Source organism: Desmodus rotundus, chromosome 5, assembly GCF_022682495.2.
Source record: "Desmodus rotundus isolate HL8 chromosome 5, HLdesRot8A.1, whole genome shotgun sequence".
Lineage (NCBI taxonomy): Eukaryota > Metazoa > Chordata > Mammalia > Chiroptera > Phyllostomidae > Desmodus > Desmodus rotundus.
In genome coordinates this window covers 114,553,282-114,625,370 of record NC_071391.1, presented here as the reverse complement: position 1 = coordinate 114,625,370, position 72,089 = coordinate 114,553,282, and positions in this window count along the sequence as shown.

The window sequence follows — 72,089 nt, the reverse complement described above, 5'->3', positions numbered from 1 at the left end:
AACAAAGAAGAAAGATCATATTAAAAAAATGAAGTTTCTGTGTGGTTATACCTTCTTTCAAACTTTTTGGAAAAATAAATTTTTATTTTTGCTTTATATATGGTAACTGAAGTTTGAAAAAATGGAAGTCTTCTAATCCATTTCATGAAAGTTCTATAATCTGGATAGCAAATCGTGAAAAATATTGCATAAACATATAAGAATAGGCGTCAATCTTACTATCATATGTAAAGGCATATTTCCAAAAACCTTAGGTTTTTAATATTAAAAGGAAAATGGAAATTAAAATTAAACACTTAAAGAATGCACTATTTTTTTCTCCAGTACCTCTCTTAGACAAATATTCTTCTAATCTTAAAGCTGTTAAGGTCCTCTAAGAAAATTGGTAAGGGAAAAATAGTGCCTATATTTTTCTCTCTGTTGCCAGGTCTCGATTTTTTTCTTGCTCTATCTCTTACATCTATCTGTGTGTGTGTCTGTGCATGCGCATGAACATGCTTGTATGTGATGAGAGGTGATATTCTACAATGAGGACTCAAGCCTGCACCTCTTCAGCCCACATCATTAAGAATGAGAAGAACTATTAGTCATCTGCACACTGACAATAAATGAGGATCTCCCATGAACAGCGGCTAGCACGCTATCCACTGACTGTCTAGCAAGACTGACACATATCTGGGTCTTGTGGACAAATGCAGTCCTAGTGGTTTAGGATGAAAAGCCTTCTAAGTCAACCAATCTATAGCGTTTCTGGTGATTCAGAAAGGAAAGCTCTTGCCACTCTCACCCCACACCTGTTTCTAGTTACTAAAAAGACCCAGCTTGAGGTCACAAGACAGGGTAATGTGGAAGCACACATATGATACAGAAAAGAATAGTGATTAAGAGGTAGGTTCAAGAAGATTTTGTTTTAAATCTCAGCACTACCCCTTACTAGACATGTGCAATCTTGAAAGTTACTCAATCTTTCTCCACTACTGATTTTTCATCTAAAGTGGGAGTATCATAGGGTATAAATAGGGGTAACACAGAGTAACTTGTTTTAAATTTCTTTTTTTTTTGTTGATTCTTTAACTTTATTTCTCTAATTACAGATATATAGCACAGTCTTATCACAGAGGGGATGATTTCTTCATCCGGTGCCTATAATAGCAAGGACTATGATGTTTTTTAAATGTCTGATTCAATACTCAGCAATGCTATGACGTAGGTATTATTATGCTCATTTAAACAGGCAGTAGCAGCTTGCTAGTGCTGCCATAACAAAACGCCATAGACTGGGTGTTTTAAACAGCAGAATTAAGTTTCCAACCATTCTGGAAGCAGGAAGTCCAAGATCAAGGTGCTGGCAGAGTTGCTTTCTTCCAAGGCCTCTCGCCTTGGCTTGCAGATGCCCACCCTCCTGCTGCCCCTTCACATGGTCTTCCCTCTGTGAATGCACACCCCTGGTGCCACTTAGTGTGTCCTGGTGTCCTTTTCTTATAAGAAACAGCGATCATATTGGATTAGGGCCCACCCTCCCAGCCTCATTTGAACTTAGCTGCCTCTATAAAGGCCCTAACTGCAAACACAATCACAGGGGTTAGGGCCTGGCAGTTGAGGGGCTTCAGTGTATAAATCTGGGGGGAACACAATCCAGCCCATCAAAAGTGGGGAAACTGAATTTCTTTTTTTAACTTTTTTTTATTATTGACACTATTACAGATGTCCCCATTCCACCCCTTTGCCCATCTCCTCCCAGCCTTTGCCTCCTTTTCCCTCTGACAACCACCCCACTGTTGTCTATATCTACGGTTTATACAAATATATTCTTTGGCTAATCCCTTCACTTTCTTTTATTCAGCTAGCCCCCCACGGACAGCTGTCAGTCTGCTCCATGTATCCATGCCTCTGTTTCTATTTCCTTTGTTCATCAGCTTATTTTGTTCATTAAATTTCACATATAGCCCTGACTGGTGTGGCTCAGGGGTTGTGCACTGTTCTGCAAACTGAAAGATCGCCGGTTCGATTCCTGGTGAGGGCACATGCCTGGGTGGACGGCCAGGTCCGTGGTTTGGGGTGTGCAAGAGGAAACTGATTGATGTTTCACTCCCTCTTTTTCTCCCTCCCTTCCTCTCTCTCTATAAATAAATAAGTAAAATTTCTAATTAAAAAAATCCATGTATAAGTGAGATCCTATGGTATTTGTCTTTTTCTGACTGGCTTCGTTAGAGTAACTTAATCTTTAGAATTAATTTAACCACTTAGTACTCCTAGAGTGTTATCTAATAACTTGTTATGTCTTTTTTTAATTAAAATTATAATAGAGAACTCTTAGTGGCTTTAGTTTTCCTCCAGAATCCTTACTTAGACATTTTTTTCTCCAAATGACTATAATGTACAAATGAAAGAAGTAATTTATACATAATTTCCTTTTTCTTCTATGGCTTTTACCTTCCACTTGCATGTCTCAGTGGCATTATTGGGTTTCTGCCAGATTTTTTCACTTCCTAAGAAAACACACTTTTTTTTTTTTTCAACAAGAGTTTTAAGTTAGTCTTTCATTTCTTTCTTCACTTTGGTTGCACCTGCAGAAATTCCTCAAAGATTTTTGGACACTATGCCATTTATTGAATGTCTACAGTCTGCTGGTACCAGAGCACAGCAACAGCAATAGGAACACCGCCCTCACAGAGCTGATACTATGGTATTGGAGACAAACAATAAACTGATGAATGTGAAACTGTATCAACACGAAAAAGGTTCAATCATTGTATGAGTAACATAAGCACATTGCACTGATAGACAACAGGTTGATACAAAGGTAGGGGGTTTGAGTTTCTTAACTGGGGAAAGATGGTCAGAGAAAGTCTCTTTAAGGAGGTGAAATTTCATTGGAAATTTCATTCTGGACAGGGTAATCCAGATTGCCAGCACAGATTATTAGCACTCGCACGTTGCCAGAGGTGGGGCAGAGTTTGATGTGCTGTGAGCTTCCAGACTGGTATGAACGGAATGAGGGAAAGTGGCTACACCTGAGGTTAGCAAGGGTGAAAGGTCAAGTCACACAGGGCCCTGTGGTTAACTGTAAGGAGTTGGATGTTCTTATACCTGTGATAAGAAGTCAGTGAAGGATTTTAATTAATTATATGCCATGACCCAATTTATATTTCAAAGAGATGATGCTATTTCTTGTATGGTGAATGGGTTACAGGAGGACACGTTTGGGCCTCTCCATCTGGTCTTAGTCCAGGAGAAAAGGCACGGTGTTTGAGGCTTGTGCGATCGCGGTGAGAGTGGCTTGGACTTCTGGCATATCTGTACAATCAGTAAGGTTTGAGGATGGATGGCAGAAGCAAAGGAAACAATTACTGTTTTCCCCTAAATCTCTTGCTGAGTTGAGTAAATAAGTGGTGATATCATTTGGTGAGATGGGAAGGATTAGAGAGGAGCATATCTTCTGAAGAAAGATAAATAAATATTTAAATTTTGTTCATGTTAACTTTGAGATTTTTATCAGATATTTATGCCGGATTATATTGATTGGTCTCAACCACTTGTGTGTCCCTGTGGGAAGGTTATGTTCTCCTGCCCCATTGCCATCAAGCTGGGCCGTATGATTTGTTCTGGCTAATGAATTGTGAGTACAAGGACATGTGCTACTCCCAACAAAGGCTTTAAGAATTATTGTGTGGTTTTCTCATCATTTTCCCCCTCTATCATACTCCAGATAAAGGTTGTCCCCAATGAAAATGACACATCGATCAAAGTTCTTCAGTTGGCAAAGAAGAAACATTTAATGAGGGCACAGATAAACCTTTGGTATAATGTGCTGAGATTTGTGGGGGAGGGGAGTTATTTGTTATTATGTCATAACTTAGCCTAAACCAACTAATATACTATGTTGTATAGGTGGTTGGAGATACAAGTTTGGCTCTCAAGGAAGACGTCAGGGTCAGAGGTATAATTTGAAATTCATTAGCAGGTACATATTACATAAAGCCAAGGAATTGAATGAAACCACCTCATAAATGTGTGTACATGGAGAAATGAATGGGTGGGGAACTCTTTTAATCAGTGCTAGTTGCTATAACAAAATACTACAACTAGGCTGCTTATTAACATAAATTTACTTCTCACAATTTTAGAGGCTAGGAAGTCCAAGATCAAGGCCCTGGCAGATTTGGTGTCTGGTGAGAGAGCCCACTGCCTGGTTCGTAGATGGCTGTCTTTTCACTTTGTCCTCACGTGGTGGAAGGGGTGAGAGAGCTCTTTGGGGTCTTTTTACTAGGACAGTAAGTCCAGTGATGAAGACTCCACCTCCCACAGGCTCCACCTCCGAATATTATTCATTGAGGATTAAGGGTCACCGCATGACTTTGGAGAGACACATTCAGTGCACAGTGGGGACTCAGTCCATTAACACTCCGGCTTCGGAAGACCGAAAAGGAGAACCTAATGAAAAGGCAAGAAAGAAGAGAGGAAGGAGTCAGCTGTGTCTAAGTTGCAGTGTTGTTAGAAAAAAAAGTGGTTCTTTAGCTCAGAATCACAAAAGTCATGTCCTTTGTGACCTTGGCAAGATCAATGTCATTTGAAAGAGGCAGATTAGGAATGAAGTTGACTGAATGTATGATGCAGTTTCCCTTATTTTACGTATATATTCGCCATTCAGTTAGGATAGAGGAGATGAGTAAATATCTATGTTCGAGCCTTCACTTAAATTTACCGTGAAACAAGGAATTTTAAACACCTTACCAGGATAGCATAACAGCATGTGGAACTCCACTTGTTAATATTGCATAGCTGTATTTTTCTAAATAAAAATGATTTGGAATATAGTTTCTTATTTCAAAAATGCTGTTACTTCAAGGAATGCTAAGATTTAATGAGTCTACATTAATTCCCTTAGGCTTACTCCTTTTGTCTGGAAATACCGTTGTGGACATTTCCAGACTTGAACTTAAAGTACAACTACAATTTCAGAAAAATCTCATTATGTGGGGTATGTCCATCAAACAATTTTCTTGTCACTAAGTACTCCATAAATACACTTAATGGGCAACATTGTAATAATAGCAATAGCAAACCTAGCACAAAACTGGTTATTTATGCACTTACCTTGCAAAAATGTTTTCTATTAGATTTTTCTCTTCTTGAAGAAAAAGCTAATAAAAAATCCCTATTACTACCTGCAGTGTAGTCTTTGCGGATAATAATGTTCCTACCTTGAACATCTCCCTCAATTGGTAAATAAGCTCAAATGGAATTTTCACATCTCCTATGGTAACATATTCTTTTATGACATTTCTGACAAAAGGTTTGCAGATTTCTGTGTTACGGATTCGTAGTTGAGAAGACAATAGGGACACAGAGAGCAATAACAAACATACCTCCAGTGTTGATAATGGCTTAAAAATGTGCTGCATTCTTTTGAATAGAGATTATGTGTGTAAATATTGCAGTTCAGGAGGCAGCATCAGAAATAACTGCAGTTCAGAGCAACAGAAGTGAGATGATTTCTATAAACAAACAAAAACTTAACAAGAAATTTTTCTTTTCATGGGAGATGGGTATCACAGCAGATAAAACCTATCATGTAAACACTGAAGGTACTGGGTGAAATCATTTCCTCATATCATTTCTTCTAAGTGTTTCCCAGGGAATTGTAAATTTTATGGGTCATGGAAATTGTCAAAACCAACTCCTCGATTATAAAGCAATCTCAATGGCAGAGGACAGAGTCAAGAGCCCAGAAACATATCAGAAAACCTCCAAACAGCAGAGCAAATGTCATAAGCATTACCTGTTCACCCTGCGGGGGTTGATTGCTTCCCTGCTGTGTGACTATCGGTGCACTGGGTGCTGAAGAGATGACTAATCAGAGATAATTTTTCTCGAGAATCCCACCAGTGAAAACGGGGGAAAAGGTACGTTAATATAATTGCAAACATTGACTCCAGGATGGGTAGTACGTTTAATTAGACAGTATTCATGCACGACTCTAACATGCCATTTTAAAGCCATTTTCTTCTTAAACTAATGATACTATTATATGATTATTTCCATGACATATGTGAATGCAGACATGCAATTGTAAAGAAAAAAGTGATAAAATAATTTGGAATATTTAGAGATATGGTTTCATACAGATGAGCCTTTACAATCCAAATGAGGCAAGGGGGTGTAATAGAAATAAAATAGCGTGGCCATATTTCAAGTCTTCAGTTTGATCAGTATATATATATATATATATATATATATATATATATATATATATATAAAATCACTGAAGTTAAAACAATGAACGTTTTCATTACCCACCAAATTTCCTCGTGCCCCTTGACAGTCTTAACTTTCTTTTATATTCCATCCTCAAGCAACCACTGGTTTATACATGGTCAATATAGATTAGTTTCCATTTTAAAAAAATGTATAAATGGTGTCATACAGTATGCACTCATTTTTGTCTTGCTTGTTTCACTTAGAATACTTTTGAGACTTATCCATGTTATTTATGTATCAATAATGAATCCTACTTTATAGATAAGTAGTAAGTGGTAAGTGTATTATAGATATACCACAATTAGTGTCTCTGTTCGCTTATTGGAAGATATTTAGGTTGTTTCCAGTTTTTGGCTAAACCAGTATGAACACTTGCATATAAATCTTTGTATGGAGATAAATTTTCTCTTCCCTTGGATAAATACCTAGAAGTTTAATGGCTGACTATTATATATAAACTTATTATGAAACCAAAAAAGAAAACCAAACATTATCCAAAGTGGTTGTATCATTTTGTATTCCTGCCAGCAATGCATAAGTTTTCCAGTTACTCCACACCCTTGCCAACACTTGGTCAGCTTATTTATTTATTTTTTCATTCTAACAGGTTTGTTGTTATTTATTGTGTGATTTTAATTTGTATTTCCCTGATGATTAATAATGTTCTGCATTTTAAAGTGCTTTTGGTTATTTATATGTCTTCTTTCATTACATCTCTTTTCAAACCCTTTTTGTGTTTTTGGTGGGTTGTTTTCTCAATACTGAATTGTAATTTTCTTTTATGGACTTTAAATAGAAGTCTTTTGAGATAATATGTGTTGTGCATTATCTGATTTTTTTAGTTCAACTATGTGAATAAATGGTGAAGAAAGAGACTTGGGGAAAAACAGTAAGTTTAGAATAACTGATTGGAAGTTGACGGTTTTTGAACAGCTTCAGAAATGAGCATTCTTTAAGAAAACAGAAGGTGACAGGAATTCTGGATACAGAAACCAAGTAGAAAGCATCTACTTTCTTGAAATAAATTATTATTTTGGAATGTAGAAACATTTTAAAAGGAAACTATTAGCATTCCAAATACAGAAAAATTACTTTCTTCACATTAATATAGTGTACATGCTACTGGATTCAACCTTGTACAAAATCCGTTGATTGCTATTGGCCATTTCAACTGTCCATAGTAACGGTCTGCGGGTTGAAAAATGCATCCTCTCTTCATCACTTTACCTTTAATACTACTTTTCTATACCAGAAAGAAATTATAGTTTGATAAATTTAAATTTAATATTGTGAAAACTAGAAGAGTAAACACAAGTTACTTTAAGTGCTTGAAATAGAAAGGGTAAAAAATAGAAAGAATAAGAATTGTGTTTTTGACCAAATTATTTCAAGTCCTTCCCAAGTCTTACCTCATCCAGATTGTTCCTCTTGTCTTTTTTATAAGCCCCCCTGTGTTTCCCAAAACACCTAGAAGAAGTGGGGGGGGGCATGGATGAAACAGAAACTATGGAAAATGAAAGAGTACTTAGACAAAATGTTTATTTTGTCTCCACCTCTTCAAGATCTGGCCATTTGTGTGTGTGTTAAACATCAGTACAACGTAACTGTACATCATTCTTGAAATTCCTTTTTTCTGCCTTCCTTACTGAGTTTAGTACTGTTATCATTAAAAGCAGCTAGTGTTATATACCTCTGTCTTAATTGCTTGACCAGTTGCTCACCTGGTTCACCCAAATTATCTGTCTTTTCTGAATCTGCTACAGAGAAACTGTTCTTTGAAGGAGAAAATTACACAACTGGTTACACTTTAAAATCTTGACTTCAAACTGCAAATTTAGTCGTTTGGAAATCCTACTACATTCCTCTGGTGTGCTTTTTTATCCTACATTTTTAAAGAAGATTATGTGAAGTCACTTCTGTTTTCTCAAAGCCCCTAGACATCTCCAGTCACCTTGCTGAACTATGTACTTCGTTACAATAATGTATTGCTGCGTATGGATTTTCTACATAGTCAGCCTGCAGGCAATGGCAACGGGTCTCTTCCTTTCAAAATTTATAAATATTATCTCTTCTTCCTATCTTACTGCAATGGCAGACCATGTAAATGGTGACGAAAAGGAAATGTGGTCTTATTTCCACTAAGATCTCTTTGGTGACTCATGACATACAGAAGTATCTTTTTTCATTTCAATACCTAAGATAATTCATGTTATGGTAATCCACTTAGAGTAAGAAAAACATCCCCTGAATTGTTTAAAGTATATGACATAGGTGGCAAATGCTTTATGTTTGTGCTTTGTGATCTGTATATGGTCCATTGTTTATTAATGTCAAGTGCAAGCTTAAAAAGGATGGGCATTCTGCAGACACTGGAAGCAGAATTCTATATGTCCCTTAGCTTAATTTATAATAGTGTTGTTCAAATGTCTTACTTGCTTCTGATCATTTTTCTCTATACTTTTATTAATTCTGAGAGAGGTGTGATATATTTCTCACTTGGTTTTGAATTTGTGTATTCCTTTTTAGGTCTGCCACTCACTGCTTTATAGGCTTGCAGGCATAACCAGGCACTGCCGTGCACCACGTGAGGATCCTTTGGTCAACAACAGACCACACAGATGATGCTGTTCCCACACGATTACGATGGGGCTCAAAAACTCCTATCACGAAGTGATGTCCTAGTGGTCCTCACGAAGTGCAGCTCGTTACTCCCCTGTTGTGGCGATGCTAACGTAAACAAACCTACTGGGCTTCCAGGTGTGTAAACGTGTAGTGCGTACAATTATGTTCAGTGCAAAATACTTGGTAGTAATAATAAGTGACTATGTTACTGGTTTGTGCATTTACTATACTATACTTTTTATTGTTATGTTATCTTTCTACTTACCAAAGCTTGCTGTAAAACAGTATGCAGTGCTGTGCTGGCAACAGTCTCGTACATCTCTGTTCACTGTTTCTTTTCATGGCATCGCTTTCTCCTGTGCTTGATTTAATCTCATGTCGTTTTGTACAGTAATATGAAGTGCAGGCTTGCAGCCAGAGCGGTAGGCTGTACCATCTGTAGTACAGGCTCTGCCATCCAGGTGTGTGTAAGTTTGCTCTGTGATGCTGACACCATTACAAAGTCACCTAACAATGCATTTCTCAGAATGTATCCCTGTTGTTAAGTACATGACTGTATTTACAGATTTAAGATTCCTGTATCTTCCTAATAAATTTATTATTTTATTGTTTTGATGCGAATTATTGTAAGACCTTCTGTTTTAATATGTAATATTAATGTTGCTATAGAATATCAGCATGCAATGTTTATCTGAATAGATCTTTATTGTCCTCTTATTCTTGAAGAATAATTCACATGACATAAATATTAGTTTAACAATTCTTCTCTTCAGCACACTGACCACCTCAAATCTCTTTTCTTCTGCCTGTATTGCTTTGGATAAGTGAAAGGTTAATTTAACTGGAGTTTCTTTGAAAGCAAGCTGACTTAATTCTCTGAATGCTCTTAAAAGTTTTCCCTTGTCTGTGGTTTTCAATATTTTCTAAATGGTGAATCTAGATGTAGATTGTTACACATTTTTCTGCTTATATATTTGTTCAGATTCTTGAGTCTATGGGTTTTAATTGTTTGAGATAATTTTCATCATTATGTTTTCAGATATTGCCTCTTCACCTCTCCAGCTCTCCTCTCTGATTAAGGCTGGTTAAAGGGCATGCCAAAGATGTCAGTGTAATTTCTATGTTTTCTAAATCTCTCTATTGTTTATTAATACTGGATTTGTATTTTTGCATTGATGCTCTACTGGATGATGTTTTGGCATATCTCCCATTTCAGGAAATATTTTATCACAGGTAACTAATCTGCTGTAAAATTCATCTACTGATTTCTTTAAAAATATTTTACTTATTTTTAGAGAGAGGGGAAGGGAGGGAAAAAAGGAGGGAAAGTAACATCGATGTGTGAGAGAAACATCGATCAACTGCTTCTCACATGCCTCCAACTGGGGACCTGGCCCACAACCCAGGCATGTGCCCCGACTGGGAATAGAACCAGTGACCTTTCAGTTCACAGACTGGCACTCAATCCACTGAGTCACACCAGACAGGGCTCATCTACTGATTTCTTAATTTTAATCGTTATATATATTTATTCTTAGTTCTAAAATGTCTATTTAGCACACTTAAAATCCATTTACCTTACAGTTTTTTGTTTCCTGCACATATTTTTCAACTAATCTTTTATCTCTGTAACGATAGTAAGCATAACTTATTTTTACTCTCAGTCTGATAATTCCAACACTGGTGTCTCATGTTCTTATATGTCTGGTTTTGTAATTTTTAAAAGTAGTTGGTGGCTAGGATGATAGTGTACCTTTCTGGAGGGGATTTACATTTCCTCTGCAGCCACATAGGGGCACTACAGGCCTGTTTCCCCCACACCTGGCTTTCAGACTTGAGGTTTTCAGGATCACAACGATGCTATAAACTCAAGGCTAATGTTTTTTTGATTCACCTTACCTGAGGAGGTAGTCTTTTATGGTCTTTATTTAAAGTTGTGGGTTTCATCATATTTCCACCTTGGGTAGGTCCTGGGATTTTGCATTTGCCCTCTGTTATGAAATGAATGTGTGTGTCCCCTTCCCTCAAATTCACATGTTGAAGCTTTATCCCCCATGTGATGGTCTTTGAAGATGGAGCCTTTATGAGGTAATTACAGTTAAAGTACATGAAACACAGAGTTTTCTCTGGTATTATTATTTATTAATTATTGTATTTTTCCATAAAAACAGCTGTAAACCCACTTCCCCCCCCACCCTGTACATCCAAAAAAACTAAAATAGTAATTCAACAAAATACATGTGCCTCTATGTTCATTGTAGCATGATTTACAATCACCAAGATATGGAAGCAGCCTACGTGTCCATCAGTAGATGAGTGGATAAAGAGATGTGGTACTTATATACAATGGCATATAACTGCCATAAAATCGAATGAAATCTTGTCATTTGCAATTGCATGGATGGACATAGAGAATATTATGCTAGGTGAAATGAGTCAGGAAGAGAAAGACAAATGCTGCGTGATTTCTCCTATATGTAGAATCTAAAAAACAGAGAAACAAACAAATAGAATGGAAACAGACTCATAGATACAGGTAACTGTTGGTTATCAGAGAAGGGAGGGGTTGAGGCAAACAAAATAGGTGAAGGTGGTCAAGAGGCACAAGCTTCCAGTTATAAAATAAGTCATGGGGAGGCAGCGTAGAGCATAGGGAATGTAGTCAATAATATCGTAATAACTTTGCATAATAAGAAACGGGAACTAGACCTATGGCGGGAATCATTTTGCGGTGTATGTAAATACTAAGTCACTATGATGTACACCTGAAACTAGTAAGATATTGCATGACAACTTTGCATCAATGAAAAACAAAGTTGTCACAAAACATCTTTTGTGAAATGAAGAAAAAATATTCTAAAGAGACAGCACGGTTCTTTAAAACAAATCAATCCAGAATAATCAACATTAATACATGACCTGGCATATTATTAAATTACAGGGAAGAAAAGAAACGCTCATGTATTAAGGTACAAAGTCACATTACCTGCAAAGATGATAAGTTGTGGCTGGTTTTAGACTTCTCCACTACAACTTAAATGTCAGGGAACAAAGAAATGATGTTTACAAAATTATGTAGAAAGTAAATGTGACTCAGTAATAATAATACATCCCACTAACACGAGCTTTAAGTATGAATATAATGGAGAGGCATCCTTAAACATCACAGAACTCAAACAACATTTAGTGACTCTTCTTGAAAAATTTTCCTGGTGGCCAAATGCAGCTAAGTCAGTGTTAAATCAAAATGCAGACCCTGGAAAGGAGAAACTGTGGTAGGAGGAATGATAAGGAGCATCTAACTAATTTACACACAGAATTAAGACTAAGCACCTGTGGGAATTGAGATTGTAGAAGAAAATATAATTGTATTACACCTTAACAGTGTAATAGTATAAAGAGTAATATTTGTCAGGAGAGGAGGTGGACATAAAAGAGCACTAATTACCTCATCTATATTTTTGTCAGTCTAATCTAATCTTTTTTCTTTCCAGTTTTAATGAAAAATAACTGATACACATTACTGTGTGAGTTTAAGGTGTACAACATGATGGTTTGATTTACATATATTGTTAAATGATTATACTACAATAGGTTTCGTGAATGGCTATCAACTCATATAGATACAAGGAAAAGGAAACAAAATTCCCCTTGTGATGAGAATTCTTAGGACCTACTTTTTAAGAGACTTTCTTAGACATCATACAGCAGAGTTCACTATAGTGATATGTGACCGTTACATTTCTAGTACGTGTTTATCTAAACCCGGAAGTTTGTACCTTTTGACCACCTTCTTCCAGTTTCCCTTGCACTCAGCCCCTGCCTTTGGCAACCACAGATCTGATTTTTTTCTAAGTTAGGTGTTTTTGGTTGGTTTATTTTGTGTTAGATTCCATATATAAGTGAGATAATGTGGCATTTGCATTTCTCTGTCTGACTACTTTCACCTAGGATAGTGCCTTCAGGGTCCATCCACATTGCTGCAAATGGTAGGATTTCCTCATTGCTGTGAAACTCAGTCAATAAACAGCACTTAGAAATGGTGCTATGAAGTTTCTTTCTTCAGGAGTATTAGTATCCACATCCTAGTGAAGGAGGACAGACATGGGGCACATTGAAAATGTAAATAAATCATTTTATTTAGTACATAAATGCCTCCAAGGCATCACAGTAAGGATAATGAGAGAGAGAGCAACACACGTGAGGAGGAATGAGTTAGTCGGAGTGTCCAAGATGACCTCTATGGGAAAGTCGACTGTCAAAATGTCCAACATACCGTTAAAAGTAATGATGGCTCTACCCTCTTAATATTTTTAAGAGGTATTAGGTCTTGAGATAAAGATATACAATAGTTAAAAATCAAATTACTCAGTTTTACTTCAGATTCACCGCATTGTTCTTATAGTAAATCCAACTAAAATTACAACAAATACTATTTATAACAACAGCACATAGAAAACTATACCACTCAAACAATTAAACCTGTCCATCTAGCTATGACTGTCTCTTCATGGTCCATCATTCTGCTTGTGGCAGAGTTATTAGCTGTCTCTCACAGAGAACAGGGGGGACTATGGTTTATCTATTTTAATAATGTGGCTTATGGGTTGTGCCACAATTTCTTAAAATTAAGCAATTTTGTAAACAAAAGATTTATTCCATTACCCACATTCCATGAAAAAAAAAACTTTTATAACTCTTTCTTATTTACTAAACATGCTACACTGCTGTTAACATTTTCAGTCCAAATAGCTGATTTCATCTGGTGTTTTTCTATCCTTATTCATCAAGGTTAAACTTGCATGATCTGTTTGTGAGAAAGAATGGATATTTCTCTTAAATATAAATTGGTATTTTTTTTTTGGTCAAGAAAATAAGCTTGAGGAAAGCAATTGACAGAACTTTTTGATTAATATGAACCAGTTTCATATTCATGAAAGATTTGGCTCTAACTTGAAACAGGAAGTAGCAAACAGAAACAATGACAGATAAAAATGCTCATCTCAGGATGTGCTCTAAATAGCAAAACAACCATCGTAGAGTAAAACCTTGCTTTGGTCTATATGAAATACTTTGAATTTTCTGTAGTAAGCAACCTTAGAATCCATGTATTTTGTATAGCGTCATTCAGTGAAATTATTGTTCAATAAAAATGCTGGGTGTTTCCATACACTTTATTTTGTGTATTTCCATCATGGACAAAACCTGGTGGCTGTGTCCTAACAGAGGAAAAAATAAATCATAGACTAGGAGATACCTCTGGGATCGATTAGCAGTTGTGTGTTAGCATTAGCCTACTAAAAAGTTTAAATTGCAAACAAAATATAAGTCCAAAGCTAAGAGTCCTTTTATTGTTCCTGGATACCTTTGCAGAATAATTACAAATTGCACAAGCCACTGAGAAATAACAGCGACAAGGAAGGCACTAATCAAAAATAGTCAATGATAAGTAGGACAAGGAAAGCTGAGGAAAAATTTTGCAATTGCTAAGTTGGTCCCTCTGAATCCTAAAAGTGGTGAAGTAATAGTCTGTATGTAGATACTATTTGCATTTTGTCTGGATGGATTTTTATGGTTCTAAAGTTTACAGAGCTGGCCCCACAAGTAACCAAAAATCAGTATCATCAGCTGGTAAGGAAATGAGTGCTCAACAAACAGTATATTGACACCATTGAGGTTATTGGCTATCAACAGATATCTCCCTGTTTTCTACCCAAATTTGGAACCCATTTACACAGAGGTAGAGTCAGACTAAGGGAAATTTTTTAGCGTTACATTTATAATTGTTCCAATCTAGGTTGGCAGGCACATCTTAGGTATGCCACCAAGCGGACACCGTCTACTCTCCATTCCACCTGGGCCCTCACTCGGGACCTCACATCTGAGGGAAAACATGGATTTCATAACAGACAGGTTGACCCAGAATTTGAGTGAAGAGAGAATAAAAGAGACTAAAGCACCAGTGCTTATAAATTTTAAGGTGTTGACTTCGCCCCTTGAGAAATATAAAAGGATGTCATTCCTTTATTGGGTAGCTTACTTCTTTCCTGTGAGCAGCAGTAAAAAATTCATAAGAAATAGAAGTCATCTTAGCTCTCCTTGGAAACCTGAGGAGTAGGAGGTTTACCCCTTGTAACAAATAATTTTCCATATGCTTTTTAGTCTAACACTTTTAATTTAAAAATATTATATGAAGCCATAGCAGGCATTGATATTAGAATCTCAGTTTCTAAGACACACACAAATACTTTCTTATTACAATATATTTACAAGAAAATTATAAGACAGATATATTTTAATTGGAAAAATTCTGAAGAAAAGGTATATGGAAAATGAGTAGCTGAAAACAAGAAATAACAAGAATAACTGCTCTATGTGGGTGTGTCAAGTTTTCTGGAAGTATCGTGGAAAATTTTATTCTTCCCATGGGTATAGCTTCAGTTCAGCAAAATACTTAAAAAATAATATGACACAATTTTTTGGTTGCAATTCAAAAGAATTAAATGTCTTGTCAATAAAAAATCATGAACAGGGAATGATAGTTCATTCAGGTGTTATTAATATACGAGCTACTGAATCAGTTGATTCTGTAATTTTTGTCAGTCTCAGTGACATAATTGATTGGATCTACTCAACCTTTGGAATGTGTTAACTTGATGACTTAAAAAACTGGGCTTATTATGGTTTCCAACCAGTTTCTTCTTACAGAGTCATTTGTTGAGTTAGACAGCTTGAAGGAACCCGTTTAGGCAAGGTGGGCAGTAGCAAGTTGCGCAGGAGAAAGGAGACTGTTTGCTTGAGAGATGAAGGTAGGGGACACAAAGCCCTGACATGGAGCGGGAGAAAAGTGTCAGAAATCCTATATCATAAGGTAGTGGAGACAAACTGTGGCAACAGTCAGAAGGGGTTTTTGAATAAAAGGTGTCTTTCTTGCCCGAGGCTGAGTTCAATGGTTCATCTGCATATACACTTGCACTGCCTTATTTCAGAGAGACAGAAAGTGAACACTCTATGTCGACTGAACTTTCAGAGAAGGGCAGTGTTAGTGTAAGGGTCAGGAATGAAATTTTATACAATGATATTGAGTAATGTTTTTGGTTTCCAGAGGTACTTTTCATTATTTTTTGTTAACTTTTTACAGTGGCTGGACCATTGTTTGGTATTTGTACATATGAAATAAACGAATGAATGAATGAATGATTACAAAACAGTATTGCTACCTTTCCATGATCTATCCTATAGTGAAAGTTCAATTATTTCTTTGGTTTCAGTGCATCTATGAATGAACAATTCCAACCACAAGTGGCCCCATCTGTTCTTGAAAATTCTGGACAAATAACATTCTCTCCCTGATAGCTTCATTGACTATAGTATTTTTTCTCATAGATCTCTATACCATTTGGTCATGTCCAGCTTGCTAAGCCTTTTGTCAGACTGTGGTTCATTTGCCTCTCATTGCTAAAAGAGCTAAAGCATCTATTATTTACAATGCTCAGCAGTGTGCTTAATTTATTCCAAAGATTCTTAGAAACAGGACTGTGTTTTTAGTCCAGGTGTTTCCATTGCAGACAAAATCCTTGATGATCTTCCACTGCTCCCTTCACAGAGGATCACAGCACAGTTCTAAACCATGAGCTGACCAGCCATCACGGTGATGGAGACCTGAGGGAAGCCTATTGTAATTTCAAAGCTTGGGAGCAAGTTTTGAGGATTCTGATCATTGGTTTGGAATGCAATCTATAGACTTAAAATGTAAGGGCATATCAAATTTGATTTCAACTTAATACTTTGGTGGGAACCTCTTTTTAACTTTTTGTTACACAACTACTAAAATATTTATTATAAAAATGGTTTAAATGTAACCAAACCTAAAATTTTGAATTTGGATACAAATGATTGAGCTGTTAATGCAACAGTATCATGTTAGCTCATTAAAAGTATTTTGATAGATGTGTAAGTGCAGATATAGATGCGGATATAGACATGGCCAGATATATGACGAAATTATTCTCTCGGCAGTGTTCCAGAGTGCATGGCACACATGTTCTTCCTCATGCTGGATTTATCATTCTTCTTATTGTTTTCTAGTCATAAAATATAAGAATTTCGTGTTATTTTTAAAATGCGAATTTCTATGATTGCTAATTAGTAAGTATTTGCAACATTTGGAACATCCATTTTTATTTTTGTGAATTGCCTTTTACATTTTTAGATTGTTTTATCAAGGGCACGTTGTCTTTGAAATTGCTGTTAAACAATTCTTTTTTTTGATGTAAAGAACTATAATTGACAGGGTACATATGAATATAACATAACCAGGAAGCAAATTGTGTCTTATATTTTTTATGACTTTCTCTTTTAATTTTTTAAATTAAAATTTTTTTATTGTTGTTCAAGTACAGTTGTCTCTATTTTACCACCACCACTTTCCCCCACCACACTCACCCCCACCTCCCACCCTCAGTCCTACCCCTTTCGTTTTGTCCATGGGTCCTTTACACCTATTCATGGATGACCCTTTCCCCTCTTTCCCCGTATCTTCTTTGTGTCTCTCTTTGATTACTATCAGTTTGTTCTTTATTTCAATGTCTCTGGTTGTATTTTGCTTGCTTGTTTGTTTTGTTGATTACGTTCCACTTATAGGTGAGATCATATGGTATTTGTCTTTCACCACCTGCCTTATTTCACTTAGCATAATGCTCTCCAGTTCCATTCATTCTGTTGTGAAACGTAGGACCTCCTTCTTTTAGATATATTAATGACATTAACTATTTCCAATAAATGCCTCCATTTCCCCCAGTTTGTCTGAAGGTGATTTTGATGAACAAATGTTTTAAACTTTTATGTAGTAAAATTCAACAATACTCTTCTCCATTTCTACATTTATATCTACTAGACCTTACCTACCCAGAAGAAAAATACAAATATTAATTTTTTACTCTTTTGTCTTTTAATGATTTCTTTTAAACCTTTATGCATATAAAATATATTTTGAGGTAATATGTGATATAAAGATGTAAATACATATTTTTTCATGTCATTTGTTGAATAACAGCCTTGACAAAATTTTGAAATACTTTACCAATAAAAAATGTTTATACATAGTTGGGTCTATTTGTGGACTTCCTATTTTGTTTAATTGTTAATTTTTTATTTTGCGAAACTGTTAACTTCTGACACCTAATTTCCTGAAATATTTTAATATCTAATATGAAAAATGTTACTTTACTACTTTCCTTTATATTTTTTCTATGATAAAATTAAAATGATTACATCAAGTTCCAAAACAATTCCACTTATATAGTCATTAAAATCACTAAGGTTACTTTAATTTGGAGCTTTTCATAGACATATATGTTCCTTTCATTTATGCAAATCTTTGAATGTCACTTAACAATGTTTTTGTTTTTTGCATAATTCTTTTCAAATAATAGGAGTAATTTATTTTTGTGAATAGGAACTTCTCCTCATTGTGTTTTGAAACAATTTTTGCCATCATGAAGGAAACACAATTTGTATATTTAGTTTATAATTGGCCATCTCATTGTAATTTCTTATTCAAAGCATATAAAAAGAAATAATTCTCCTGCAAGACTTTTTTTTGCAAATGATCATTTGCAAAAATGATGATTTTTTTGTATCTTTCTTACCAGCATTTATCGCTAATGTATTTGCTTTTTGTTTGTTTTTGTTTCTGCAATATTATATTGCCACACTTTTAGAATAATGTTGAATACTGGCAGTGATAAAAAGCACTCTTTTATTGAGAGTAATTATATTAAAAAGTTCCCCAAATCCAGCAAAAAATAAACGAGACCAAGTAGGTTTAGTTCAGGAACGCCAATATGTTCTCATATCAGAAAATCTATTAACTTAAATAATCATATTAATAGGTCAAATGATAAAGTTACCTTAGTAATTTGTAAAACGTCTTTTGAAGAAACTCAATATTCTGTTCAAATTTCCTAATAAACAAACAATAAAACATTAGTTGAAGCCAATAGCCCATAGGATGCTTAATGATAAACACTAGGATCAGAGTAGACTCTTACCAGAAATTTCATTCCTATCTGTGGGACCTTATATTCAGCTGGTTGTTCTATAATTTAGTTGTGATTCCGGTTTGGTCCTGGGAGGTGGTGAGTGTAATTTTCACCTACTCTGTCATCATCTTGGATCCCCTATCTGTTGGCCCTTTAAGGTCATAAAGGAGCATTGGTGAGTCTATTTATTTGTGAAAGTAACTGTAAAAGTAAGTGTGTATACATGCATATTTTTTGTAGATTTAGATTTTCTGGAGAGCCAGTTCATAGCTCTGACCAAATTCTCTAACAGATCCAAAATCAAAAGTGTTTAAAAGTAAGTGAAAAAAAACCATACTAGAATATCTTCTATTATTATTTTTAACAAATATTATTCTTGTTTGAAAGGGCATTATAATTAGACAAAATAAATCAAATAGTAAAACACTTGCATATTTCCTCTGAGAGATCAGCTTCATTTAAGAATAAAATGAATAGACTGCAAAGCTGTCACATTTCCATAAATATTCTTTCTTTCCTCTGGGTTTGGATAGAAGTTTGAGAGCAGATCATCTAAGATTATCTTTTATGAAAAAAATGTGAAGTGCTGCATTCTGAATGAGTAAGTGAACAGAGATATCTTGTGTTTTAACAATGATAGGAGCAGGTTGTAAATAGTCTTTTGTAAAATATTAGACAATAAAATAAGCCAGGACTCTTGCTTGGGCTTCTTACAGTTGGGACCAGAAAGAACCACTCCTCTTCTGGAGTTATCTAAAAGTAAAATTGAACCTATATTATCTATGGAATATTGACTTAGAAATCAATGGGTACATGTATATTTATCTATATCGAATTACAAATTAATTACTATATGTAAAAACTAATGTATACCAAAAGCAAAACAATCTTTTCATATCACTACTAATAAAGATAATAATGTTTCAAGTAGTTTCATTCACCATGCAGTATTTATTGAGTGCCTGCTTTCTAAGCACTGTCAGTTGTAACATTTTATGTCTTTAAATTTACAATGTACAGGTAAACCATCATTATGAGTTTCAGATTAGATGACTCATTTTTGATATAATAAGAAGACATCTGTATAATTTACATTTCTGCAAAAGGTTCTCTATTAATTTATTTGTTTTTTAATCCTCAACTGATGATATGTTTCTATTGATTTTAGAGAGAGGGGGAAAAAGAGAGAGAGAGAGAGAGAGAAACATCCATTTGAGAGAGAAATATGGATCAGTTGCCTCCCGCATGTACCCCAACCAAGGATCAAACCCATGAACTACATATGTGCCCTGACTGGAAATTGAACTCCTTCTGATGTATGAGACAGCACTCCAACCAACTGAGCCACCCTGCCAGGGTTCTATTAATTTAAATTAAACAAATCACACAGAAAATTCTCATTTGCTTCACAAAGCTGTTTTCTGGTGAAATTTACACTCTGTACCCCTGTCTGCATGCACCTGTTTAGTCCACTCCTTACAATGAGATGATTGATTACCCTGTGCTTATCAGCCAATCAAGCCTCAGAGAAGACTGCATCTAGAGTGGCCAGGTTATATCAAGTCATACATCACTTTGTTCTCTTTTATTCACTAGCAGCTCATACTGAATGGCTTATTTGAAAAAGCCTATCACTCAAGATATAATTCAAATGGGGCTGGATACCAACAAGACACGTGTGGGAAATTCTTCTGAAAGCAGACTCTGAGGTGGACTTTAATAATGGGTTATGGAAGAGCTATGAAAGATTGTTTAGAAGGAAAAGTTGATCTGTGATGAACAACTGGGGAGAGAGACAGATCACACAACCCAGGGTGCCAGCATGGGGAAAAGAAAGCCTGAGAACCTCTGGCTGTGAAAACCTGTGGGGGTTGTGGTGGTCGTAGGAACTCCCAGATTCACAGGAGAGTTTGTTGGAGAGACTCATGGGGTCCTAGAATGTACACAAACCCACCCGTACAGGAATGGGCACCAGAAGGGCCCAGTTTGCATGTGGGCAGCAGGGGAAGTGACAGAAAGTGGGGTGAGAGCCCAGCAAGCGGCATTTTTCCCTCTCTGATACCTCCTCCCTATATACAGCACCAAAATGCAGTGAAGTGGGTTGCTCCACCCTGGCAAATACTTAAGGCTTTGCCCCTTACAGTGTAATAGGTGCACCAAGACAAAGAAATATGGCCCAAATGAAAGAACAGATCAAAACTTCAGAAAAAGAACTAAGCTACATGGAGAGAGTCAACCTGTCAGATGCAGAGTACAAAACACTGGTAATCAGTGTGCTCACAGAAATGATTGAGTATGGATGCAAAATAGACGAAGAAGTGAAGGCTATGCAAAGTGAAATAAAGAAAAACATACAGGGAACCAAAAGTGAAGGGAAAGAAACTGGGACTGAAATCAATGATTTCGACCAGAAGGAAGAAATAAACCTTTAACTGGAACAGAATGAAGAAACAAGAATTCAAAAAAATGAGGAGAGGCTTAGAAACCTCTGGGATAACTTTAAACATTCCAGCATTCAAATCATAGGGGTGCCAGAAGGAGAAGAGAAAGAGGTAGAAGTTGAAAACTTATTTGAAAAAATAATAAAGGAGAACTTCTCCAACCTGATGAAGGAAATAGACTTCCAGGAAGTCCAGGAAGCTCAGAGAGTCCTGAACATGTTGGACCCAAGGAAGCACACACCGAGACACATTATAATCACATTATCCAAGATTAGAGATAAGGAGAGAATATTAAAAGCAGTAAGAGGAAAGAAGACAGTTACCTACAAAGGAGCAAAGGAGTTCCCATAAGACTATCAGCTGATTTCTCAAAAAAAAAAAAAAAACCAAAAAAACCCAAAACACCTCATAGTCAAGAAGGAAATGGAAAAAAGTATTTGAAGTCATGAAAGACAAGGCCCTACATCCAATATTACTCTCTCCAGCAAAGCTATCATTTAGAATGAAAGTGCAGATAAAGTGCTTCCAAGATAAGTTCAAGTTAAAGGAGTTCATCATCACCAAGACCTTATTATATGAAATGTTAAAGGGACTTATCTAAGAAAAAGAAGATCAAAACTATTGATAGTAAAATGACAACAAACTCACAACTATCAACAACTGAACCTAAAAAAAAAAACAACAAAAAATGAAAGAAAAATAAAAACAATCTAAGCAAACAACTAGAACAGTAAAAAAAAATCACAGAAATGGAGATCACATGGAGGGTTATCAACAGGGAGGGGGTAAGGGGGGAATGGGGAAAAGGTACAGAGAATAAGAAGCATAATTGATAGGCACAAAATAGACAGGGAGAGGTTAAGAATAGTGTAGGAAATGGAAAAGCCAAATAATTTATATGTACAACCCATGGACATGAACTAGGGGGAGGGAAATGCTGGTGGGAGGTGGGGTTGCTTGGAGGAAGGGAATAAAGGGGAAAAAATGGGACAACTGTAATAGCATAATCAATAAAATATAATTAAAAAACCAATTAAAAATGGGCAAAGGAGCTGAAAAAACACTTCTCCGAAGAGGATATACAGATGGCCAATAGGTATATGAGAAGATGCTTAATGTCACTAATGATTAGAGTTGCAAATTAAAACCATAATGAGATACCATCTCACACCTGTTAGAATGGTTATCATCAATAAATCAACAAAGTGCTGGTGAGGATGTGAGAAAAGGGAACCCTTTTTGCACTGTTGGTGGGAATGCAGACTGCTGCAGACACTGTGGAAAGCAATATGGAGATATCTCAAAAGATTAAAAATGGATCTGCCTTTTGACCCAGTTATCCCACTTCTGGGAATATATCTGAAGGAACCCAAAACATTAATTTGAAAGACCATAAGCACGCCAGTATTCATTGCAGCCTTATTTACAATTGCTGAGATATGGAAGCAGCCCAAGTAACCATCGGTGGATGAGTAGATAAAACAACTATGGGACATTTACACAATGGAATACCACTTGGCCATAAAAAAAAAGGAAATTTTACCCTTTTTGACAGTATGGTTGGACCGGTGGAACACTATGCTAAGTGAATAAGCTAGTCAGAGAAAGATAAATAGCATTATGATTTTACTCACATGTGGGATCTAATGAACACACTGAACTGAAAAGCAAAACAGAGACAGATTCATAGATGGAGAGCAGATGACAGCTGGGAGGGTGGGGAGGGTAGGGGGTGAATGGATTGAGCAAAAAGGAATAAGGACTCATGGACATGGACAACAGTGTGGTGATTGCTGGGGCTAGGGTGGTAAGAGGGGCTTAAATGGTAATGGAAAAAAGTACAATAGAGAGTAAATGAAAAAAAAAAAAAGAATTGATGACATAGATAATTATGAAACACCATGACCTAAAGTCAAAACTACAAAAGTTGTCAGTGACTCAAAAGTTAAAGGCAGCAGAGATCGATCCAGAATTAAAACACCAGCAAAAGATAAATTATAATCATGATAATGTGAAAATTGGAATATTTTACATATAAGACATTTAAATATATATGTATATATATCAATGTAACTTTTTGAATAAAATTGGATCACCTGTGTAAGTAATATGTACCAATCATTTTTTTTCTGATGTAGAAGGTAGTAGAATTCAGACCTGACTCTGGAGAAATCCTTTATGCATTCATTTTGTATAATTCTCTAAGACAAATCATAGCGTTAGCTTATCACTCAGAGCTCCCACTGGGAACAGTAGTCTTCATAGAATTAAAAACACAATAAACTGGATGTATTGAGAGACAAAGCAAGATTATGAAAACGAGGTCTGACGGTTCAGCAAGCTATATCCCACCTCACAGGCAGCCTCCCGGCCAGCATAGCTGCCAGCATCGATGGAACCCTCTGGAGCCCTTTCTCAGGCAAGGCTCCTGCAAGGGACTGTCTCCAAGGGAGGTTTGGGGAGTCTGCCTACTGCTTTCAGGAAGCCTGCAGCTTCTTTGTATGACCTGAATAAAACTAAAACTGTCTAACTATGTAGTAGTCAAATGTTTTGTTTAAATGCCTCACTCCTTGTTCTAATTATCACCTATCCCAAAGGGAGAACTTCACTTTACAAAAGAACGGAGAACAAGATTAACTTCCCCTCCCAAACCTCTTCATACACGAGAAAACACACAGCTGGGCACAGTAACTGCAGTATTTATCAATGTACTTTGTTGATTTTCTTAATAGATATTCACTTAAAACTAACAAACACCCTCTGAGCAAAAAGAAAAATATGTAGTCATTAAAATTTAGATGTTTTATATGCTGCAAGATTGAGTTAATAGACTTAAGCTACCCCCAAAAACTTGTTAGTGAATCTCAAATTGGCCAGATATTGAATTTAAATTTTTTTAAATTGTAAAACTGTTTAGTATGTAATTAAATTATTTTTATATGTCTTCACACAAGTTAAACTAGTAATGCCTTAGTGGCTGTTTCTCACGCGCTAGCAAACGTTACAACTTCTAGGAATAGATCCAAGGGCAGGGTGTACTTCGCACTCCAACCTTCAGCTAATAGCAGCTTAAACGCTTTCGTGCGCTGCAATGACCCTCAAACATGGTTTTCACAAAACTTATATTTTAATTTGGCCAGAAACAGTGCTCTTCTTGTTTGTGTGGATCGCCCTCTTTATCCTCATCCTTTAAAATATAAACCTGCGACTGTGAATTGGTTAAAACTTAGATTATTGTGAGGTTTGCCCTGATGCTCTCTGCTTTATGAGTCCTCCTGAATCTCCTGTACCAATCAATGGACCATAAGCTTGTTTAAAGTTTTGTCTTTTCTGAAAATAGATAATTACTTCTACATGTTATTTTTCATATGCAAATACATGCTACTAATATCCATTATCTCACCCGAGAGCATTATCTATCCTCAAGAATTTTACAAATTAAGTCCTTTCAATACAACAGTGTCCACTCACATGCTTCTAAGTGTCTGCTAAATAAAGTCACCTTAACATATTTTTGTCACTGCCAACTTATCGTATTTGGAAGATTTTGTTTGTTTGTTTGTTTTGTTCATTAGATTCCAAACATAAATTAAAGGTGGGCTGGATTTCTCTACTGGGCTATAGTTCATCAAACCCTGGTCCACAAGAAAAAGAGAATTCAAGGAATTGATGTAGCAACAGGAAAAACAGGACAAGAACGTAGTCACAAGAACTGGAATTTAAAACAGGGCTTGACGGAACACACGATGCTAATGACCTCAGCAGTGATAGAACTCAGAGTAATTTAAGAAACTACAGTTATTGCATGTAGGTACTCAGAGTTGTTGAATCCAATCCTTTAAATTTTCTTGACTGAAGACACGATTTGCTCCAGAGGCTGTGCTAAAGGGACCAAAAGGCACAGAGTCTGGCCATTCTCCCTGAGCAGCACCCAGAGAGCAGATTGTTCTATATCGTTGACCAAGCTCAGTTGTACATTCAGTCTGTATTCAACTACACTGCTGAAACATTTTTTTTCTACCAAATTCTTATGGCTTATTGCTCAAGAATCAAAATCAATTCTTTCCTGAAGGATAATGAGGCAGACAAGTAGTGTTTATCCTGTTTGCTTCTACAGTTTAAGAATCTAAGAATAGGTCAGTGCTCTCTCCAAGATTTAGGTGGTGTTTTGTGAAAATGAAGGTTCATAGATTAAAAGCATCAATTTTTCTTTGGATTGTACAATATAGAAAAATAATAGGAATAGGCATTCTTCTTTTACAAAATATTTTATCTATTTTATTTTTAGAGAGAGGGGAAGGCAGTGAGAAAGAGAGGGAGAGAAACATCAATGAATGTGTGGTTGCCTCTCGAGCGCCTCCTGCTAGGTACCTGGCTTTCATCCAAGGCATGTGCCCTGACTGGGAATTGAACCTTTGGTTTGCAGGCTGACGCTCAATCCACTGAGCCACACCAGCCAGGGCAGAAATAAACATTCTTACTACATTTCCTAGAAGTCTGATGTAATTCAAGGCCAAGGTGAACAGAATTGAATGAGACCTGATTACGATCAGAGAAGGTTATTTTAAGGAAAAAAAGAAAAATTATTGAAGGTAAACATATTGCCAGGATCCAAATAAATTCAAGATAAACCTTAAATTTTGGATCCATCATTCTAATTATTTTACCTAACAAGTTTTAATTATTTTTGTCTCCATGCATTGCTTTTCATTTGCCCTTTTTGTTGCATTACACTCTCCTTTAAAGGCATTTTCAAGTTTCTCCCCTCCGCACTAACTCTGAACAAACAGACAGTTACTGTTGTGTAGCTTTAGAAGACTGCACTGTAAGGGAGTGATGCCCATATGGTTTACGATCAAGAACTCTTTTTATTTCTCAAATGTCTTAAGGTTAAAATGGGAAAAGTTTGTAATGGTGGAAGGGTGGAGGTGTCAAAATAAAATGTGTCTAGTGGAAGAAGAAAAGGTTACTAAATCCTAGAAAATATCAGGAAGTTGGTCATAGCATTTTCAGTGGGGTCAGCAATCTCCCAGGGTGTCTACAAAACAACTGGTAGAAACTTTCTTTAAATAAAAGTTCTAAATGAGAGCTTTGGCTGCATTGTTAAGCACTCAGCATTTTTACATCTATCTCTAAAAATCATCGGCCAGAGTTAGGGAGACATGGATTCTAATTACAGTTTAATTTCTAAGAGGCTTAGTGTCCTTGTATAAACCAATTTATCCTATCTAAAATTCACTTTCTTTATTAATAAATTTAAGAGTTTGAACTGTATCAGTGATTTCTAATTTGAAAACATACCAGATTAGTTAATATATAAGGTTGTAAACAACAGATAAAATACTTTAGCAAAAAAGTAGGATTTCCTGGGTGAATATGAGAGTTGATCACAGCTCTGATAGAATCCTTAAGGGAACCACAGGAAGGGAATGAATAAAGGCAGCTCTGAGATTGTGACTAATGAGTTGGTGGATATTTTCCTCCAAGTCACTGCAAATAGGATGACAGCCCCAGGCATCTTCAGTCTTTAGTTGACTCCTCTCAGAGTTTAAATTCTAGAGAAGGAAAATCTGAACTGCCCAGTGGAGGCCCTGACTGGGTAGCAGAGCTGGTTAGAGCATCAAACTGATATGCCAAAGTTGTGGGTTCATTCCCCCATCAGGACACATACAAGAATCAACCAATAAATTCATAAATTACTGGAACAACAAATCTCTCTCTTTCCCTCTATCCCCCTCCCTTCCTTGTTCTCCCTAAGATCAATTAAAAAAAAAGAATAAAATTGGTCCAGTGGGTCTATAGCCTACCATTGAGTGTTTTCAGCTAGTACCAATGGTACAGGGTCAGGTAGCACAGACATAGCCATTAGGTGGAAGGGCCTACTCCTATGTAATTCTAAAGCTATTCTTCCCTACATTCAATGTGTGATTAATTTATTGATGATTCTAGTACCCAATTCCTTTGTGATCCATCTGTCATCATGTCTAATCATAAATGTGCTCACATCTTTTCCAATAGGAGACAAGCCATTTTTATCCTTAGTTTTTGCATTCAAATTTTATGTTATTTATGTGGTCTCTGTTGCAGTTCACGTTGTTGATAGCCCTCTCATTATGTGTCTCCCTTTCACCCTTTAAACATTTCCCCAGAATGACATCATGTATTTTATCTCTCTTCGTATACAAATGCAATGCTCAGAGAGTATCACAAGCCCAGCTCCCGGGGTCTATGTGTAATAACATTGCCTTTGTCAGAGATTGCTTAGGACTAGAGCTATAACTTAATTCTAGCTATTGAGCTAAAGAAGAAAAGTTCCAGAGGTTCCTTTGGGGGGAAAAATCATGGGATTTAGATATAGCCAGCAAGCAATGGTCTTTTACTATGAATGGCTTTATGCCTAGATGCAAGGTCCGTTCTGCTGAAGGCCACTAGCTTCTACCTGGGTAAAAAGTTGATGCAGAGGTGAGAGAAGAAATAGATATTTTGAGGGAAATGAAGCAAAGACTGCTCTATTTGAACTTTCAGTTACATGACTTGAAATCCTTTGATGTTACTTGTAGCAGAATTAATTTTAATTTATACTCTCTTCTCTGACTCCAAAATATTTTGGTCATGCTTAGTTTTCCTCTATATGTCTATCTTGGTCATTCCCCAGTTTTCTGTATCTGTGAGGGTAAGAAAAATCATTTCCCTTTATAAATATATCAAAATGTATAAAAGCAACATATACATTAAAATATATAAATTTTTAAAATGGAAACTGTAAACTTCAGGGAGAGACCAGTGCCCTTGAATTTGCAACCAAGGTATGGTCATGACTTACTACCTCCACTCTTCTGCTAGACTCCCTTTCTGTATCCCACATGAATTTGCTTGGCAGCTTTGCTTGCACCGAGAAGCAAGAAAGGTTGCCAATGTGAAGAAAATGTAGTCTTGACTATTGAGATGGTAGAACAGTAGGTAGTTCAACAGGAACCATTATTTTTCTGGATATTACTTTATAATAAACATCATATTTGCTTTGGATGGTCGGACTTAAAAAAAAAACTTGATAACTTTTCCCCCCTAATTTCCCTATTTGCATTGAAGTTACATTAAGCCAGGTCACACTTTTAACTTCCCATTAAGAGAAGTCATGATTGGGGGCCCATTCCTTAGCATAAATAAAGCCTCTAGCCTGATGTATCTAAAGGAAGTTCAAGTTTTTGAGGTAGGCTACTAACTGTAATCCTGACAGATACCTTTATCTTGTTTATCACTACTCCTTGGTTTGTGGCACCGGGCTTATCTCTGTGGGATAGAATAGATTATCTCTGTGAGAGAAACAGCATCTTATCATTAACATGTATTGACCCACAGCTTCCAATAGGCTTTTAAAAAGAATATTTAGAGAACCAGTTGTTTACTGGTGATCGGTAGAAAATAATACCAGCGAATCTCACAAGCAACAGCTGCTAGTTCGCTTCTTTATTTTGAATTGGTTTCTTGGTTGGATACAGAATATAAAGCACTGAGTAATTTCATGGGTGAATGATATTGACAGCAGCAGGGAGAGTGACTTTGAATCTAGACTGGGTGTCAATTTGATGAGGAGAAATCTTTGCTACCTTCATGATAGAAAGGGTCCCTTGTGATCCAACTTACTACTAGGGAGCTGGCTAAACCCTTATTGCACGGTGTCATCTCACAGGTTCAGAGTTGGTCTTAGCAAGAGAGCGAGCTACCCCAGACAAGTCTGGTGAGGGAGAATTCCATATGGTTGAACTTAGGATCAATCCCAGCACTCCTTGTCACAAAATCCTCCAATATTACTATTCAGAAATCTTTACTAGATATCTGACTACACTATTAGTCCCTGTTAAGAACCAGTATGTACTGTGCCCTGAGGCCATCTCTCCCTTTAAAGCAAAGTGAAAAACAAGGTATAGTTTTTGAAGATATGCCAATGGGAAACACTTTTTCCTCCATTATCTGACCGCCCCTGAGAAGGTTTGAACACGGCTGCAAAACACACATGGCTGGCACTGCCACACTGTGTCACGCCATCTCCAAATCAGCCTCAAAATTTTCTTCCTCATCAGCTGGTCAATATTTGAAGAAGTCATACTATAGTGAATAAGAAATGCTCTGGTGTTGAGTTTGTATAACTATTTGTATCCTCAGGTTCTTTTTAAAGCTACTTTATGATAGGATGCTAACGAGAAAGTTCAGAAAACTTCTGGTCCATGATGTAGTTCAAGATTAATAGTTATATGCTCCTTTATGATCAGGGGCTGTTTTTTTGTTTTGTTTTGGAAGTGTCTTGTGAAATGAAACCTGATCTGGGGCCCTCTGTCCCACTGTTCTGCTGCGTGTTTTTACGAGGTGGCACATGGTGCCCCAGTCTGCTGAAGGTATATTGAACATCAACTTGATCATGTGTTGCTTGGGAAAAATGACCAGCTCTTTAACCCACGTTAGGTAGTGTATTAGTTAACTGTTTATACGTTTAAAAAATTACCTAGGGCCCTAGCCAGCTAGCTCAGGTGGTTGGATCATCATCCTGATATGCCAAGGTTGTGGGTTCAATCCCCAGTCAGGGCACATACAAGAAAAAAGCAATGGGGGCCTACATAGGTGGGACAACAAAGCAATCTCTCTTTCTCTCTCCCTTAAAACCAATATTATTTTTCTTAAAAACTACCTTAAAACTTAGTGGATTGAGACAAAAACACACCTGATAGTTTCTGTGGATCAGGAATCTGGAAATGGTTTAGGTGTGCCCTCTAGTTCAATGTCTTTTACAAGGCTGAACCAGGTGTTGCTCAGGACTATGGTCTTATCTGAAGGTTTGAATGGGGCGGGGGAGTGAAATCTGCTTTCAAGCTTACTCATGTGGCTGTTGGTAAGATTCAGTTCCCCGAAGGCTGTTGGACTGAGGGTCTCAGTTCCTTTCAGAATGTTGGCCAAAGGTCTCTGTTAGTTCCTTGACACATGGATCTTTTCATTGAACAGCTTACAACATGGCCTCTGGCTTTATCAGAGTGAGCAGGTGAGAAAGGAAGAGGAAAACCAGAATCTTTTTTGACTTCATCATGGAAGTTATATTCTGTCAGTTTTGCCATTCTGTTTATTAAAAGAAAGTCACTAGACCCAGTCCACATTCAAGGGGATGGGATTAAAAGGACTTAAACAGGAAGCAAGAATCACTGGGAATCGTTTTAGAGGCTGTCCACCACAGACAATAACGCATTTTTGATCTTCTGATGAATGGAATAAGGACATTCTAATATGGTATCACCCAACTAAGCACAAGAGACATTGTATCTCCTTTGTAGTCAAAGAAGATATAGGCTGTTTTCACTTTGTAATGCATATCTCAGGCTAGTATTATACAAGTATTTGTTGTGAGATATTTCTCCTGTGCACAGCCATCCATATATTTTTGAAAAGTCTGTAGGAACTTATGACTTGTCATTACCTAGTTCTATCAAAATTTTGGTATTAACACAATAAACCTGTCTGATGTCTTTGTAGGCTCCAAGAGATCAAGGTTCCTGCAGGTTAAATGGGAGCAGGAATAAAGTACTATAACCTTATTGGTATAGTGCTCCCGCCACAGGTATGGTAGCTTGACATTGTGTGGCCTCTATCTATTGGGTAGAAGAAAAATGTCTTTGCCAGGTCAATAATTGTGAATCAAGTACCAAGGCCATACATGGAGCAATAATCACAATTAAAGTCATTCTCTGCTTAAGTTAAAGATAATAAAAGTCATTATCTTGAACCCATCAGTCTTCCCTTCAGGTCAAATTAGAAAATTTATCTTTGCTGATGAAGAAAGGAGAAAAGGTAAAGCATTTTTGGAAGATTCCAGAGTATTTCCTTGACAAGGGGGAAAACTCTACTGGAATTTAATAATGTGCAAGAATAAGGCAGTGGAGAGGCAAATATATATTTAGAGTATAGAATTCATAAAATTCATGCATTTTAAAATTTCTTCCTTTGCATTTGACCTTTCAGTGTCAGCTAACCTTGGTCATTACTGGTTCAGGTTTTTGTAGTTGGTTTAGCACAGAACCGGTTGTTGAACTAGCCCACAGAATATATCTCACACTGCAATATATTCTATTTGATCGAAATTTCCATTTTCTTTTTCTTCTTGGTTAAGCAACTTCCAATTGTCTGCAGAATTTTTGTAATATATCAGAAAAACATGCATTTTCTTATGAATTATTGTTTACTTATGCCAAGAAAGGTCAAAATAAGATTGCCAAGGAATGCCATGCAAAGATTTTAGTAGGTGTGCTTCAACGAACATTGCTGTATAACAAACCAATTCAAAGCTTTGTGATCTAAACCACCACGTTATTATACGTACAGTTTCTGCGGGTTAAAATTTTGCAGAAGTCATATTGAGAACAGAATATCTGTTTCATGATCTCTGAAGTTTCAACAGGGCTGACTTTACAGGTTACCAGTGTTTTAACATCTGGGAGCTGGAATCTTCCATGTGCATCTTTACTTACCTCTCTGAGGGTTGATGATAGCTGTGAACCAGACTCTACATAAGGCTACCACCATGTGATCTTCCCGCTTGGGCTAGTTTGGGCTTCCTTGTGATAGGTAGCTGGGTTTCAAAAGCAAGTGTATCAAGAGAGAAGAAGTAGAAGCTACAATTTTTCCACTTCCTAAGGTTGGGCCTTGAAACTACCATAGAATAACTTCTATTGTAGGCAGGTCAAGTATTCTCAGGGTCCAGTTTTGATGGGAGGACATATGGACACCATGTCTCAATGGTTGGACTGTCAAGGAATTTTGGGACATTTTAAAACTGCTACTGGAGGGATGTAGTTCTTCAGCATTTCTGGTTCATCTCTTATTGCCACTTTATTTATAAGGATTGAAATCTTTCCTTATAAATAGCAATGTTTGTATTCGAATCCTAGAGAAGTTAATTTTTAGAATTTTAACTTGACAGATGTAGTGAGCAAAATGGGTTATTTAGCTGTGTCAAATAAACCCTGAGTTTGCTTCATCTTGAGCTGAGGATTTTTACATGAGACTTTATCAATCTCTTTAAGTCATCTTCCATGGCTGCAAAGAATCTGACTAATTTTATTTTCTTTTAATTTATTTTATTTTCTACTTCTCAGTGTGTCTCATGACCAAGAATCAAATTTAAAATAACCTAGACTCTGAAATGCAGGCTCAAAATAAGAAAGAGAAGACTATACCTGTTTCAAGGGAATTGCTTTAACTTCTTAAGCCATATCACACAAATCTAAGAAAAATACTTGCAGTTGTTCTAAACACCTCCATGTCTTTGCAAAGCTTCCCTCTTTGTCCCTATAATCACATGTGAACACCAGTGATAATGAAATGACTAGTACCTAATTTAAGCACCTACACTAATGTGCCTGGCACCAACATCTTTTCGAGATTTGTTTAACTAGAATCCGCAAAAATTGATGCTGCCGGCTTTGGGTGTGAGAGGATTTAGGCAGTGTCATTGGAGGAGTCCATGAAATCAAAGGCATGATATGCCAGGATCTTGGGCATCTCTGAAGTGATCAGCATGGAGGATATGTATGTTTCTTCTTCTTCTGAGGAGGAGGAGGCTGATATTCTGCTGACTCAGCTACAGACACATCTAGTGGTCAAGATTCTTAAAAATCACTAGTTGTGTGTATGCTGTAACAATTGCCCAGGGCATATTTTTTTCCCCTCAGGGAAATTTTCTTTTGCTCCCTTATTCTACACATGGAAAAGTCTCTCCCACAGTCATAAAATAGTTTTTTGCTTATGTAAGTAGGCAAACTTCTGCCTGGAGTTCAAAGATCAGCATCAGATGGTAGGCCAGGGCTCCCTTAAGGAACGTGGAAGACTGCCAGGCTCTCAGATTGGCTCTGCCACTGTCATATTTCTGCCAAGTTCAGACTTGGTCTGAATCCAGAGGCTCCTTCTCTAACTGAAAGGTTTTGGTGTGATTCTTTGATTTAATTTTCATCAGCTGTTCCTCAGCATGCAGGTTTTTCCAGCCTTTGCTGGATCGCTCGTATTACAATTTATATGTAAGAGCTGGCATTCTTTGTGAACAATATAAAGGGATTAGCTGGGATAAGAAGTTCAGACAAACTAATTGCTGGGTCCTGATGAGGCTTCCTGTTTGTTTTATTCTCTGTGTGTGTTATAGCAGGCGCCCATTCTCTCCCTGGCACCGTTTCCCGGGTCAGACATCTTACTCAGCAGTGTATCTCCCATGTTTAATGGGTCATCGTTCTAAGGACAACCAGAGACAAAATACGGCTTTGTCTCTCGATAGACAAATGTAATTCATTGGACTTATTGGTCAGGTTCTTATTTTGGGGTCTGTGGTGTATTCTTTCTCTATTCTTTTTTCAAATAAAAATTACTAGATAAAAGTGGAATGATTTTTAGGGGGGCTATATTATTCTCTTGATCATCTTTAGGTCATGCTTAAGCTCAGTATAATTGGCTTCATCATCATTATTATGATTTTATTCTTTATTCTGGGTATTTCTTTAGCAATATCAGTCATTCACTGTTTTATGCCTTTGTTCACTGTTCACCTCATAGTTTCATGAACTTTTGTAGGCCATTTTATTGTTTCTACTGTAATAATTAAAAACTACATTAAATGGTTAGTTTCTTTACGTTCCCTGAGTTACAGGGTAGCCAATTGTCTATTATTATGTTGCATAATTTTGTTACCTAGTTTTCCAAAATTTCTTTAAATCAACATATTAGGATTATAAAGTAGTCTCTAAATTGTATTTCTATTATCTTACCCATGTTTTTGTTTGTTTAAAAAGATATCCCTTTCTTTTGTCTTTTGTCAGATTGATTTCTTGTTTGTTGCAAAATATTTTATCAGACCAATCACTAGTAACTTTTTTTTTCTGTTAAGATTTCTTTGAGAAAAGTTCTTCTCCATGACTGGCATTTTCTTCCCAAATAGGCTGTACTGCTTTTTGTTTAATCCTTCATCTTCCAAAATGCTCTTGGAATCTTTCTCTCTATTGTTAACTGAATAATTTGTAAAAAAAAAAAAAAAAAAAGAGAGAGAGAGAGAGAGAGAGAGAGAGAAGGAAAAAAGGAAAGAAAAGCAAAATGCATCACTGGTTTGTTGATATGTCAGTTTATTTGGAGAAAAGTGAGATGGATTGGTGGAACAAGGAAGTCCAATACTAAGCTCTACTCAAAATAGAATTCATTCTTTTTAGAGATTTTATTTATTCATTTTTAGGCAGAGGGGAAGAGAAGGAGAAAGAGAGGGGGAAAATAACAGTGTATGTTTGCCTCTCTAGTGCCCCGTACTGGGGACCTAGCTCAACCCAGGCATGTGCCTGAATGGGAATAGAACTGGAGACCCTTTGGTTCTTGGCCTACACTCAATCCACTGAGCCACACCAGTCAGGGCAAGAATTCATTCTTGACACATTTTCATTTCTCTTATATATCATTCTTCTACAAAATTCACATACTTGATTTCCATTTGCCTAGCCTTCAATGTCCTGGCGCTAGCAGTGGTTACGTCCTTTTTAGTTCTTACACTGCTGTCCACTATAGCTAATAGGAGCCCTGCAGTACTGGGGAGAAGAACTCCCGTGCACCTGTTGTCCCACTGGTGTGACCTTGCTTGTCCATTGGCATTTTAGAGCAGTTGATTTCATTTTTATTTGATCCCAAGCAGATAAAAAATCATCAAGGTTACATCCTCCTCATTTCTGTCTTGATCTTCCCTCTTTCTTATGTGCTTCAGACCTCCCAGATTCTGAAGTCTTTCTGGGTTCCTCTCTGATCACTTCTTGCAACATCACAATATTTTTTCTCTCCTATCAGGAAAGCAAAATTTTCTTTTGAGATTAATTATCAGGCCTTTCCTTCTAATATGGCCTCATATATATTGTATCCAATAGCTATTCTTTGACCTTTATTGTACACGGATGGCCCCGTTTTCCAGTTCTTTGTCATGCATTTTCCCTTCTGCTTATGTTCCTTTGTTGATCTCAGGCAGCATCTATGATAGTGATAGGGGCTGATTATGTTCAGGTTTCTATCTCTTACAGAGATTTTCTGTCTTTTATTTTCATTGTCTTCTTGCATAATGGCTAGTTCCCACAGGAAGAAAAGACACTCAGAGTTTGTAAGGTTTGCTTCCGGCCATCATGTTAGAGCAGGCAACCAGATCTAATCTTCATAATTTGTAGTCAACATTCCCCTCAAGCCTTAGCCAGTCTTTGGAACAAGCCCACATGTTCAGAGATTTATTCCAAAACCCACAATCTTACGTGCCATTTCCCCTAGCTATATCTTTTAGGAGCAAGCAACCACACCAAAGTGTTACTAAAAGAAGCATTTGGTTTTATAGAAGATAGTTAAATTTTAAATGACAAATGAAGTAGATCTTGAACTATTTAAAAAGTGCTAAAGATATGCCAGTATGTTTAAACTGACCAAAAAAAAAAAAAGAAAGAAAGAAAATCTATGTATTGTAACATGCACCTGGATTTTCAGCACAAATGATTTAAATGCCATAAAAAAATGATAGACCAATCCCATTTCCATGCTGTGGGAATCTGTGTCTACAATCTCTCTAGCTCCTTAGCTTGTGTCTTTTTGCCTATTTTGGTAAGGTCTCAATGTTCTCCAATTGTTTCGCTCTCATTCTATGGAACTAGCTCTTTTTTGAGATACATTGACATTGGCAAATACCTTCTTAAGATAAAAACTGAATTAACTATTTGCACACCTTAACTTACCTAAATTGAGTTAAATGAGTTAAATTTTAATAGATCAACACATATTTACTGAGTATTTTAATGTTTGAGAGACTTTCTTAGATGTTTTGAAAATCAAGTTTATACTATCATATTAGTATGTGAGGGCTGCCATAATAAAGCACCACAGGCTGGGAGCCCTGGCTGGTGTGGCTCAGTGGATTGAGTACTGGCCTGCAAACCAAAGAGTTGCCAGTTCGATTCCTAGTCAGGGTACATGACTGAGTTGCAGGCCAGGTCCCCAGTAGGGGGTGTATGAGAAGCAACTACACAATGATGTTTAAGAAAAAAGAAAAATGAAAAAAAATTTATGACACACTAGGAGGTAAACAACAGAAGTTTTTTTCCCCACAGTTCTGAAAGCTAGAAGTTTGAGATCAAGATATTGTTAGGGTTTATTTCTTGTGAGGGTCCATGAGGAGATCTGTTCCAGTCCTCTTGCTTTGCCTTGTGGATGGCCATCTTCTCCCTATATCTTCACATTGTCTTCCTCCTGTTTGTGTTGGGTCCAAACTTCCTCTTCTTACATGGACACTAGTCATATTAGATTAGGACCTACTTATATGACTGCATTTAACTTTAATCACCTCTGTAAAGACCCCGTCTCCAAATACAGTTAAATTCTGAGGTATAGGGTTTAGGACTTGAACATCTAAAACTTGAAGAGGATACAATTCATCTCATAGCATATTACCTACTATTTATTGTATACATAGAAGACAGTGTAATATTTTGGTTAAGAGAAAGAGTGTGGAATTCATTTGCTAATATATGGATCCAGGATTCAACTCTACCTCCTTGCTGGGTTACTCAGAGTAACTTTTTCTGTGCATCAATGTTCACATCTGTAAATTCACAATAGTATTTGTTTCATAGGCTTGTTTTGTAGATGAGCGCATTTATGTAAAGTGCTTATAAAGCACATAACTCGGAGTACATATTCAATGTTTTAGGTATTTTTTATAATTAAATAAAGGGCAAGAGATATGGACATAGCATGTGACATATAAAACAATCATTAAGATTAAGTCAGGCAAACACCTGATAGAGTGTTGATTACATTAGATTACTATTGAAATTTATTTTGATAAAAATAACCTTTTAAAAAAAGATAACATTTTATGCAAGGTCATTCTAATCAGTTGTTAGTGAAAAGTATTTAAATTCATTAAACAGGTTCTGGTTGCAGGTATAATAGAATGTACTTTGTCTCTTCTTCCTACAAAGGTATAAAACAAACATGGGAAGCTATTTAAGGACTCTGTAAAGTAATTGGCAATAGTAGGCAGTTTGGGGAAGAAAAACAGAATTTGCAGTATTACCATACTGTTGGTAATTATATCTTTTTTCCAGTGTGATATGCACCTGTCTGGACTTAAAGTTGCCCAAATGTGGAATGCGTATTGGTGCAGGCAGCTAGCGCAGCAGAAGATGCCTTTAATTTCTATTCAAGGAGCAGAAAAGGGGACTTCTAATATTCAGAAAGACTGGGAGAAATTCTCACGTTTTCTTTCTCTCTCTTTTTTTTCTATTCTCCCAGGTAACTTTACTTGCAGGAAAGGGAGCTTGCTGGTAAGGTCAACAGTGCTGGCAAGGGAGCAAGTGAGCAGCTTCCAATTTGAGAAGCTGTTGTCCCCAGAAGATGGGGTAAACCTCTATTGCTCTCTCTGTCCCCGCTGTTTGGCCTCAGAGGTGGGACACTTGCAGAAAATGTGTGACAGAGCAGGGCAAATAAAGCCTCAGCCTTCTGGCTAAAGGACCAGAAGGAGAGCCCCAGGGAACTGGAAAGTACCAGGGTGATCCCAGGCAGGGTTGGACTCAGAAAAGTGACTTCATAAAGTTGTGAATGAACTTATAAGCTTACCTTGACCTGGACAGATGTATTTCATGTTGCACAATATACCAAACCTTTGAAAACAAAGCGAAGGGCTAGACCATTCCTCCCAGACTGGCCACTGGCATATCTGAATAGTAAAGGCATTGGGAATGGAGCTGATATTGAAACCACAATAAACGGGATACTGGCTGGAACTTGTTGCTTGAACCCAACAGTGTTGCTTACCTGATGAAATAAATGTATCAATGTTAAATATTGTTTAAAAAAGACATAGAGACTCATGAAATAATACTCACAATGTCAAAGTTACAACCCCAATTTACCCAATATATAAAGAATTAAGAAAATCTTAACTTGCAGGAGAAAAGGCACTCAGAAGATGCCAAGGCCAAGAGACACATATCATAAAGTGAATGATATGATAGAGAATCTAAAGCAGTAATTATAAAATGCTTCAACAAGCAATCACAGACACAATTGAAATTAATAAAAGAAAAAAGTATCAGCAAACTGGAATATGTGAAGAAAATATAAAAGTAAATGTTAGAACAGAGCAAAACAATAACAACAAAAGCAAAACTTCACAGGCTAGATAAGGTGGTTTTAAGCTGGAGCCAATAGATGGCTTCTTGGTTGTGAGGAAGAGGCTGTGGACCCTTGAAACTCAATTTTGTTTATTTCAAGTGGATGTTTTTCTGAAAAGGAGTGCATTGTTAAAAATACCGATGCCTCTGCCATAAGTTCATAGTTTATGACTTAGTGGTTTATAAATATTAATTTAAAAAATATTAAATAATTTAAAAAAATACCATCTTCATGAGCAGCCAAGGGTGAGAATCATTGTGCAAACTACTCAGCTTTCCGGGGAGGAGACTAAGGCCCGACGTGATTTCCCCACGAGCTTTCTCTGCCACCTAGACTGTGAGTGCTACTTACTACCAGGTGCCCTCTGAATATTTCAGTACGATGTCCCAAGCATTAATCTAATTCTTAAAGGTCTTTCACACCACCTTTCTTCCTTATTTCATTTCTCAGAAAGATCGCTTTTGTTTGTATACTTATTTCTCAGGGAGGTTTCCAATGAGCTCTATTTTTCACCGTGATTTTAGTGCTGGGGTGGGGTATGTGGGCCACTTGCATTGGTCTGAAATTTGGGATGACGTCCGAAGGTTAAGTGATGGAGGTAAGTATTTAGAAGCACTATTTTAAAAGTCAAAATTAATTCAAAGAGATCCATGATAAACAAAATATGAAAAAACACTAACTCTTAGGTGATGCCATATTAAAGTCTGAGTCAAAAATAGTAACATTTACCTTATCTTTATTTGGAATTTTGATATTGTTTGTAACAAATTTTTTGCATTAGTTGAATACATTAAATGCTATAAGTAAGTGGTACATTGAAATGTTGTTTGCCTTGATTGTTAAGGTTTTTTGTGACTTGGAATTTGTGCTTGGAAAGAGTGCTTTGCTAGGTTCACCCTGGTCCCCCACCTGAGTGCTGCCTTTGTTAAGCAGGTCCTTGTGGGATAAATAAGAAGCTCCTGGCTATTATTAAAAAAAAAAAACATTAAATCACTGGGAAGTGGAAACATGGACAGAATGAATAAGGTCAAGGTGGGAATAAAGGGTATTCAAATTTAATGCTTTATTATAAAAATGGATACAAATTTTGCATTGTTGACTGGCACCAGAAATTTTCTTTGAGGAGGGATCAAACTTTATGTAATACAAGTTTTAATAAACTGGTTAAAGTGAAATTAACATTGAGCATCTGCATTATTAAGAACCATGATGATTTAAAAACTAGAATTAAGCAGGTTGTTTGATCAGCAAAAAAAAAAAGAATAGAGGAAGAAATATCTGAGAAAGGAGCAAAAGCAGAAATACTGGGGAAATAGGAAGAAATTGTTAACAGCTAAGTTATTTACATTTTAAATATCAATATTTCCATCTTTTTAAACCTTTCAGTGAAGTCCCTATAAACATGTGTGTGAGTGGGATTTATTTTATTTTTGTGTTATATGAGTTAAAGAAAGTGACACATTTTCTCTCAGTGATAACAACAGCAAGAAAATGAGAGGATTCTTAAATTGAACTATTTTGGAAAAAGTAGCTTAGAGCCAGAGAAGTGCATGGAAATTTAAGCTCAGTTATCATTCTCAGAAATGCTATGGAAGGTGTTGAGCTTTCCAATGTTTGGTTGAATCCGTGTTCCCAGGACCATAAGGCTCCTTATGACCACAGCTGATAAGTGGATGACACCTTAGCATAGCTGTTCAGCATAAGTGGATGGCTCCCATACTTTATTGGTTTCTAACCGTGTACTCTCTGGGCTTTCTTGTGAGTGATTATGCAACGTTTTGTCTCCAGCCAGTAATCTCATTACCTCTCCCCTGCTATTAAAGAACTTATCGAAACTGTATATAAGGCAGATAATAAGTGGGCAGCATGTCCTTTCAATGTCATATGGGGCACAAGCAACCTAAGGATTGTCTGGGGTAATGTGCTTTCTTCAGTTCACTGCTTGTTCTTTACAATTCCTAGATGTAGTGACATTACATTTAAGTTATGGATTTTTTGGTAGAAATAAAAAGAACATTTGATTGGCAGAAAAAGATAACTGCAAAGTTCACAGTTCATTGTCCTGGAGGACATTACTTGGTTTTCTATCTAACCTAGCATTCCCTTTGTAAATTCCTGCTAAATACCTAGTTCATCCAAAGTCTTTAAATTGGCATTACCGACTTAGTGATTCTCCCATTAATTAATGTGCTGAATAAAGTCTCTGACATATGTTCACTTTACAAAAAACAAAACAAAACAAAACAAAACAAAAACAAAAACCCTCAGGGGATAAGCTCAATATCAGAATGGAGATGATGTAGGGAAGAGTCAGTAAACCTAAAGATGGATCAGTACAAGTCATCCAATCTGAAAAATCAAAGAAGAATGTTTTTTAAAAACCCCAATAATACTATTCCAGAAGATCTAACTTATGTGTCATTGGAGGTTCAGAAGTAAAAGGAAAACCAGTGAAATGCAGAAAAAAATACTTGAAAAAAATGGCAAAAAATATACCCAAATTTGGATAAAGCATAAATCTTTACATTGAGTAATCTCAATATATCACACATAGGTTAAAAACAAAATTGATGAACAAGTGACATCATGATAAAAGTTTCAAAAACCAAAGGGAAGGAAAAATTTGGAAAGCAACTAGAGAGAAATAATGTACTACCAAGAGGGGGACTATGACTTGAATGGGAAGAGATTTCTCATCAGAAACCACTGAGGACAGGAAGAAGTAGTTTGATATTTGTAAGGTGCTGGAACAAAACTACTGTCAACCAAAATTCTACCCATTGAAAATATTTTTCAAAAGTACAAATGATATAAAGACTTTTCAAATGAAAGAAACTTAGAGAAAGTGGACATTTTGTAAAATACCTTTTGTGACAGCATGGATGGACCTGGAGAACATTATGCTAAGTGAGATGAATTAGTTAGAGAAAGGCAAATGCCATATGATTTCGCTCATATATAGAATCTAATGAACAAACTGAATTAACAAGGAAAAAAAGAAAAGACTAATAGGTATAGTGCAGACTGACACCTCAGGGTGGGGCAATTTGGGGGTTGGAACGATTGAGCACAAAAAGAAAAAGGGCTCATGGACATGGACAACAGTGTGGTGATTGCAGGGGAAGGAGGTAGGTGGAGGAGGAAAAGGGTATAAGGGGATAAATGGTAATGGAAAAAATACAATAAACTATTAAAAACTTTTACTGAAGACTTTTTTTTTTTTAAGAGAGAGGGGAAGGAAGAGTGAAAGAGAGGGAGAGAAACATCAGTATGTGGTTGCCTCTCACAAGCCCCCAACTGGGGACCCAGCCTGCAACCCAGGCATGCGCCCCAACTAGTGATCCTTTGGTTTGCAGGCCAGTGCTCAACCCACTGAGCAACACCACCCGGGGATAAAGACTGTTCTTTTGACAGAAAATAAATGATACCAGGAAAAAAAATTAAAATATCAAGATGGTGAAAGAACAAGAAAAATTATATTGATGTAAATAAAATAAACTGTCCATCTCTTCTTGAGTGTTTTAAAATACATTTGAGAGTTGAAGCAAAAAAAATTATAAAATCACCTGATGGATTTTGAGTGCATTTAGATATAATACATAAGAAAAGAACATTAAAAGGGAGGAAATAGGACCTACTTGGTGGTAAGATTTCTACATTTCATTTGAAATGTAAGATAAAGTCAAATAAGTAAACTGATAAAAGTTATGCAGTATGTCGTAATTTGAAGGCAGCCATTCAAAACACTCTAAAAATCAGAGTCAATAATACAATTGATGAAATAAATATTTTCAAAATTCATAAAAGAAAGCATGAATAAAAAGCATATAAAGAGAAAGAAACAGATTAAATGAACAGGAAAGATATAAAATGGTAAACTTAAACCCAAACTTAATAATGAGTCCATTAAATATCACTGGTGAAACACTCCACATTAAAAAACAAAAACAAAAACAGAGTGGATGAACTGGTATGACTCACCTATGTATAGTACTTCTGAAAAGAACCTTACTTCAAAAGAAATGATAAATGGGTTAAAAATAAAAGTATAGAAAAAGATATATTGAATTATGCTAAGTGAAATAAGCCAGAAGGTAAAAGACAAATACCATATAATATCACCTATAAGTGGAACCTAATCAACAAAACAAATAAGCCAAGCAAAAATATGACCACAGACATTTAAATAAAGAACAAACTGACAGTAACCAGGGGGAGGGGGGAAAGTGATAAGGGGGATTTGAAGGGGAAGGGTCATCAAGGAACCTGTATAAAGGGCCCATGGACAAAGACAACTGGGGGGGGCATAGGGAGGATTGAATGTTGGAGCTGGGGATGGGTAGTGCAGGGGAGAATAATGGGGGAAAAAATGGGGACAATTGTAATTGAATAACAATAAAAAAACAAAAACAACAAAAAATGTTAAAATGGTTAGATTTGACGTCAATAAAAATAGACTTAAGAACAAATAATTACCAGAAATAAACTGGCATGGGGCATAATAATAAAAGGATAAATTTACAAAGGAGGCATAAACATCTTAAAGATGTATGTACCTAACATGAAAAGTTTCAAAATATAAAGCAAAAACTGAGATACTTTAAAGGAGAAATAGACAAATTCATGGTTATAGTTGGGATCTTTAAAACTACTCTTTCAGTGATATCAAGGCATGAAGTCAGCAGAGATGTAGCAGAACCGAACTGCAACATTAACCAACTGGATCTAATTGACACTTACAGACATTAATATACACCATATTCTGGGTGATATTATACATGTATTTAAAATATTGAAATCATTCATGACCACAGTATAATTAAACTAGAAATCAGCAAGAGGAAAAAAGGACAATCTCTAAACATTTGGAATTTAAACACCATTTCTATAAAACATGCAAGTCAAGGAGATAGTCTCAAGGAAAATCCCTAAATATTTTAGAGTAAGTGATAATACAGTACATCAGAATTTGTGGGATGCAGCTGAAACAGTGCTGAAGAAAACTGTATCATCCGATACTAATATTAGGCGTACTTGCCTTTCCCTCTCTGGTTCATCTCACGGAGCATAATTACCTCCAGACCCATTCATGTTATTGCAAATAGCAGGGTTTCCTTCTCTTTTAAGACTAAATAACATTAACTATCATATAAACATAAACAATATTAAATATTAGTATTTAGTACTTTTTAAATAAATGCATCAGTTAATATTTGATAAATTTAATATTTAATGTTAAATACTATTAAATACTAAAAATATTTAAAATAGTTTTTTCATCCATCCATCTATGAGTGCTTCACTTGTTTCCATGCCTTGGCCATTGTGAATTATGCTGCAGTGAACACGGAGGTGCAGGTATCTCTTCGAGATACAAATTCCATATCGTCATATGTGTACCCAGGAGTAGGATGCTGGATACGTGGTAGCACGTGGTAGTTTTATGTTTAATTTTTTGAGGGTGGAGTAAATGGAAAGAAGTTGTTCAGAGACTATACATTTTCAGATATAAACAAGTTCTGGAGATATGACATACAGAGTGTAGGCCATAGTTAATAATATTATATTACATATTTAAAAGTTGCTAAAAATGTAGATCTTAACTATTTCCACTACACACACACACAAATGGTAACTACATCAGGTCATGAATGTGTTAATTAACCTTATTGTGGCGATTGTCTTACAATACGTGTGCATCATATTATCGCACCATCCACCTTAAATTTGCACCGTGTTTAAGTCAATTATACCTCAATAAAGCTGGGGAAAAAGAGAAAAGAATATAGGTTACAAAACAGTAATTAAAACTTGTACCTTAAGAGGACATCAAGAGAAGAGAAATAAACCAAAAGCAAGCAAAAGGAAGAAAATAATAAATAGAAAAACATAATTTGCAAAACCAAAATAGAATAACCATAGAGAAAAATCATTAAAATTAAAAGCTGCTTCTTTGAAGAGATAAAATTAAGCTTCTTGGAAGACTGGGGAAAAAAAGCCAAAAATAAGATGTAAATTGCTTATATTAAGATTGAAATAGAAGATGACACTATGGACTCAAAAGATATTAAAAATATAAGTGATTATTACAAAAATCTCTTCACATGTAAGTTTAAAACAAACTGATTTCTCAAAATTGCAAACTACTGAAGCTCACCCAACATGAAAGAGATATTCTGAACAGTCTTGAAACTGGTAGAGATATTAAATAGTAGCTACAAACTTAAAAAAAAAAAGAAACAAAAAGAAAATCTCACTCAAAGCTCCACTATGCACTTCAAGTAGTAATAATACTAATTCTCCACAATCACTTCCAGCAAATAGAGGAGAAAGGGATACTTCCCAAATTATTTTACAAAGCTAGCATTACCCTGTGTTAAAACCAGGCAAAGATTGTAAAACTTGTGAAGTTGAGATATATTTTTATGTTTCTATAGTTAGAATTTTCTGTGCAAATATTCCCATATATTGAGATTTTGGGTTAAAAATAATCATCGGGTAATTCATTTACAACTGTGGGAATTCATGCAGTTATTATTTGCTTTTTAAGTGAAAAATTATAATGTGCCTCTACACTAAAATATCTCCTGTGTACATTTAAGATAAACTTTATAACAGCAACTATTAAAACTCCAGAACAGAGGGAAAGAGTGCCAAGGTGGATCTCCGAATGTCGTTTAATTGCCTCAGACCACAACTGACACACGCCTCTTCTGCTCACTGTGCTCGGGCTGGAAGAGGTAACCTGGCCCTAATCAAACACAAGAAGAACCGTGAAACACAATTTTATCATGTATCTGAAAAGGGAAGATTACAGAATTATTTACTAACAGCAGTTTTTATCAAAGGTTTTTTTTTTAAGGCTCAGTGACAATGGGTCAAATTAATTACTATCAATTGAAACACAAGAATGTTGAAAAAAATCTGAAACAATATTTATTGCAAAAATGCACTTTTCATTTCATACTCTAAAGTACCCAATGAGGTCAATATCACTCCTACCTGATTACAATGTATAGCTGATGTGAGCGGCCCAGTTCTCACAGTGGTGCTATTTACCTAGTCAAGGTTAACTGAGTCTAAGACTGCGGTTCTCAACTGGGAATCATTTTTGCCTCCATCAACTCCAACCCCCGACCTCACAGACACTGTGACAATGTCTAGTGACATTTTTTAATTTTTACAAGTGGCGAGCGGGGCTACTGATACCTGTCTCAAGTGGGGTTAGGGGCAAGTGACGCTGCTAAACACCTTACAATCACAAGACAGCCCCCACCATCAATAATGATCCAGTCCAGTGCGTAAGCAGTGCTGAAGTTGAGAAATGGAGGTATAAGGTTAGAAGTAAATAAATGATTCATTTATTTGCTTTAACTTTTTCCATAAAAATATTTATGTATCTAACATATAAATATAAATAAAATATATTAAGCTTTGTGCACTGTAATTTACATTCAAGGCCAAAACATAAAAACATATATGAACCCAGATTTGTGTAATGTCTGATGTGCTCAAGAAAACTGTGTTGACCTCACAAGCTAGGCAGGACACAGAATATATTAGATGACTCCTGAGCACCGTACACTTTCTTTTTACCGTGCTCACTACAAAGGTGGTGAGACGGTCTGCCACGGCAGCCACTTCCCCTCCTAAGGATCGTTATGACGACCTGACAATAAAAAACCTGTGTAACAGCACTTGTTCCAGGAAACCATTGGCCTCAGGAATCCATCTGCTCCTAATTTTCAGTAATCCTCCCTCCTTGATGAGCTGTGCAGTCAAGCATGGACTGCCAAGTGTGCCTGAAAACCAATGAGAACATTTTATCCAGTTCACAAATTCCACCTTAGCAGAATATTTGCCAATCAGAGCCTGTCTAAAAGTGTCAGCTTTTTCCCCTCCTTTTTAATACCTTCAACCTCAGATGGGATGAAGACCCTTCCACAAGTTTATGAATAAACAAACTTTGTTAATGTTTGCTTTGAGCTTAATTTTTGTCTTTGACAATAATTATATCACCAACAGTGAAATTATTCATTTATTTCTAGTTACCCTTGGTAGTTAAAAGTGTCTGTCTTATTCATAACTGTACCTATTTCTTTCCAGAGAATATGTTACCCTAAATGTTTTTCTTTGTGCCCACCACCCAAAATCAAATCATCTTCCATCACCATATATTTGACCCCCTTTCATCTTTACTAACCACTCCTTCCCTTCCCTCCGGTGTGGGGAGTGGTGTGGAGTGGTTAGTAAAGATTAAATACTGTTGTCCGTGTCTATGAGTTCCAGTTTTATATCCCACATATAAGTGAAATCATATGGTTCTTAGCATTTTTTGACTGATGTATTTCACTTAGTATAATATTCTCAAGGTCCATCCGTGTTGTCACACATGGCAGTATTTCATCTTTTCTTACGGTGGCATAGTATTCCATAGTGTATATGTACCACATCTTCTTTATCCGGTCCTCTACTGAAGAACACTTCAGTTGTCTCCATGTCTTTGCAAATGTGAATAATGTTGCAATGAACATAGGGGTCCATATATCTTTGGGAATAAATGTTTCTTAATTGTTTGGATAGATACTCAGGAGAGGAATTACTGGGTCATATGATGACCCCGCCATATGTTTTCATAGTAGCTGTACCAGTTTACATTACACCAACTGTAAATGAGTTTTCTTTTTCCTCCAAAACCTCTTCAACACTTGTTATCACCTGTCTTATCAATAATAGTCCTTCTAGGTGTGAGGTAGTATCTCATTGTAGTAGGTGGTATCTCATTGTAGTTTTTATTTGCATTTTCCTAATGGCTAGTGAAGTTGAGCATCTTTTTATATATCTGTTGGCCATTTCTATGTCTTCTTGGGAGAAGTGTCTGTTTAAGTTCTCTGCCCAGTTTTTAATTAGATTGTTTGTTTGGTGTTGTGTTAATCAGTTCTTATATATTTTGGATATTAACCCCTCGTCAGAGCTGTGGTTTGCAAATATCATCTCCCTGGAGTTGATTGGCTTTTTGTTTTGTTGGTGGCTTCTTTTGCTGAGTAGAGCTTTTTAGTTTGATACAGTCCTGTTCATTTATTTTTGCCTTTACTTCCCTTGCTTTTGGGATCAAATTCATAAAATGTTCTCTATGACCAAGGTCCACAAGTTTAATATCTGTGTTTTATTCTAGGTAATGTATTGTTTCAGACCTCATATTTAGGTCTTTGATCCATTTTGAATTAATTTTTTTGTACATAAAGACAAAGTGTAATCTAGTTTCATTCTTTTGCACGTGGCTTTCCAATTTTCCCCACACAATTTATTGAAGAGGATTTCTCTTCTACGTAGTGTATTTCTGGCTCCCTATTCAAAATTTATTTGCCCATATACCTGTGGGTTTATTTCTGGGCTCTCGATTCTGTTCCATTTGTCTGTGTGACTGTTATTCTGTCGATACCATGCTGTTTGATTATCATAGCTCTGTGGTATAATTTCAAATCAGGTAGTGTGATACCTCTGGCTTCGTTCTTTTTTTTTAGGATTGCTTTGCTGTTCCAGAGTCCCTCATGGTTTCATGTAAATCTCACAATTTTTTGTTCTATTTCTTTAAAAATTTACAGTGGGATTTTGATAGTTGATCGCATTAAATCTGTATATTGCTTTAGGTAATATGAACATTTTAACTATGTTGATTCTTCCATCCCGTGAACACAGAGTATCTTTCCACTTCATTGTGTCTTTTTCAATCTCTTTTAATAATGTGTTGTAGTTTTCAGTATAAGAAGTCCTTCACATCCTTTAAGTTTATTTTTAGGTACTTTATTGTTTTGGTTGCAATAAGAGGATTTGGTTTTTGTGTGTGTTTGTTTCTATGTCTGAAATTTCATTGTTAGTATACAGGGAAGCAGTGGGTTTTTGTGCATTGATTTTGTGTCCTGCAACTTTTTCGTATTTGTTTAACATTTCTAATAGGTTTTTGGTGGAGTCTTTAGGGTTTTCTACATACAGAATCATGTCACCTGCAAAAACTGGTACTTTTATTTCATCATTCCCCATTTGTATGCCTTTTATTTGTTTTTTTTGCCTGGTTGCTCTGGCTAGGACTTTCAGGACTATGCTGATAAGAGTGGTGAGAGTGTGCATCCTTATCTTCCTGATTGTAGAGGAAAAGCTTTCAGGTTTTTACCATTAAATATTGTATTAGCTGAGGATTTGTCAGATATGGCCTTAATTATGTTGAGGTACTTTCCTTCTATACCCATTTTATTGAGTGTTTTAATCATAAAAAATGTTGTATATTATCAAACGTTTTTTGTACATCTATTGATATGATCATATGATTTTTATCTTTTATCTTGTTAATGTGATATCTGCCATTGATAGATTTGCATATGTTGAACCATCCTTGTGCCTTTGGAATGAACCCCACTTGGTCATAATATATTGTTTTTAAATGTGTTGTTATATTCAATTTGCTAGGTTATGTTGGCCTCATAAAGTGTGTTAGGAAGTATTGCCTCCTCGAATATTTTAGAAGAGTTCGAGAAGGGTGGGTATTAGATCTTTATTGAATGGTTGCTGGAATTCACTAATGAAGCCATAAATGCTTTTAACTAAACTTTGATATACTTTTTAAATGCTGCTTAGTAGAACAAGATTTTCTTTCCCTTTCAGATCATCCAATCTCTTTGATATGTTTACAGATAATAAGTTTCAAAAAATTTTATCCAGAGAGATCAAGGGTAAATTAAATGAACAGAGGGTTAAACTAATAAGAAAGGTTATGTGAAGAATTTCATTAAGTATATTAATCTCTTTCAAGTTAACTATGGTGTCCTTTCTTGAAAATTATAGGCACAAAATATGGCTCAAAGAATTTTAAGATTTGGTTAAATAGATTAAAAATATTTTAGGCAGAGCAATATGCAATGACCTATAACAAATGTGTTTTCAATGTTATATCAAATGTGTTTAAAGATAAGGAGATAAGTATAAAGGAGATAAGGATGGATAGGCAAGAAGATTTCAAATAATACATAGCTTTACACTTGTAATTTTATGACAGCTGTCAGAGGTTGGAGTTTATAGGGCTGAGTAAAAAAGCTGAAGGGATTAAGCAAAAAAAAAAAAAAAAAAAAAAGACAAAAAACAACAAAACCCCAAAACAAAACCTCACAGACATATACAATGTGTGGTGATTATCAGAGGGAAAGGGGGGTGGAGAGAGAGGTAGGAGAGGGTGTAGGGGAGATAAATGGTGATAGAAAGAAGCTTGACTTGGTGTGGTAAATACACAGTACAATATACAAATGATATATTATAGAATTGTACACCTGAAACCTATATAATTTTATTAACCAATGTCACCCCAATAAGTTCAATAAAAATAAACTTGTTATTCTATGTCTGCTTTATAGATCAATGTCAAGTTAGAATTTTACATTTTACTGCCAAGTAGAGGTATTATCTGAGCCTATAACTGGTATGCAATAACAAATGTTATTGCTTGCCCCATAATTTTTTTTTACCTTGTGTTAATCAACAGGACTATTCAAAAGTATTTTGGTTCTTCTCCTTCTAGGTATATGGTCATTCTTTTCTCGCCTCTGAAGGTGCTATATGTATGTACATATGTATTTAATTTTATTTTACTTTTTATGGCCTATATGACTTGATTTGCCCAATGAAATGTGACTAGAGAGCAGAAGTGTTTTTGTAGGGCACACACATATAATTCACCAGATCCCTTTCTCCCTGCCTCAGAGGTCATGAAAGCAAACACAGTGATGGATTTATCAGTTTGATTCTGTAAGCAGCAGTAATAAAGTCCATCTGCTGACCCATGTTACACATATATTATTAGCAAGAAGTGAAATCTTGTTGATTAATCCACTGAAATGTGGGATTTTGGGTAACTGCAGCATTCCAAGCTCATCCTGACAGTTACCTCCTCCTACAGCAGTCCATTTCTTTGCAAGGTAAAATAAACACATAAAAAGTAGCCTTGAGGAATGAAATATGTCTTCAGTTTCTTCTAACTGGAAATGATTTTAAAGTGGGAACCCAATGAAATGTAATGGAAAATTAGTAATTGAAGTTAAGTCCCCCTACCACTCCATGAGCAGAGACCATCCTGCTTAGGAATGAGAGCTTTAGCCTGAGGACTTTAAGGATAACGTCTACAGGGTAAATCCTCTTACAGAGTAGTCATATTATCAACAAAACAAACAAGCAAGCAAAATATAGTCAGAAACCTTGAACTAAGAACAAACTGACAATAACCAGAGTGGGGGGAGAGGGGGAATGGGAGAAAATAAGGGAAGGGCCGTCAAGGAACATGTATAAAGGACACATGGACAAAGCCAAAGGGGGCAGGTTCGAGGGTGGAAGGTGGGGATGAGTGGGGCAGGGGGCTGAGGTGGGGTGAAAATAGAGACAACTGTACTTGAGCAGCAATAAAAGAAAGAAAAAAAGAAAAAGAAAATAAAAAGATAAATCAGGAAAAAAATTGTGTCAACATAGATAGTTTCATTGTTTTTAGTATGGATCTTGAGGCCTACAGAAGAAAGTAAAATTCAGGAAAACATCTACAGGTATCAAATAAGAAAAAATAACAAAATGTAATCAATATGTGACCCCAAAACAATAATCTGATGAACAAAAATAAACTTTTAATTTTGATCTGGAAAATTATGGTACAAGTACCTGGAATCATTTATATGCAAAAGCAAATAGTAATTGGCTAACAGGGTGGATTGAGGTACAGAGAAATGTATCAGAGTTTTATTATACTTTAGATGGGATCACATTTTCTGGGGTGTTGGTCTATATACACTGTTGAAGTCCTCCTAACCACAAAAGTCTGCACCTACCTTTCGTATATTTTCCTCTGGCCTTTACCAAATTTATGGAGTAGCATGCATGCTACATGTAAGATGACACAGGTGAACTAGGAGAAATTATTCTGGAACGATTCAGTCCTTCACTGTCTATAAGGCAGTGGCCTACAAAACTGAGACAGGGTCAAGGGAAATGACGAGAATCAAAAGCCAGTGAGAGAGGTGAGGACTGATTGAAAGAAGGGGAAGGGATTAGGCACAGAACATATATGAAGGACCCATGGACGCGGACAACGGTGTGGGGATTGACTATAGAAGGGGGGGGTGGGCTGGGTGGATGGAAGTGAAGGGGGAATAATTGGGACAACTGTAATAGCATAAACAAAAAAATATTTAAAAAAATAAAATTAACAAACCCTTTGCTTGACTGATCAAAGGAAAAGGAAAAGAAAATTATAGTAACACAAATGAAAGAGTAGGCCTGACTAAAGGATTTACAAATATTAAAGAACAATAAGAAAATATTATAAAAAACAGAACAATAAATTAACTACTGAGGTGGAATGAACAGATTTGTTTTTGTAAGACACATATTGCCAAAAATAGCTCAACAAGAAATAGAAAAACTCAATAGCTCTATACAAGCATGGCTTGTTTTATGTACTTCTTTTTACTACACTTCACAGATATTGTGTGGGGTTTTTGTTGTTGTTGTTGTTTGTTTTTTACAGATTAAAGGTTTGTAGCAACCATGCATCAAAAAAACAAATGGAAAATATTCTGGAAAAGATTCACCATTCCAGAGGCCATTAAAAATCTTCATGACTCATGGGAAAAAGTCAAAACATGGACATTAGCGGGACTGTGGAAGAAGTTGATTCCAACTCTCTCCGAAGACTTTGAAATGTTGAAGACGTCAGTGGAGGAAGTAACTGCAGATGTGGTGGAAACAGCAAGAGAACTAGAATTAGAAGTGGAACCTGAAGATGTAATGGAATTGCTGTAATCTCATAAAACTTTAACAGGTGAGGATTTGCTTCTTATGGATGAGCAAAGAAAGTGATTTCTTCAGATGAAATCTACTCCTAGTGAAGATCCTGTGAAGGTTTTTGAATGACAACAGGGGGTTTAAAACCTTACATAAACTGAGGTGATAAAGCAGGAGGGCATTTGAAAAGACTCCAATTATCAAAGAAGTTCTACTGTGGGTAAAATGCTATCAAACCGCATCACATGTTAATCACATGTTACAGAGAAGTCTTTTGTGAAAGGAAGAGTCAATCAACGCAGCAAACTTCACTGTTGCTCTGTTTGAAGACAGCGCCAGAGCCATCTCATGTTTCAGCAGCAACCCCCACTCCGGTCCGCAGCCATCAGCATTCAGGCGAGAGCCCTCACCAGCGAAAAGATTATGATACGCTAAAGGCTTAGATTATGGTTAACATTTTTCTAGAAATAAAATATTTTTAATAAAGCTATATATATTTTAGACATAATGCTATTGTACTCTGAAGAGACTACAATATAGAGTAAACATAACTTTTATATGCACTAGGAAACCCCAAATTTTGTCTGACTCATTTTATTGTAACACTTACTTTATTGTGGTGTCTGGAATGGAACATACAATATGCTATATCAATTTTAAAATTTAATACATACTTAAAAATCTTCCCACCAAAAAAAACAAAACCAAACAAAAACACAGGCCCAGATGATGACTTCAATGGTGAATTATGCCAAACAGCTAAGAAAAAAACAAATATCGACTTTACACGTACTATTTGAGAAAATAGAGTAGGAGGGAATACTTTCTTATTCAGTTTTGTGAGATTATCATTACTATGATACCCAAACTAAGCAAAAAGTTTATAAGAAATGAAAAGTATCTTATAAAAGCAGACAAGTATCTCTTATAAATTTAGACATAAAAAGTATTAAACCATGGTATGTGTAAAAAGATAATGTACTGTGACAATGCATTTACCTGCATAATGTAAGTTTGATTGAACCATTCAAATCAGTCAATGTATTTCCTCATGTTAATAAATACAAAAGAAAAACAAGTGATTTTAATAGGCATAGAAAAGGCATTTAATAAAATGTAATACCCACTTTTGGTAAATATTCTCAGGAACTACAAATTGAAGGAAATATTCTCTAGGAAGGGTTTATAACACAAAATCTAGAAATGTCATAATTAATGGTAAATATTCAATTCTTTCCACTAAAATCAGGAACAAAGCAAGAAGGACTGATTTCATTGCTTTCATTCAGTATTATTTTATATATACTAGTTATTTTAATAAGCAAGAGGAAAACACAGGGATGTTATAAAGAAGTAAAACAATATTATGGACATCATAAATATATGTGCAGAAAACACTATACAATCTACAAATAACTACAAACTAAATATGTTTAAAAAAACTAAAAATTGCCATTTAGCATAATTTAACATCAATATATAAAAATGTATTTATATAAACTACCAAGAAAACATTTAAAGAGAAATTTAAACATAATATTTATGTTCCATTGGATGGAAGTCCTCTCTAGTGTGATAAATCAAGGGAAAGACACAAAAACACACAGATCGTAGAAAGAAAAGTGAGATTGTATTTGCAGACTCCATTATCACGTACGTAGAAAATCCTAAGGGGTATCCAAAAAATGTTTCAATTAATAAGGAAATTTAGGAAGTCTACAGCATACAAAAATCAACTGTATTTTTATGTACTAGTACTAAACCATTAGAAGTAAAACTTAAAAGAAATAAGATAATTTATAATGGCATTTAAATATGAAACACATATAAACAATTACTTTAAATATGTATAAAATATTTACATTGAATATTGCAAAGAGTTTACAACATAAAGAAGACACAAATAAGTGACATATATATGATGTTTGCATAAGAGAAGACGATATTGTTAAAGGTGTCAATTCTTTCCCAATTAATTTATAACTGTGATGTAATTTCAATCAAAATTCCAGCAGACATTTTTCTATAGAACTTGCCAAGGCCTTTCTAACATTTTATGAATGGAAATAATTTAGAATAGCTAAAACAGTTTTAAGAATCAAGAATAAAAATCAGACACTTAACTTTAAATTATTTAATCATGTGCTATAAATCTATGCTAAGCAAGGTAATGTGACTTTGGCTTAGGATAGACATATAGGCCAAGAAAAGAAAACAAATGTCCAGAATTAGTGTTGTACATAAATATGTTCCTAGATATTTTTCGCCAATGTGTCAAGGCTACTCAATAGAAGATTTCAAAAAAATGGTGGTGAATAACTGCTTCTGTACATGAAACAATAATTTCAGCTCTACTGAATATCATGCACGAAAGTTAAAAATCAGTAACAGATCGAAATGTTATCACTAACGTGATAAAACTTCTAAAGAAAAACAGGAGAAACTCTTTGTCACTTAATATAAGCAAACAGTTCTTAGGTATGTGCAAAAAGTATGAACTACAAAAAATGATAAGTTGAAATTTATCAAAATTAAAACTTTAGCTCTTTGAAAGACACCATAATAAAATGAAACTCTAAGCTGCAGACTAGGGAAAAATATTTGCAACGCATATATTTAGAAAGGATATCACTACAGGTTTAATTAAAAATATTTTAATGATTAGGAGATTGAATTTAAAAAATGGCAAACAGTTTTGAACACACACTTCCAAAATGGAGATATAGGAATGGCTAATAAGCACATAAAAATATTCAACATTGTTGATTATTAATGAAGTGCAAATTAAAATACTCTGAGATATTTCTTCACACCCAGCAGAATAATTAAATACTGACTCTGCCACCATTGAGGAGCATGGGTAGCACACACAGTTCTTACTCACTGCTGGTAGGGATGCTAAATTGTCCAGCCATTCTGGAAAGCCATTGATAGTTCTTTGTACAGATAGAATACAGCTATTCTAAAATCTAGCAATTCTACTACCTTATCCAAGAGAGGGAAACAAAAAGCATATGTCTATGCAAGGACTTTTACCAGACGGTCCATAGCAGCATATTCATAATGAACTAGAAACAACCCAAATAGTCATCAAGAATTGAATTGATAAGCAATTTGTGGTATATCTATATGGTGGGATACAATGTTACTTAAAGGAAATAGACCTCTGATACATGCAACAACATGGACCCAAAAGACTTCACATACTGTAGGATTCCATTTGCATGACATTTTTGAAGGAGCACAAATAAGCAAATTGGCTATTGCTTGGGGCTGGGGCGAGGAGGACTGCCTGCAAAGGGGCACAAGGGAAAGTGGTGGGGTGACAGAAAGGTTCTGTACATTTGAGATTACGGAAACGAGTGGTTTGTCAAAAGTCATCCAACCCTACATTTACATTGATTCACTTTGTTTCTATATAAATTATACCTCAGTGAATCTGATTTTAAAAGTACGCCCTTGACTTGAGTCCCTAAGATCCTTCTTTGACCAGCCCTAATCTTCAATCACCATTTTTCTTTTTCTGACTTATCCATGTTTTAGTAACATTCCATATCTTTCAAAACTTTTTCATTTTTGAAAATTTGATTAATTTGCATCTCAATCATGGACCACTCTTTGATCTTTCAGTTCAGTTCAGTTCTCACTTGTCTTTAAAACTCTCATTTGGGAAAGTCAAATATGGTGGCTATGGCTTCCATTTAAATTGTGGAATATTAGATTTTAATAATAATAGAGTCTCATACACCATAGAAGTGGCTTGGAAGAATTAGTTTAAAAGGTTCCTATGGTATTTATACTATGTGATTTATGGGAAGCAGTTGATTTTTGCACTGCTTCAAACTTCTAGTGCACACCAGAATCACCTGGAGAACCTGCTACCCGGAAGGTGGGCTGAGGTAGGTTCTGGGATGCTGGTTTTTAACAAGCATTCCAGGTGATGTGGATGCAGGTGGTTCTCTAACCATATTTTAAAAACACATGATTTTGGAAAGAAGTTAACTTGGACTGTTATGGGGGAGAGAGAGAGAGAGAGAGAAAGTGTGTGTGTGTGGTGGGCATGAGGGTTAGGGACATGATGCTCATTGAACTCATATCCTAGCTCTGCTGTTTTAAAGTGGTAATACATTGGAAAATGACTTAAACTTTCTGAACATCCATTTTATTCTTCTTGAGAAAAAATGATCATACCAAGTCCTGAGATTTATAGTAGTGATGAAAGGTGTGATATTTGTTAGGCACCTAGAACTATACCAAGCATAGAGTGCACATTAGATGTTACCTTCCTTTTTCAGTTTATTTTAAAAATAGCATACATATTCTCAATATTTATTTCAGATATTTAACATGGAGATTATATCTACATAAAATGTGTTTTTTTCTACATAGTTAACCATATAGTTCAAATTAATAAATAGTTATTATTTGTCCTTTACTGTCAACAGTACCTCTTACTTGTTTTATATAAAGTAATTTTTGTTATATAAGTGGTTGAGTTTTAGCTGTATGGAATAGCTGAAAAACACCTTTCATTTCCCCTTCCTTCCTTCCTTCCTTCCTTCCTTCCACTAACTAGTCTAAATAAAGATTTAAACTGTGATCTGAGCCTCCTTGTTTCCAGCTCTTTTTAGCACAACTGCACTGAAGGCTGATCGATAGTGACCCTTTTCTATTTTTGCTGGCATAACACCACCCAACTGAGGTCCTCCCTCTAGGTATGGGTCAAGGCCTAGAAATAATTCATGAAGATTATTTTATATATGCTGCATCATTAGGTATATTGAATCCCACTAAATTGATTGGTTACTGCCATAAAATGAGTACAGTTATAAATTCATCCTAAAGTCTTCAATTCAGACTTTTGTTTGGCTTCCAAACATTTTTTAAAGTCTAGGGCAGAATATTATTGTCATTACCAAACTCAGATTTCATTTCTGTCACCATCAGGTACTTGTTTATTTCCTATTTATTATTATGTGCTTTTGATTCAGGCCTACTTTTCAGTATCCGGCAATCTGCACATATACACCAGTCGAGTTTATCTCTCATCAGTCACTCTGCATGCATCCCACTTCCCACTTCCCTGTTTTGAGTCATGCAGTTTCTCCAACCTGAGACCATCCTTTTTGCCAACTTAAATTTTTCCCATTATTCAAGACTCCATTCAATCTCCACATTTCCCCTAGGAAACTTTGTTCAATTACTCCAACCTTCTCTGAACTCCTGCTGCATTTATAGATGGATCACAGTGACGCTCTCTAATTACACTCAGAATGTCAGAGCTGGCAGACACCTTCGAAATCATCAAGCCTAATGCCTCTATTCACAGAGAAGGAAACAGCATAGGGTACAATCTGGGGAAAGTGGAAGGACATGATCTCGGAGAGTGGAGAGAGACAAGATTTGGATGTGGTTCTGATGTTATATGTGATGAGAATGGTCTGGGGGTGTGAGGGAGAGACCGAGATGGGACTCAGTGTTGGGAAGAGTAATCAAGGTAAGAACCATACAGTAGGGAGAAATGATTGGTAGTTAAGCAGAGCTGCATTGTTATGTTGGAGAGAAATACTGAGTTTTGGGTGCTGATCTGTCTGTGCTGCCAGCAGCAATAACAGTCTAGGATGCTGGTGCCTTACAGGCCACATCGGAATTATGCCGAGACAGAGGCCAATAGCATACAAGCTTGCTGAACATGTTTACTTTTTTTTAAAGTCATGTTTCAGAGCCAGATTTTTTCTAATTAACCATTCCAATTTGTCAACCAATATTTATTGATGAATGATTGGAATGTAACCCGTTTTTAAAAGTTGTAGAAGTGGAATTTCAAGTAGAGGGAAAAAGCAAGGAAAATCCATGGAAAATAACATCATTTGATGCAAAGGAAGACAACGAGGCTAGCTTGGACTGGAAGGGACTCCCACCAGCATGGCGTTACAAAGGAAGCCCAAGGACTTGGGGCATATTTTTAGGTTCATAGAAATCCATCAAGTAGGATTTAACAGAAGAGCGACAAAGACAAAAATCTATTTTACTCTGTGGACTGTGAATTAAAGTGGAGCAGAATAAGGACATCATTGATACAGGATAAGCAACAGCAGACTTTCTGGACACAAACCACTTTCCTTCTGGTTTCCATGACAACACTTTCTGGGTTCCCTCCACTTTCCTAGTGCCACCTTCTCAGTTTGCCAAGCCTCCTGCCTATATTAATTCTCTGTTTTCTTAAAGAAGATAATTTTTAAAGTTGTTTTTCTTAAAATTTCTTTTTTTCTTTTCCCATTTTCCCCATTATTCATATTGGAAAGAAGTTAACTTGGATTGTTAGCTCTGCTCTTTCTCTAAGTGACATTATTCATTCATTTAATTTAGCACAGCGATCATTTAAAATTGAAGGACAGATACAGAGATTCCCAGACAAGGAAAAGCTAAAGGAGTTCATCACCACCAAACCAGCATTACAGGAAATGTTAGATTCTTCTAGTAGAAGAAGAAAAAGAAAAAGAAGAAGAAGAAGAAATATCAATAATAAAATGTCAATAAATACATATCTATCAACAATTACTTTAAATGCAAATGGATTAAATGCTCCAATCAAAAGACAAATGATGGCTAAATGGCTAACAAATTAAGACTATTTCATATGCCGTCCACAAGAGAATAACTTCAGATCAAAAGACACGTGCAGACTGAAAGAAAAGAGATGAAAAAAGTTATTGCATGAAATGGAAATTAAAATAAGTTAGGGTAGCAATACTTATACCAAACAAAATAGACTTTAAAACAAAAGCTGTAACAAAACACAAAGAAGGACCCAGCAATTCCACTTCTGGACATTCATCCGAACAAACCCAAAACACTGAATCAAAAAGACATATATGTCCATGTGTTTATTACAGCATCATTTACAATGGCCAGGATATGAAAGCAACCTGAGTGTCCATAAGTAGATGAATGGATGAAGAAGAAATGGTACATATGCACAATGGAATAAAATTCAGCCATAGAAAAAGAAGGAAATCTAGCCATCTGCAACAACATGGATGGACTCATTGTGCTGAGTGAAATAAATCAGACAGAGAAAGATAAATGACAGATGATTTCACTTATATATGGAATCTTAAAAACAAAATAAATGAACAAGCACAATAGAAACAGACTCATAAATACAGAGAACATTTTGACATTTGCCAGATGGGAAGGGGGCTGAGTGGATTAAAGAAAAAGATGAAAGGATTTAGAAATACAAATTAGTGATTACAGAGTGGTGGTGGGGATGTAAAGTACAGCATAAGGGATATAGTCAATAATATTGAGATAACTAGTATGGTGTCTGATGGGTACTCAATTTATTGGTGTGGTCACTTCATAAATTATATAGACATCTGATCACTGGATTCTACACATGAAACTAATATAACATTGTACATAAATTATATTTTTAACTTGGAAAATATTAAATAAAAATAAATTATAAAAATTATAAAAATTATATCTATCCAAAGATTTATTATTCCACATATTTACACCTAGAGTCACCTTAATACATACAGGTAGTTATATGCACACAATTGTCCCATTAACATATGTAGTTGCAAGACTCGATAGCCTCACTGCGCTTCGATGTTCCTTCTCAAAAACCTTGCTGTCACCTTATCATTTTAGTAACAATGCAACCATCCATCATAACCAGAAACCAAAAAGTTAACTTTAGTTTCTCCCAGTTATTAATTTCTTATGTTCAGTAAATTGGAAATCCTGTTTATGATCTAACATATGTCTCCAATTGGTCCAGTATCTCTGCCTTCTTGGACACTGGCCTAATCCAAGTTCCTCTCGTATCTCTTCTGTAGGGCTTCCATAGCCACCTACCTCGTCCTCTGCCTTCTCTAGGACCCCTCTGCAATATGTTAGCCATGATACTGTCAGGGTGCTCTTGTATATTACTAATTATCGATCATCGTTATAATAGGCTTTAAATCTTATTTAAAACCCTCAACAGCTTCCCAGTGCAGTAAAGATAAAATACAGGCTTACTATCCTAATTTAAGAGACCTATGTGGTCTGGCCTATTGTGTTTGTTCCCTTTTTTAATGCAGCTCCTTCCACACAGGCCTCCTTTCCAATCCTTCAACAACTCAGCTCTTTATTATCTCAGGAATGTGGAACCCATTGTTGCCTCTTCTGAGTGAGCTCATTCTCTGGTGCTTCTCGTGACTGCCTTCTCACAGGTCAGGTCTCAGTAAAACATGACCTTTTGGAGAGGTGCCTTTTCTTAAGGTTGGAATCCCCCCACCATACACGTACACACAAAATCTTTTTCTATCATCATTCTGTTTTGCCCAGAAAGACACTTATGCAGACCCTCAATTATCTTAATTACAAAGTTATATATTATTTATTTCTCTGGAGTATGATATAAGCTCTGTGAAGGAGAAGCATCTGTTCCATTCACATGACACAAAACAGACCCTGACACAAAAGAGCTTCCCAGTAAATACTTATTGAATGAATTAAGAAGCCACCAATTTCTGTTTTAGAAGGAATTGTGTCAATAGAACATCTGTAGATACAACAGCCTTTAGCCAGAAACAGAACGCTGAACACGGCAACAGAAGTGACATTGTACTTGTCTTCTTTACGTCAACATGAATTATCAGGCAAACATTTACTAAGTAATGCTGAGGACGCAGCTAAGGGGACTATCGAAAGAAGATGTGCTATTGCATGTATGCTAAGGCACTAAAGAACTTCAAGCTGTGTCCTGTAGAAACCAATCACCGAATGTCAAACTGCAAAGTTATTTGGAGGGAGACTTGCAGTTAACCTAAAGGGATCCAAGTAACTAAGTTTTTACTTATTCTTAGGACTCACATGAAGCACTCATAGCTTAAACTTTCTTGCGCTTCTCTCTTTTTAAGTGTCACTCATGCCCAGACATTTTTGATATTCCTCTAGGCACGTATCTGTGGCTTAACTGTTTGCTAAGGGACAGACCTGGTGGCAGGTATGCCACACTGTGGAGGATCAGCAACCTCCCTCACAATGAGCTGCCCAGAGGCTCATTTCTACTAGCAGTCCAGGCTTCCCTGATACCCTGTGGGTGAGGAAATTTCTCTTCTCCTTCTGGGTTAGCCTTGATAGGAGAAGGACCTATGAGTAGACTGACCTTACTACAAAGCTTGATTTAAAGATGGTGTCAATAGCCCTGGCGGGTGTGGCTTAGTTGCTTGGAGTGTCATCCCATGTATCAAAACATGGCAAATTCAATTCCTGGTCAGGGCACATACCAGGTTGTGGGTTTTGTCGCTGGTCTGAGCACTTACAGGAGGCAACCAACTGATGCTTCTCTCTAGCATAAATGCTCTCTCTGAAAGCAATAAAAAAATGTACTTGGGTGAGGATACAAATAAATAAATAAATAAATAAATAAAATATATGTATATAAAGATGATGGCAATAAATGTACCTTATTTCAAATAATGTATGTGTAAACTGTTGATTGTCTCTGGATTAAACACAATTTTGAGGTCATAGCTATATGTGTGTCCTTGTTCACACACCAGACGCTCTTGATGGCTGACTAAAGCTACACGTTGCATTATTTGCTGAACTGCATTGAAATAGGGTGTTTTTGATGAGCAGGCAATGACTGCTATATGGTATGAGAAAAGGTTTCTTGCAGTAGAAAAGTTTTAACTTTTTCTTTCTTTTTGAGAACATTTTTATTATAGATAATGTACTCTGTATACAAAACTGGAACAAATATAAGAGACTTATGTATTCATCTTCCAGGTTAAATGATTGTTAACTTGTGCTAACTCTTGCTGAATCTATACCTTAACCAACTCTCCAATTCTCTCCTCTTCACAAAAATTTTTAAAGCAAATTACAAATACTGTTTTATTTTATCAATAAACATATCAGCAGTATATCTCAAATGTAAAACCTATTATGAAACTCCCACAATACTCTTGACCTACTTAAATAAATTGACATTAATTTTTAATATCAAGGAATATTAATATGGTATTAAACGTAAGTAGAGATTCTATTTGACACAGAGCTCAAAGACATTTAAACAAAGTTTAGTTTTGTTTTTTTAAACCTAGCTAGTTCTTGGAACATAATGGTTGCAATAGTTCAGTAGCTATTGAGTTGAATTGGATGAAGTTACAGAGAGTCACAAAAGTATACGGGAATATAAAGTGGAAGAAAGATACATACATTCCTCTGTTGTTGATATGTTAGTAAAGTGGTTAAATGTCTAGAAAAAGCAAAAGCCAAGAGTTTTTAATTATTGACAGAGGCTGAAGTGACAAAGATGAGGTCTCAAAGTATCAGGAAGTAAAAACACATCAATAGGGACCATCATTTAAAAAAATATATCACCAAGAATCTGGAAAACAGCTTGCCACATAGTAATATTGAATAATGTTATTAATAGACTGGTACATTTAAGTATATTTAAAAGGGCAGAAAATGTGTAGGGAATATTATAGGAACTGATATTATTGGCACGAATCAATAATTTCTTGAGAACTGTTTTAAACGATAAGAAGAATCTAAGTTAACTTTTCTGACTATTGTTTTTGGGGTATGTTTCCATGTATGTAACTCATGAATAAGTCAGTGGAACCAACACCACAATCAGAAGACTGGAAACATCACCCCAGGAAACTTCCTGGCAGTGTTCCTGCTAACACTCACACCCTTCTCTGTGCCTTCCCCTGGAACTGATGTGTGTTCCATAGCTATTGTTTTACATTTTTGAGAATGTATATAAATGAAATCATACAGTATATAACTTTTTGAAACTGCCTTCATACATGCAGATCAATGTATTTGAGGTCCACATTGTTGCATTACATTGCTGAAAAGTATTTCATTGAATGGACGTATCACAATTTGTTTACCCATTTACCCACTGAAGGACATTTGTGTTATTTCCTGTTCTGAGAAATTGTGAATAGAGTTGCTATAAATATTCATACATAGATTTTTGTGTGAACATTGTTTACATTTATTTAGGATAAATATTCAGAAGAAGGTTTGTTCAGTCATGTGATAAATGATGTTTATGAGAAACTGACAAAATTGTTTTCTGTGCTATAACAGGATCCCCTCTAACAATGCATGACAATTTCACTTGCTCACCAGAACATAATCATTTTTATTTTATATATTCTAATAGGTGTGTAATTGTATTTTATCATGATTTTCATTTATATTTATCTATTGACTATGGATATCAAACATCTTTTTTTCATGTGTGTGCTTATTTGTGTTCTGTATAATCTCTTGAGTCAAATGTGTGTTAAAAGTTTTTGTCTATTCAGAAAATCCACACGACTGTAATTGAATAACAATAAAAAATTAAAATTAAAAAAAAGTTTTCGTCTATTCTATAAGAAAAACATTTTTTCTCACTGTTGAGTTTTAAGAGTTCTTTCTATGTCCTGGATACAAGTCCCTTGTCAGATGTGCAACTTACCAATGGTGTCTACCAGCTGCTGTCCTGTCTTTTCATTCTCTTAACAATGTTTTGTGCACTGCTAATGCTTGTATTTTGACAATGTCCATTTAATCTTTTCTTTTATGAGTCATGTTTTTAATATTATGTCTTAATTTTTTCCTAAATCTGGGTGATGAGTATTTTCTCAAGTGTTTTACTCTAAAACGTTTATGGTTTGACATTTTGTATTTAGAACTAGGATTTATTTTGAATAAAATGTATGTCAGATATTGGGTTTAGTTTAAGAAACTTTTTTTTGTGTGTGGCCGTTCAATTGTTTCTACAGTTTTTGTTGAGAAGACAGTTGTTTCTCTGTGGGATTGCCTTTGACTTTGTCTGAAGTGAATACGCATATTCACGTGAATCTGCTGCTGGATTCTAGTCTGTGCCATTGACTGATGTGTCTGTCTTTTTGGCAATTCCATATTCTTGATTATGGTAACTTTTTTGTAAGTATTAAAATTAAGAGTATGATTACTTCAATTTAATTTTTTAAAATTGTTTGAGCTCTTCTAGTTCCTTCGCTTTTTTATATAAATTTTAGTATGAGCCTGTCAGTACTACAAAAATGCTGTTAGGATTTTGATTGAGTGACTTAGGTGTATAGATAATTTAAGAATTGACATTCTTACCTTAGACTCATAATTATGAGCAGGGTATGTTTCTTTGATTCATATGGATATTTTAAAATTTGTTTGTTAAGCATTTTGTAGTCTTCAACAGACAGATACTACATGCATTTTATTAGATTTATAACTATATTTTTTGATGGGGAAGCTATTTTAAGTAGTATTATTTAAATTTTACTTTATAATTATTCATTTCTAGTATATAATTTTTGAGAGTTGACCCCATGTCATATGACCTTATGGTATTCATTTATTAGTTATAAATGATTTTTTCATAGATTCTTTTTTTCCTCATGGTTTCCCTTCTGACATCATTTATTGGTCTCAGCTACAACAGGGGTCTGAGACACTGTAACTGTCTTTTCGATTGAATACGTCCACAATCAAGTTGTCAATGAACAGGGACTGTTTCATCTCTTGTTTCCAATTGTGCTTCTTACCATTTTTTTTTATCATCTGTTGTGTTGCCTAAGACTTCCAATATAACATTGAAGAGTGGTGGTAAGAGTAGACATTCTCACCTTATTCTCGGCCTTAGGAGGAAAGCATTCAGCCTTTTACCATTAAAGGTGATATTAGCTGTAGAGTTTTTAGAGACACCCTTTATCAGGCTGAGGAAGTTACTTTCTATTCCTTGTCTCCTCGGAATTTTAATCCTAAGTGATATTGAATTTTGTCAAATGCTATTTTGTCTCATTGATATGATCACATAACTTTCCTTAAAATTGGTAATAAGGTGGATTGAATTGATTGGTTTTTATATATTCAATAAGCCTTGCATCGTTCAGATAAACTCTCTTGGTTATGGGATGTTATCATTTTCTATATTGCTGGATTTGATTTGGAAATATTTTCTTGAAGATGTTTGTGTCTGTGTTTGTGAAGAATAAATGGTCTCTAGTTTTGTGGAGGTGTAAAGAATGTATATTGGTCTTTATGCTGAATTGGGGTTTTCTGAATAAATTTTGCTAAAAACATGGAATCCTGAATAAAGAGCATTTCTCAGAAAGTTAATTTCTAACTGCATAGATAGAGGGAGAGCACCAAAAGGATTTACCTAACTCTGGATGTATGTGTTTATGTAATTTCATATGTGGAGTTAGCTCTATGTTGTAAAATCTGGAGACGAATAAGCTTTCCTGGCTTTGAAGGGAGATGTATTTACATGTTCTGTGTATCTGTGGTTCATTCCATATATATATCTCCAGAAAACATCTAGCCATTGTTAATATAATGAGAACAGTTTGTGTGACATCCATGCAACATAGCAACCAGGGAGAGTGGGCTGGAATGTGCATGGGTGAACAATGAAAACTTCACTGTGCTAGTCAGTGGGGGCAGTAGATGCCACTGAGTGAGCATGTTGCATTCAAAATGACTGAGCAAGTAGAACAATGAGTCTGCATCATATTTTGCATTAAGCATGAACATTCCTCCGCAGAAACTATTCAGATGATTCAGAAGACTTTTGAGGATGATGTAGTAAGTGCAGCACAAATAAAAATGTGACACAAATACTTCAAAGATGGTTAAAAATCTGTTGAAAGTGATCCACGTTCTGGAAGGCTTACAAACAAGCAGAATGAATACCTGGGAATGTTGAACATGTATGGATAACAATCAACAAAGATTGGAGACTGACAGTGTAAGAACTAGAAGCTGATGTGGGGATTCCAAAAACTACTGTGTCTGGGATTTTGACACGGGGCATGGCATGAAATGTGCTGTGGCAAAATTCGTTCCGCGGCTTCTGCTACCAGAGCAGGAGGAATATTGTACTGCAGTTGCTAATGACTTGATTTAAACCTCTACCAATGAACCATATTTGGCACCCTGCAACTTCTGGCTTTTACCAAAGCTAAAAATCACATTTGAAGGGGAAGAGATTTCAGACCATTGATGAGATTCAGGAAAATACAATGGGGCAGCTGATGGCAATTCCAGCAAAGGATTTTGCAGAGTATGAACAGTGGAAGAGATGCTGGGAGAACTGTGTGAGGTCCCAAGGTGTCTACTTGGAAGGAGACTGAGGCATAGTTGCCCTATGTACAATGTTTCTCGTAATTTGTATCTTCAATAAATGTCTCTATTTTTTATTGTACATGGCTGGATACTTTCTGGATAGACCATTGTGTGAAAGAGAGATATATTATATATATATATATATATATATAATATACATATATATATATACACACATACACATACCATTATTTGTTCATCTCTTTACCAATTGACAGACATATGAGTTATTTCCTGTTTGGGGTTATTATGAATAAATCTTGTTAATAGTTAATTATTTAATTTGTTTGTTGAAATGCGATTCATCTCATCTTATCCTTAGGCATAGCCATCCTGTAGCTGTTCATGAGAGAACACATTGCTTTCACTCCAGAGTAGTTTGTTCCCCCTACCCAGGTGACCTTGGTTAAGATGTAACCATGTCCTTGTCCAATTTCCAGGTCAAGTTCTATGTTACATTCTTTTTTTTGATGTTCTCTTTTTCTAGTCTTGAAACTAAGAGATCTTTGGACCTCTCTTTTATTTCTTTAATGCAGTTCCTTTTGAGGAACCCGGGGTAAGTGAGATGCTCTCGGGTCCCTTTGCCTAGATGGATACTGTACGCAGTCCTGCTGGGACCGCGTGGTGCTGTGTTAAGTGCTCCCAGGGCTGCACTCCACGATGATGCCATTGGGCTGCATTACCTCCTCTGTCCTCATATGTTTAAGTAAGAGTAGGATGGGGCGGCAGGGTTTATTTTTTCTGAGATCTTCATTAACGCCTACACTTAACTGTCCTTCACTTACTACCTTCTAGTCTGTATCAGAAGAAAAGCTACATGATCCTACTTATCTAGAATATGATTAAGTTACAAGGAAGAAACAAAGTCCTTTTTTCTTGGATTTGGATCTGAGATTTAGAAATTTGAAAGCTTAGTGTTTCCTTGGTGACTGTTCACCATGCAAATTTATATCTTTTTTTATTAAATGCAGACAGGTCCTAGAATTAAATATACAAAACATATAATACTCCATACATCATCCTGCCAAAAGGGTAAATAGACAACAGGTGACAATATGGCTAAGATGTGTTGAGTACCTACTCAAAATGGCTTTATGGGTATAAACTCATTTAATCCATACTGGCACCCATGATGTAGGTAGTATTTTCATTATTATTTTACAGATCAGGGCACTGAGTTTAACGGTGGAGCCTAGATTCCAATATTAGCATCTGGCTCCAGAGCCTGGGGCTTTAGCTGTTGCCCATTAATCTATACATTTCTGTAGATGGAGCAATGCCAGCATACAGGTGTCTCCTTGGTATTTCAAAATCACGTTATCCACATTCAGACATTTTAGTGAAACTATGAATTATGGGTGATGAGTAACTTTTCTTCTTTCTCTTCAACATAGAAAGAATATTTTTCATGAAAAATATGATTTTTCTTTTTGATAATGCATGAAAAATATCAGAATTTGGGTGGAAAAAGAGTGTTTGGAGTATGTAGAAAAATTCAGGAAAGAAACATCATCTTGGGACCAATAAAGCAAATGTCAGCTTTGAATCAGGTCACATTTTCTGTGTCCAAGAGTCATTGTTTACAGAGAAAACATCAAGTTGGCTTACAAATAGACTATGTGTGTTTTTGTTAGTAAAATCAGAAATATTATGACAACTTAGGAGAAAGAGTGTGTGTGGGAGAAGGGGAGAGAGAGAGAGAGATAGAATGACTGAAGCCGGAAGAAATTATTTTAGAAAAGGTAAATATCTGACTACAAACTTTTTCCTTTTTTGTTTTGTTTGTTTGCTTTCTTCACTGTGAATGTTTTTGTCTTGACCTAAAAATGCCCACTTATTTATTTATAATTTATACAGTCTTGAAATGCTTACACTAGAGGGAAAAAAATGAATTTATTTACATTCAGGGCCTGTCTGAAGGCATGCAGATAAAAGGGTAATGGGAAATACAAAATGGTCATTTGATGTTAAAAAAAGCCTATGCCCCTGGGTTAGGAGGCAAGAGTGTGAGAGGTTGTAAAAGGGATGCAGAAATAGCGCTGGAACTCTCAGAGACTGAGTCTCACTGAGAGTGTGAAAGTATTTGTGCCCAACAGGTAACCAGTCAACCGGAACGCCGGCTGTATGGCAAACCTATTGTCAATGATGTAACAATATCACTTATATCTAGTTGGGTGATATAGTTTTTTTAACGTAATAATGGTGAAACTACAACAGATCTCATCTACCTTTAATTAAAATATTTCTCTAAACCTTCTCTAATTACCTTAATTTTTGTGTATCACTATCTTTTCCCCATTCTTTTTTCATGTAATTCAGTAGAATTACTATCCACTAAACAGGAGGTTGGGAGGTGTTGTAAGGGGCATATGGCCCAGGAGTAACCTAATCAGAATATCTTGTTATCTTCAGTTTCACTCTGGGCAAGTGCCCTGGTCAAAGGCAGGGAAACCAATGTGACTGGTTTTGGTGATTCTTGCTAAATCTATCTGAAATAACTCTAGAATCAAACAGAAAACTATTACATTAACGGACAGTTTATAAACAATAATATGCAATATATGCTGATATTTCTGGGCCATGTGAGGGAGATACAGACACGATGATCAAAGGATCCAGAGTTGGAGTTACGTAGGACTGAGTCTAGGGATCTAACGCAGAGCACGATGACTGTAGTTAATAATATTGTGCTAAATAGCGGAAATTTTCTAATAAACTAGATGTCAGGCCCTGTCACCACACACACATACAAATAGTTACTATATAAGAAGGAGAAATGCCTATTAGTTCGACTGTAGTAATCATTTCACTATGTATATCAAATTATCATGTTATATACCTTAAATATATGTGTGTATGCATATATATATGCATATATACATTTTTTAAAGATTTTATTTATTTATTTTTAGAAAGGGGAAGGGAGAGAGGGAGGGAGAGAAACATCAATCTGTGGTTGCCTCTCACACTCCCCCTACTGGGAATCAAACCAGCGACCCTTTGGTTCACAGGACGGCACTCAATCCCCTGAGCCACACCAGTCAGAGCAAATATGTATATAAATTTTTAAAAAAGAAAGATAAAAATGCATTCTGAATTAAGAGCACTGCAGAAAAACTCTGGTACTGAGTTAGCAATTATTGGGGAGAGGGATGCTTTGGCTAAAATAGTCATGGAAAGTACCTCTGAAGAGATGATATTTGATTTAACACGGAGTAGGGAGACATCAGTCGTGTGAAGATCTGAGAGAGTTATGTCTCCAGCAGGAAGTGGCAGCAGGGCAGAGGCCATGGTATGAAATAAATATTCTGTGCTGAATGGGCAGCAATAATTTCAGCGTGGCTGACGTATAGAGATTGAGGGACTAGGACAAATGAGATTACTGGTGGGAGCTCCCCCAACAATGGAAGTTGGCCTGGCACTCTTGTGGTGTTTTTCTGTTGAACATAATTTCACAGAGCACCAACCTTAGACAAGGTTTCTGTGTGATCGTAAATGAGAGAAAACAGAAACGAGACCACTCCATAATTATGTCTGATCGGAGATGAAAACAAGAACCCTGTCCAGTTCAAAAAAGTGACCCATAGCCATCTTTCCTGGCTAACAGGAGAAGATACTACTTCTCACCAATCACAGCTTTTAACCTAGCTTTGTTCCTCCTGCCTCTTGTTAAGATTTATTCAGATACCCAATTATAGAATCAACCTGGCCTGCTGAAAGCAACCCGCCTAGAACAAAGCCATGTTTTCTTAAACACTCTTCAAAATCTTGGTATGAGAAAATATCCTGGAATGTCCTCTTTAACACCTTCTTCCCAAGATGCATCGTCTCCTCCATGGTCCTCTTGGTATGTCTTCTTCTTTGTTTCCACAAGTACATAAAATAAGCTTTAAAATAAACTTTATTCAAATGCAGGTAGACTTTATCTAGTGGCGTCAACAGGATCCTTTGAGGAAAAACTTTGGCTGAAATAAGAGACAGATTTGTAAGAAGGAAAGGGAAGCTTTAGTCCTAATAAAATTTTGATGTGTTTATTTTGTAATGTTAACAGATGGTATCAAAGAAAATTGACAATAGGTTGATATAGATAAATAGATGATCTTGAAGAACATCATTACTCCCCTTTCCTATAGAGCAATATTCTTTATATTTATCTTGCATCATTATCATCCATTGAGCTTAAAAACTTTTGGCTGCCTGTTCCCCTCCAACTCTCAGAAATTCTGATGGAATCGTCTGGGGAAGAGTTCTGGACGTTCTAGTTGTGAAAGCTGCCCAGGTGATTCTAATATGCTCTAGGGGCAAATAATGGTATATTTAGAGTTTAATTGGCCCCTTGACAATTTAATTTGAAAGCTTCTACAGATTTTTGTGTTGCTAAGGGAATTATTGTTAAGAGGAACAAAATGCAGTAGTGGACCAATTTTCAGGAGTATTTCCGGCCGGAGAGGGGAAGAAGCTATAGTGTAGTGTGTAACAAGTAGTACAGTACTTCCTATTCTGCAAGTGACATGGCCTTGGAAACCTCTGAGTAATTAGGGAAATCATGGTTTTTTGTGGGCTGATTGCATTTTTCCTGAGAATTATGGTTTGTCCTTAGAAACAGTGTGACCGATCCAATAGTTAATGGCTGGATTCTTAGTGGAACAAAGAGTTATGTCTTCTATTCACACCTGCAAGAAGAACTCAAAAGTTTTCTTATCTGCCCTCGCTTGTGAATTACATTTCATATATTTCCTTTAGCTTCCCCTCACCCTTTATGAAAGACTAATGCATCTCTTAAACGGTGTGTGGGTTGCAAGTTTATATCACAACCAATGCCAACTTCATGCTACGTATTTGATGTTGTCAACACATTTGGTCGAAATGCCTTTCACTCTCAACAATAGTAAATGAATGTGTTCATTTCATTGCTGCACACCCATAGTAATTTTGAAAATTGTGATATTTTACACTTTGGTAATGATAAAGATTCTTGGGAGCGAGCTTATAGCAACTGTATTTTATTTGCACTCATTAGCTTATCACCAAAACCCGATAATTCATTAGCAATTATGAAATCTCATTTTTATGCTTTGCTTGTGTTTTAGGGATTGGTGTTTTAAGTCCAATAACACTGTCATCTTTACAGTATTAAAAATATATTCTTTTGTTTGACATTGCTGTTCTAACTCATATATTTGGTGTTTTTTGGCCATCGTTATATTGTCACATCAAGTATATTTTCTTTTATTGTTTTGGACTTTGGGTCAGCTCTTTACTAAACTTAAATTATACAAAAATTTACCTGTGTTTTATTTTTGTGATTCTATTACTTTTAAGCTTGGAAAACTTTATTCCAGTTAGAATTAAATTTAGTAAACAAGAAAAAATCATGTAGTCTGTGAAACAATATTTATAACATATATGAAAATGGAATCGTTTGGAATTTTATAAAAATATATTTCATTTAAAATAGCAGAAAGAAGATCCCCAAAAAGAAGACTGAGCCTAACATATAAATAAGAAATTAGAAAAAGAACAAAATCCTCATGAATTTAAT